Raw genomic sequence first — 72,089 nt, forward strand, 5'->3', positions numbered from 1 at the left:
TTTTAAGTCTATATAAACAATCTAAAATAGGTTACTGATAAGCATCATGTTCACTGATGATACTAATTTATTCTGATATATTTATCACTGATGATACTAATTCATTCTGATAATTTATCACTGATGATACTAATTTATTTATCTTTAATGGTGAAATTAGCAAACTTTTTTGCCACCATAAATAAAGAACTTATAATTTATTAATTATGTATGCACTAAAGTCTCTAAAAATATTGGAACTTTATACAAAGCTTAAACTTATCCCAAAAAGAAAAACTTTTTTCTCATTTATTCACTGCTAGATAATCTACGCTAATATTGTCTGGGGAAGTACTGAAAAAAGTAAATTACATCGTCTTTATCGCTGTCAGAAACAATCAATTTGAATAATTAACTTTGCTGATCGTTTTTTTTAATTTAAATCTTATTTTAAAATGAAATGAAAATTTTAAATAATTTTGAACTTAACGTTTTGAAAATCGTATGCTTTGTTTATAAGTGGAAAAAAAGTCTATACCCCGGTCTTTAAAGATCTTCTTAGTTCTAACCCGGCAACAAATGCACTCTTAAAAAAATATTTTTTTAACGAACCTTTTTGTCAAACAAAGTTTTTTCAATTTTGTCTCGCCTATCGTGCACCGCACCTATGGAATAAAATTCTTGTTGTCTTTTTTAAAACATAACTAAAAAAAAATTAATTCTTCCCGATAACATTTTACAGTATTACAAATTATTTTACCTACTATTTATTTTTACTTTTGGATTTTTATTATTTTTTATTATTATTTTTCTCTAAAGTAATGTAGTTATGTTGTTTACAACTTTTTTACTAGTTTATATTGCTTACAGTTTTGCTTATGTAGAAGATTCCATATATATATTCTACTTTATTGTAACTTATTCTTTACAAAGTATTTGTAAATTTTTTAAGGTACCAGTGATAAGATTCTAATGCTCTTCTTTCGGAAACCTAGTTTACACTGTTATCATGCTTTATATTTATATATATATATATATATATATATATATATATATATATATATATATATATATATATATATATATATAATATAAATATTATATATATATATATATATATATATATATATATATATATATAAATATACATATATATATATATATATATATATATATATATATATATATATATATATATATATATATATATATATATATATTTGTAAAGGTTTTTTAATAGTTTCTTTTATTGTATCACGACTAACATTAAAAAATTAAAAAAAATCAAAGCCGCAATAATAACGTGATTGGATTAGGTAGGATGTGGAATAATAAAATAAATTTCATACCTCTATAAATAAATTTCTTGCCAAAATAAGTTCCTTGTATATCTTGCCAAATGTGTTTTTGATAAATATTTTATTACTTATGATAAAAGTCAAACTTATAATTTATACATTTTTAACTTAATAATATGTTAACTAATTAAAAACCAAGAAAGGTTAGAAAAAAGTTTTTGTGTAATAATTTTTTCTTGTTTAATTTAGTATGCAACGTTTAATGAATTGAATTATGTTACGTAAAAAAAATATCTACGTAGTAAGATTCATTTTTACGGGTGTAAACTGTATAGAGACCCGACACAAAAACTCTTCATTACCGGTAAACTAAATTAATCCGGAAAAGAAAAAAAACTTTTCTTTTTTGGTTGGGGTGTGACGCTTAGTGCGCCGGCCCATTGTAAAACGTTTTATAAAAACTTGGTGGACAAAAGTCAGTTCAAGAAACCAACTTACTGATAACAATATTTTTACAATAACAATAACTAACTTTATTCTATTGCAAAATGAGAATTCTTTAAAGGTTGGAGAAAACATAAAAAAGAAGAACAAAATTCTTTTCTGTGTGGCCTCATTCTGTAAGAAATTAATACATAAGGTATAGCATTAATGTTTTATCTATGGTGCTACTTCTAAAATAATGAATAGGGAAATTAAAAAAGCATGGTTGATAAAAAAGAAAACTACGTTTTTGGTCTGTCCACATTGTATGCTCGGATCTGAAACATTGAATGCTCGTAATATGTTAACTACAGTAAAGACATAAAGGTAAGCTAAAAGCAATAAAGATTAATGTAGGGAGAGATCTCAAGCAAGAATTTAAAAAATAAATTTGTCTAATTGCAGAAAGTCTGAAACCTGATCATGGCAACACTAATGATGCCAACACGGTTTTTTCTAAATGGTGAAATGTGCGGATAAAGATTACATGATGAGACGTCAAACTAATTTTGAAAATTTGGTGTTTTACTGAGAACCCTATCTTCTGGCTGTGGTATCAATTTTATCGAATCTAAAAAAGAAGCTAGAATTTTTTTCCAGAACTTTTTTTTAGGTTCGTTTTTAAATCAAGATTTATATTCGTGGTACACCTTTTACAGTGCACAAAATTTTTAATTCATAATACAAAAGTTATAAAGTTGTTGTATTCGTGGTACACATATCTGTTACAGTGCACAAATTTTTTAATGCATAGTACAGAAGTTATAAAGTTGTGTAATCTTCCAATTGGTCAGCTCTCGTAAAGAATCTCAAAAAGCTAGAAATAAGTATTGTAAAAAGTTCTGAAAGAATCATACTAGAAAACAATCATTCATTTCCACAAATATATATTTGTTAAACATGATCTTAATAACATTTGACCATGTTATGAATTATTTTAGAAAACTGTCCGCAAATAGAAGCAATTTAACTGCTAATAGAAGCAAATTAACTGCTAAGTAAGGTTTTGAATTTAATTGTCCCTTCTCAAGCAATTATGAGTGGTTCTGAGGATAAAAATGACGATTTTTCTAACATTTAAAATTAAAAAAAAACTTAACTTAAATTTTTTGTATAACTTTACTTATGCTTACGTTTTAAATGTATTTTTTTTTATCGTACTTTCGAACTTTCCTATAGGCTTTTTAAAAAATCATCCATGTAAAATATGTTTTTGAAAATATTGTTCCAAATTTACGCTATTTTAGATGCTCTCACGTAAACAAACTTAAAGTTACGTAAGAGAACAACTATTTACAAAAATAGTTACATGGGATCTTAACTTATACTCTAGCAAGTTCATTTAAAAAAATAAATAAAATATAATAAAATGCTATCATAGTTAACCCGTTTTGATTGTCTAAATGTTATTTTTTTAGGAAATTATTAACCTCGATTCAACATTTATTGCATTATTGGAATGCCATTATCAAACTCTATTATCAAACCCCAAATTAGGTTATAATCTCGCGCATATAGGTGACAAATCGTGTGCTGATTGTTTATATTTATTTAAATCAATTATAGATGCTATTAAAAACTAACAGTTCTAGATGCAGTAAAAACCGCAACTGATGATACTTTTCAAGAAAATGAAAAATGAATATGCAGCGGCAAAACAAGAACAGGTAAATGCGATATAATATTATATAACTATTTAAAATATAGTGCTACCATAGTTACTTAACCGACAATAAAATATAATTCTCTAATTTTTCAATATGCTTATTTATTTATTTTTATTTAATTATTTTTCTATTATCAATGAATTGTTTCGAATAGTGCAATTTTTTATTAAGTTGCATTTTATTACGGATGAGCTAACTGTTTATAAGCAAGAGAGTAGGATGGTTGTGCAATACAATAACATTTAGTACCCAGGTATGGTTACGAAGGTAAATGTTAGTACTTAGATTGTTCTGAAATACCGCGTTTTCTTAATGACTGGAAAGTATTGTGCGTTTATAAGTGAAACACTGATTCATTCAAATACATTTATAAATATTTTTTCACATGTTACTCCTAATACCTAGCAACATGTGACAAAAACTTTTTTAAGTGCAAAAGAAGATATTATGAGTTATGAGAAAGATGAAGTGATATCTCAAAATTTTTTACCTATTACAATACCCAGTGGGCACAGTACGTTTTTAAAACGTTCTTTGGGCTTTTTTATTAGGTTTTAACCTTATAAAAACGTCTAAAAAAACGTTTTATAAACGTTTTAAAAACGTACTGTGCCCACTGGGTAAACCCTTAATGTTTGATTGTTCATAGTAGTAAACTTGATAATGTTTACTGAATATTTACAATAATAAACAGAATTGTTAAACTGAACTTAGTGTAAAATATATAATTGATTTGATATTTAAAAAATGTTATTATAAATTTCAGTGTTTTATTCATTTCTCAAAATGAAATTACTAGAAGAAAAATCCCACTTAAGCTTTTTTTAATAGAAGCTTATACTTTAATAAAATTGTTATAACTTAAATTTTTTTTTAAATGTTTTGGCAATTTTTATTCATTCAAAAATTAGAAAAGCTTTTTTTATAAACTATTTTACAAGACTGGTTTTATACCGTTTCGATACGTGCAATTTTTCTGTTTTAATGGAGATAAGACCCATAGCTATCAACTCGTGTAAAAAGATCCATATATGCCAAGTCTTCAATAGTTATGGCCATCCAAAAGTTTGCACTTTTTAAAATTTTTGTACCTTGATTTCTAAACAACGGACAACCTTATTTTCTATTTTCATTTTTATGTTTTCTGGTAAAACATGAGTAACTATCATAAACAATTATTTAGGACATATCGAAACAAATAAAACTCCAGGTATTGCATTTGAAAGTAAGGCTTAGAATAAAATAACAAAAATTGATCAAAGTTTTTCCGATTTTTGAAGAATTTAAAACGATAAAAATATAGAACAAATTGTTTCTTATTACCCAGAGTAGAATATGCAAAAAAAGAAAAAAAATGTTTTTGGTTCAAATATTGTTTGTTTCTTATCGACACCGGCTCTAATTCGAAATAATTGCTTCTTTTTTGTTTTTAACTTGTGCAAAGTTAAATTATAATGGAGCAACAACATATGCGCAAATTTCAGTACAAACTGACATAAGTGCAAACTTGCATCAGAGCAAATCTTAAAATTGCGCAAAAACATGACTAAATGCAAATAATGCACTTTGTAGGAAAAACTGGTGCAAAATGGGATATTGGGGCAAAATGGTTTTTTGCAAGTAGACTTTGTTTTGAGTGTGGAAACAATATATATATATATATATATATATATATGTATATATATATATATATATATATATATATATATATATATATATATATATATATATATATATATATATATATATATATATATATATATATATATATATATTGTTAGATCGACTTAAAGTGACCTTTTCATAAGGTTAAAACCTAGCTTAAAGTGGACTTTTACTTAGAGTTTTCGATTAGTTTTTAGACTAAGTTATAGCTGTTAAGAAGTTAATAGCCAGTTTTTCTAATCAGACTATTGCTTCTATAAAGGTTGACGGATAGAGAGTTTTGGCTTAAAAGAATGACTTTGAGTTTAAGTGTTTGTTATTTTGACCATGTATATTTGGTCATGGTGCGAAACTACTCTTAAAGTGGACTTACATTTTGAGACTAGATTTTATGTATAAATCTTTATCAGATTTGAAGTTTTTATGAATATCAGGTGTAAGATGCCATAAGGCATCTTACACCTGATATTGATAAAACTTCAATGAAATGTTAAATCTTTACTTCTAATGATATAACATAAAAAATGCAAGTAATGAGGTCGCTATTGCACAGACTTTTAATTAACTATTGCATAGACTTTTAATTAACTACTGCATAGAATTTTATTTATATATTGCATAGAATTTTAATTAAACTTATAATAACTTTTTTTTTTTTAAATTATAAGTTTTAAATTAAAAGAAATTATTTACCAAGGTATTGTTAAAGTTGTTTTTCTGTAAGAAAGCAATAAAATAATTTGTAAACTTAGTTCTCAATCCTTACACATTTTTTTCTACACTTATTTTAAATTTCAATCTAAATCAAATTTTTCAACGTGTTATATACAAATACAGTTTAAGCGAAGTTTCAAACGTTCAAAAGTTTCTTATGCAAACAAATCAACTTCAAGCGAAGTTTCAAATATTTTATATAACTTGAAGTTTCAAACAATTTAAGTAAGTCCATTTTAAGTAATGTCTTAAACATTTCAAAGTTTCAAACGTTAAGTCCACTTTAAGCGAAGTTTCAAATAAGTTCACTTCAAGTGACGTTTCAAACAATTTAAGTTAGTCCATTTTTAGTGACGTTTTAAATGTCAATAAGTCCACAATAAACGATATAAAAATAAATATCTAACGTTTCAAAATAAAACCATTTTAAACGAAGCTTAAGCATGTTTCAGAAGACCGATTTAACTAAAGTTTTGAAATTAAATTTTATTTATTAACTTAACTAAACAATACATGCTAATAATATTTATTTGGCATATAACTAATGCTACAAGAACAATCTAAAGATTATTTACAATTCTATTTTTCTAACTTAATTTCAATGTTTGTTAATATTTGAGTTCAAACTAAAAGAACGAGCGGTGTACAGGTATCATTGATGTTGAGAAACGCGCTTTTAATTTGGTTTTAATTTGAAATTGAAAAAAATTTAATTTTAGACAACTAAGTTCGTTAAAATCTCCTGTCATTTTTTTAAAATGAAAATAGCAATAAGTAGAACGATTCATGGTATTGCATCTGAACTATCGATCTGTCTACCGAACGTTATTAATTAAATCTGTAATTTTATCAAACTTTTAAACAGTTTTGCATTGTAAAACTACTGTACTGCTTTGTTTCTTTAGGCTTAAAAAAGTATCTTATCAAAAACAATATAAGATAAAAAATCAAAAAAAAAAAAAAGATTAGAGAAGCTTTAGAATATAATGAAAGAGGTCCTCGTGATCTTATGGATTTCAATTTAGATGACAACCTATATTATGATATATATATAGGAAGTTTTGAAAGCCATTGTAGTATTGTTGGTTAATTCAGTTTTTCTTTAGATTTAAATAATATTTTTTTCATAAGAAATTTATCTTTATTTTTGATTAGGTATCGTTTGTGAAAGATGAATGGAAATTGTATCAAGCAGCTAATATCTCAAAAGACTGGTATTTAGACTCTGATACAAAAAAATTAAAGAGAATTAATATAAATAAAAAGTTCACAGGCGCGACGGGCGCCTATGAACTTTCTAGTATATATATTTATAATTTTTATCTTCAACAGCTTGTTTCTCCATCAGTAGGTTCATCAGGAAGAATGTCTAAACATCAAAAAAGTCAAATAGAAAAAATATTTCATAGGTAGTTGTGAATTTATATAATTAATAATGTAATAACTGTAGTAATTTTACAACCAGGAAGTTGCATCAACTACATTAAAAAATTAAAAAATCATGAAAAGAATTCTTTGGAATAAGGATAATTTTAAACAGATCATTTGTTTTTATAATTTTGTAAAAGATACTTATTTTCATGTCTGCATTTAGAAGTTAATTCAGATTTTTTATTTAGTAAATTAACTTGATCTAAATCAGAGTTATTAGTCCTTGGCCTTGGCATCGGACTTGCCTTTAGGCCGAAAATTATGGCCTTGTCCTTGGTCTTGACTTTGAAACTGTTCGCCTTGGCCTTGGTCTTGGCCTTGAAAATTTTTGCCTTGGCCTTGATTGTTTTGGCCTTGGAATTCAAAAAACAATACATAAAATTAAAGAATTTAAGGTTTTCATTCTTTATATTTATGTACTTTTGTTTTCGGTTTTAATATATCTCATAGATCATCCAGGTCATATTTTAAAAATTCGGAAAAAATCCGGAATCTATTTTTCTTAATTTTCCACTTAATTTTGCTTTTAGCTGAGTTGCTTCCAATTTTTTTTTTCAAACTTTTTTAAATTGAGTAATGAATGAAAAAGCTTAAAAAACAAATATAATACAAAAATATACACCTAAACTTATATGGATGGAAAACATTTTCGATATCCAGAAAACTTTAAGTTAAAAAAAAATCCGGAATTCAGGAAATATCCGGAAAATGATAACCCTAATATCTACAAGTATATTTTATTATTGACTCCACTGAATTCTGAGCATAAACTTGGTCTATTATAAGTTTTGTCAATAATTGGCCTTAACGTAAGGCCTAAACTTAAGTCTTTAGTATTGAAAACGTTTGCTTAGGCCTTGGCCTTGAAACTATTATTCTTGGCCTTGACTTTTAAACTCTTGGTCTTGGCCTTGTCTTTGGCCTTTTCACTTTTAGCCTTGGTCTTGGCCTCAACTTTGTAACATGTGGCCTTGGCCATGCTTTTTTTAGCCTTGTTAACAACTCTGATCTAAATGAGTAATAATTTCAAATGTTTCTTGTAAACATAATATACATTTTTTGGAAATGTTATTACAGGCAGGCGCAGTTTTTAGAATAGACTAGTTTAATTTTAAGTTAATATAAAAGTGCCATGGGCTTTAACCGAGTGGTTGTGGATTCTTTTTTTTCTTTGCTGGGGGAGGTTGTGGATATAAACAAGCGGCATCTTAATAATATTTGGAATTGTGACAAAACAGGTATGGAAGGTACATGCAGCCCATGATGGTCTTTACTCAAAAAGGAATGAAGCTATAATTAATAGATACAAAAAGAATTGATTATTGTTTGGTTAAAAAGTTTTATTCAATTTTTATATATATACTATAATATATATATGTTATAATATATATTATAATATATATATATATATATATATATATATATATATATATATATATATATATATATATATATATATGTGTGTGTATATAGATATATATATATATATATATATATATATATATATATATATATATATATATATATATATATATATATATTCATATATACAGTATGTCAAAAAAGTATGTCAATAAAAATCACCCCCTGTTGAAAAATCAACAGGGGGTGATTTTTATTGAAAAATGACCCCCTGTTGATTTTTCAATAAAAACAAAATTTTGCATGCTTAAATTTAGATTTTTTACCTAAATTTTTTTTTTTATATTGAATTTATATCAAAAAACATTTTTATAACAAGAAATTAATATTCTTATACTTAAAACCCTAATCATTTTTTAACTTTTCTGTTGTTTAAATTAGTAAAATTGCAGAAAATAGGCCAAAAACAATCAAATTTGATTGATAGAAGTTATTCTAACTAATTTTTTAGCAAAGTTTGTTTTCTTTTTAGGTTCTTAATAAGAAAGTTATGGCGAAAAGATATGAAATTCATGATTCAGTAAAAAAAACTAATCCTGGGACACTATAAAAGTGGAAAAGGATATAAAACTATTTCTAAAATAGTCCATGTTAAGCCTAATAGTGTAGGAAATATCATTAGAAAATATAAAAAAATGGGTACTGTTAAAAATTTGCCTAGAAAAGGACGCCCAGCTAAGACTACCCAACGCATTGATAGAAAAATTATTCGAAAGTTGAACAAGATCGAGGATTATCTGCACCAAAGCTTGCGAAAGATTTACAAACAGATCATGGTATAACTGTAAATCCTCAAACTGTTTGCAATCGCTTGAAAAATCGAGGTTTTGTAGGTAGAGTTGCTCCAAAAAAGCCTTTTTTGAGTAAAAAGAATCAAAAGAAAAGATTGGCTTGGGCTAAGAAACATTCAAATTGGACTATTGACCAATGGCAAAGAGTTTTATGGTCCGATGAAACAAAAGTATGTTTGTTTGGTTCTGATGGTATCATGCGCAAATGGAAAAAAAATGGTGAACGCCTAAATCCTAAATGTATGAGACCAACTGTCAAGCATGGGGGAGGTGACATTAAGCTTTATTATAAAATTTCAATATAATATATACTTCTAACTTACTTTTTCCTCTTATCATAAGTCAAATGATGGTTTGGGGCTCTTTTTCTTGGAGTGGTGTTGGCGAACTCGAATTCATTGACGGAATAATGACAAAAGAGGTTTATACTGACATTCTAAAGCGAAAACTGAGATCAAGTGCCAGAAGTGCTGGCTTATCTCGTAATTTTATCCTTCAACAGGATGGAGATCCTAAACACACATCAAAGTTAGCTACTGAGTGGGTAAAGAAAAACAGTGTTAAGATGTTAGATTGGGTTCCTCAGTCACCAGACCTAAATCCGATTGAAAGTTTATGGAATCTTTTTAAAATTAAAGTAGCTGATCAAAAGCCATCCAGTTTGTCGCAATTAAAGGCAATTCTCATTGAGGAGTGGGAAAAATTTGACATACAATGGCTTAAAAACTTAGTAAATTCAATGCCTAAAAGATGTCTTGCAGTCATCAAGGCAAAAGGCGCACAAATAGACTATTAATTTTATATTAGCAAAATAATTATTTAAGGGGTGACTTACACTTTTTCTAATTTAGTGGATAATTTTTGTTTTAAGTATAAGAATATTAATTTCTTGTAATAAAAATGTTTTTTGATATAAATTCAATATTTAAAAAAAAATTCGGGTCAAAAATCTATATTTAAGCATATAAAAGTTTGTTTTTATTGAAAAACCATCAGGGGGTGATAGACTTTTTTGACATACTGTACATGATGTACACACAAACACTCACACACATAAAAACAATGTGTGTATGTGTGACTTACTAATTATACACATGATATTTTAATTTTTAATCATAATAATATTATATATACTATATGTATGATAAAGGAAATTTTAAGTTGTTTCATATATCTGACTATCTATGTAGTGGGGTTACTTTGAGTTAAAGTTTGAATGTTATTCAAAGTTACCCTTAAAAAGTATATACAATAAAGTATGTTATGCTATAGCAATAGAACATAGCTATAGTAGGCTAACAAACTTCTTAAGATTTTCTATGCTTAATAAATTTATAAAAAAAATTATGCAACTTAGACAACAAGCTGCTACACTAGATGAGGCAGTGTACAAAGTATTCTGACTAATTTTTATTAGAAAAATATCCGAAATATTTAATCCATTTTAAGAAACAAAAACAACCAATAAACAAGGCAAAACTTAAAATAATCAAAATATAAACTATTTTTAATACTTTGATGTTTGAGGTTTGAACAGTTTCATATAAATTCTTGCCATAATTACAACTTGAAAAAAAAAAAGATTTGTATTCAAAGTTACCCCGCTATTCAAAGTATTACGGTATCTCCAAAGTTTATCTTCCCAATACCAAAGCAGTTATTACAAGTGACTGGAAAAATAGAAGATGTAAAAACCATTGTGGTACTATACGAAATTGAATAAAGAATTTTACTATTCAATGATGGCAAAAAAAATTTCAAATTTGAAAAATTTAAAAAAGAGGAAAAACTACAACCCTGACTTCCTCCCCATATAAAGGCTTGCTATTAGACGTCTTGAAAAAAATGAGCGAAATCCATCAAAAAAAGAAAAAGGCTCAAAATGACAAACAAAAATGCTTATGCATAAAAAAAAACAAAGTTGCTAAAGTAGATGGATAAAACACTGCATCTAGAAAAGAAAAACGGAAAAAATTTCAGAGACGACACTTTTTGTCTTTACTGTTAAGAAAACTACTCGATTAGTGTTGAAAGTTAGTTTTCTTAAAATGATTGCCACTTCTGGGCACATTACTTGTGCGCTGGTTTAGAAGAAGAAGATAGAAGACCAAGCTTTACTTGAGAACAATGCCTAAAGTCTACAACATACATTATTATTACATTGCATACCCCGTTTAGCTTATTAAAAGATTAAACTTATATATTGGGTTGGGGAATAAGTACGTTCGGTTTTTTTCATAGAGCTCTCTTTAAACAAAAAACATCATTTATAACAATAAATTAATCAATTATATATTCGCTGTTACTATTTACAACCTCCTCCCACCTCCCGACCAATTTGTTGATGCCGCTCCGCCAAAAATTGTCCGCTCTTTTTTGAGCGTTCTTTTCAAACATTTTTCAGTGTACCATGCTTTTCCAGCAGAATATGGTATTTTTCAAGGGAAGATCTTGCTTGACTCTCAGTGTCGGTGTGTCTCCTGGGGCCACCCACTACTTTCTTTGTTTCATATTGACATACAGACACCATTTCTTATCTCCCGTGACGATTCGGTGCAAAAAGCACTATTTATGGCCGCGTGTTGCTCGATGGCGCGCAAGGTGTTGAGCAGCGATTTGAAGACTTTGTTGAATTCGTTAAGCTTGTGAAGCACCCAGGCAAGGAGCTTTTCGGCAAATTCCATGGAGTGAAGATGATTGAGGATCGTCTTGTAATTGCAGTTCATTTTTGACCACGATGAAAAGCGAAGAAAAGTTTTTGTCAAAAATGCTGATATTTGCCACCTGGGCATTTCTAAGGGTGGAAAATAGAAAAAACTAAAAACATTCGAAAAAACAAATAACACAGTTCTGTAGAGCAGAAAAGACACTGTCTAAAGAATACAAACACTTTGCTCAACAACAAACAAATCCTTTAAATAATCCTCTTTGAAAAAAACCGAACGAACTTGTTGAAAACCAATAGAACTTTTAAGACTTACTTTTAGATTTACGACTAACACTAGTACTAGCAAATTTGAGCAGCGTTTTATAAGAGATTTGCACTAAATAAGATTTTTGAAGTTCTTCGCACTTAAGCTTACTTGCACTAATGAAATGTATTAAAAATGTATATTCGATAAAATCAATTATTGTATTTAATAATCACACTTTATATTATATTAAAGATTTAAAATACACTTTATATTATATTATATTATATTAAAGGTTTATATTATATTATATTAAAAGTTTAAAAAGAAACACTTTATCATAATAATAGAGATTTAAATTGCAAAAATTAATTCAAGTGTTATGGTTTGTTTACATTACTTCAAAAAAGTTAATAAAAGTTGTAAAGAATAAACTATTAATTTGGAATTGTAAATTATTATGTTTTGTTTTGTTCTGCATTTATTACTGAATATCACAACTTTTTTTAGGAGCATTAGTACATTCAAATTAACTTTCAAAATCATAATTTTCCTGTATTTCAGTAATTGAAAGAGTTTAGGATTTATCGACTAGTGGAATGTCACCATAATCTATTTCTCTATTAATGTTTTTATTTACGTTATCTCTTTCATTTTTTAGCTGATTTATTTCTTTTAACATCAAATCTCTTTTTTTAGGTGAGAAAGCAATTTGTCTACTGCGTACCTTCATCATTCCGTTTGCACTATCTGCTTTGGTGAAATCATAGTTTGAGCTTTTTTTATTTGCATCAGCAAATAGTAAATAAATAGTTTCTAAATTGCTTTTTATTTCACCTGTTTTTTCTTTACTTTCATTTACTAATTTTTTTCCTACAAGCTGCATTAGCTTCATTAGCTCACTCGGTTCTACATTAGCATCATTTAGTTTAAGTAAAGCATCGCCCAATGTATTAAATACAGAGGCACTTTTTTTATTTTGCACTTCTTGTAGTTTATCAAATAAACACTTTGTGCATTCTATAATTTCTTTTGTATATTGAACTTTTTCTTCTGGGTTTGGTGTAATTGAAACAAGTTTGCCGTAGTATTTTACAATTTGTTCATTACATTCAATATTGTTATAAGGATCATCCTTTGGCACTACTTTTTTTTGCTGGGGTGCGAGAGGATTATCATGCAATGGTTTTTCATTAGACTTAAGCTCTTTATACAACTCTATGGCTTTTAAGTACTTGCTTTTAGCCTGAGCTACACTAAAACTGCCCGCTTTAATAGAAGCATCAATTGCGTCTTCTTTTATTATTCCAAGTCCACTTCGAACACTCAAGTGTCCTTCTAAAAGATCGAACTTTTTCCCTAAATATTTGGCTAACTTAAAATACTTTTTAGCATCTTCTCTTGAACCTGGTTTTTGATATATGTAAGTTCTGCCTAAATGGTAAATTATTTTTGTATAAAGAATTGCTATCTCTGCGGGTTGATTGTCACGTTTTGGAAGTATCTCGTATATTGCTTGTGGTTCAAGATTATTAAAGTACAGCTCTGATCCTTCTTTATAAGGAATACAATTCTCAGCAATGTCTTTGCATGATTGTAACAAGTCACGAGCTGTTTTACCATCGTGACGCTTATACATATAATGATTTGACAAAGAATGCATTGTGCGAATACAATTGTTAACTTTATCACTTGTGATTTTGTTAGCAATGAAATCATGTTTTATTGTGTCTCTTGCACCAAGATTTTTAAAATCATCAATTACTTCTTTAACTTTTTCAAATGTATCATCTTTGTTTTGATTAGCTGATGACTTTGATACAAGATCTGGAGATAAAATGTTAGCATAATTAGATAACTTTTGATAGCTCTGTGTAACAGCATCAGAAAATTTTTGACCTTGATTCTCATTATTTAAAATAAACTTCAACTCACAATCTACATCAACTAAAGATGATAGCCAGTTGTTTAACTGTTCTACTGTCAACTCCTCATCTCCGTTACTTTCTATAATTTTATTTGGGTTAGTCTCATCACGGTCAGACTTAATTACATATTGTTTACGAATAACATTTAGTTGCTTATTGATTAGCGAATTTTTGCACAAATAATCTTCTCGTTTGTTTGCTAATGCCTTCAAGTAGCATAAGGATGGTTTATCAATTCTATCTTTGAATAGGTTTACCTTATCGACTTCATATCGGCCATTATTTTTCAAACCGAATTCATGTTCAGGGTTTGTGATATGAGACTCGGGGAGTTCGCCTTCAGGAATTTGCTTTAGATATTTCCAACATTCTATTTGTTGACTTTGGTCAATCCTTCCAGTTAAAATATCACCCAATAAATCTAATATGCTGACAAGAGTGCGAGGAAAAAATTTTTTATTCAATTTATCTTTTACATCAAGTTCTTCCTTACTGAAATTGTCTGTAATAGCACTAGAAAAACACTGAGTGACCACATTTAAACCTGTTGGTTTTTTAGGAGTATACTTGATAACAGGCCAGTTTTTTATTTGTTGATATTCTTCTGGTTTACCGGTTACCGGATTAAAAGTTTCAATTATGGGATCAAGACTGTGACTGAATATTGAACTTATTGGTTCTATATCTACTTTTTTGAATACATTAATCAAGCCAAAAACTTTTACAAGTAGTTCAGGTATTTTTACTTTTGGAAACAACCTATACAATGTACCTAAATGCTGATTACAGGTATTAACAAAATTAGGAGAAGATAGGTAAGTCACTATATATAGGTTTGCAAGATTTTTTTCAGTGTCTAGATTAACAACATTAGTAAAAAAACGTTCAATATCTATTGATCCAGGGCTATCAAAAGTAACAGCTTTAGCTGAATAAAGAAAATCAGCCGCACAAAAATAAACACTGAACTCAGCTAACCAAGCTCCAAGAGAGTGGCCGGTGATTGATAGTTGATATCCATTTTCTTTAGCGTATGCTACAACCTCTTTAGTAACAACGTAATCTTGTACCAACTGAGCAACATTTTCTTTGCCCAATACCCCAATAATATCAGTTCTTAAAGGGGAATCAGGTTTGATTATATCTTCAATAGTTGCTGTAGTTCCTCTATGAGCAAGCACTATCTGGTATTCTGACTCGTTAGTAAAACTGGCGGCATAGTATTTTCCAGCTTCAGGTTTATTGTATACTTTTTGAACTTTCCAATTTGTTAAGTACTGATTGTATTTAATTTTATGATCTGATTTAAATTCTACTTTTTCTCCCGGCACAGAGTTTTGATAAACGTATGAGCTCAACAATGCATGAATAAAGTCATTTGGATGCTTTAAATAGTTTTTGTTATTTTGAATAATTTTCTCTTCAATTTTTTGCTGTAACTCCACACTAAAAGGATCAGTTGGTGTATTATCTCCCCAAATAATATGGTTTAAACGTTTGTTTTGTTCTACATCTTTCAATAGATTTTGCATTTTGGAAGGTGTTAATGATATTTTGCTTAAATCAATGACTCTACCGTTTTTAATTTCAAACTCATTGGTATTTGAGCACGCTTTCTCCATGTTTTCTTTCTTTACATGTAGATGCCAAATATTATTTAAAATATGCACTCTTGTAATTTGCACTATATGTATAACAAATCATTTCAAAACGAACTGAAAAACAATATAATATTATCAACTTTACATTCAATAAATATAGCTTTAAAAAGAATTTCATTTAAATCAATAGCAAATAATGTGAAAAAAGCTCACATATTAATTGTTAAATGGTTAATGTAATATTATTATTTATAATAAAAAAAAAATAATATTTTGATCTATAATAAATAATAGTAAAAAATATATAGTATACAATAAATTTAGTATACATTATTAAATATAGTATACAATTATATACAAAATAACGTTAAATAACAATATACAAAACTGCATATTAGTTGGTGTATAATATTCTCCAAAATTAAGAAAACTTTAAAAGAAATTACTTTTCTATGAAATAAAAGCGTTTAAAATAACTATAATTTTAAACTTATAAACCTCTATGAGGTATACTATTTGCTAAAAAATGTGGAGTGTGTTCTTGTTTTATTCTCACTTGTATGACTGTGTTTTAACTATTTTTTATATGAAACAAAAAAATATATAAGTTTTAACATTTCAAAACAAAAGGACTTTTTACACTCTTTTATTCAACTCACACTGTTTGCATGTTGTATGCGTCAAATCTTGTAAACGATTTTTCGACCACATCTACAATTCCAATCATTCTGATATTTTCCAAACATGTTTAGTTTCAATGAAATACAACCTTTAATCAGTTTTATATGCTAAAAGTGTTTAAATAATGTGAAATTAGGATTTTAAAAGTAAATTGATTGTATTTATGTTATAAATACATAATAATTTTACCATATGAATTTTAACATATGAAATGAAAAGATTGTCTTGTTATCGAAACTAAACATGTTTGGAAAGTATCAGAAACTAAAAAGTAGATAATAAAATACTTCTAAAAAATTTTTTTTTAAAAAGGAAACGCTTTTATTTACATAAAGAAAGTTTTTTATAAGCACGCTTAAAAGAAGAAAATAAAAATTTTTTATGACTTCAGGTGAAATTCGTGAAGCTATTCACTGCACATAAAAGCGTGGGGCGCTCATCACAACTCCATTCTCCATCACCTACCAGGCTGCGAAACATAGAATATAAATTTGTCTGCATTTTAATAAACATCAAAAAATTTTTTTTGATCATTTACATACTTTCGTATTAATTAGAAATATTTATCTATGAGCAAAAGAATAGTTGATGTCATCATATCATTTCTAAATAATAGTATTCTAGCATGTATATGATCAAAGTTGTGAAACTTTTAATGTTTAATAATATTTATACAAACTCGTATTATATGTATTTAGCCTAGTACATGATAGAAAATTGAGTTGTGTAAGCTCCCCACGCTTCAATAAGCAGGGGATAGGTTCACGGATTTCATCTAAAACCACGGCGTGATATTAAAAATCTTTATTTTAAATATATTTTTCTCTATATACCAACACATTATTGAACAAGCACACAATATAATCATAAGTTGTTTGAATCATGCTTTAAGTTAAGGAAGACGTAATATTTTTATAATTAGTCTATTGTGTTGCATAAAACAATTCTAATCTTGTTAAGTAGAAACTTAAAGTAAAATTTTGTATAGCCATCAATAGTTTTTCTTTTCGAAAACATTATATTTATTACGTTATTCATCTTTTCAGCGAAAGTTTTATTATTTTCATAGTATAATCCTGCATAATAATGTTAGATCTATACAAAGTGGTTTATGTAAAAAGTATAAAATTTCGAATATATATCGATTAGTTTTTTTTTTTTTTAATTATTCACCTCCCCAAAGCCGAGATAGCCACTACAGTTGAGGGGGCTACTTTTTTGGTTACAACCCTCTCTCAACTCTATTACTGCGAAATACAAACCTCGAAAAACAAGGCCGCTGTGCGGAGAAACAAGTTGAGCGCGATTCTACCAGGGACGTGGTTTGTTAGTTAGGAAATAATTAACCAAAGAAACAGTTGAAACTGAGCATTTAGAGAAAAGGCCTCTAAAAAGTATTCCTCATATTAAACGTTAAGTTATTAAAACCAAGGAGGTATTACAGAATGGAGGAAAAACGAAGCTGAAAATTGTTTAAAATTGTAGTACAGTCTTTGTTGTATAATTATTCCAGCGGCAGGTCAAAATGGCGCTTTTGCGTAGAAAAAGGAAAATTGTTAAACGTAGTTGAAACGTAGTTGAAACGCAGTTTGTAACCTTTGTAAGCTGTAATCACAATGAATTACTCTCTTAAAAGTTGACTGGGAAATGTTTTTAACAACTGTTCCAAATATCAAGTATTATGATCTACGTAAAGTAATCGTTTTTTGAATTCTCTCGAGTCCTTAATACAAGGGGAAGGAAGGGGGGCGGTAGGAATAAAAGGGGGAGGGATAATTCTAGACCATATCTAATAAAAAAGGTCAAATGCGTATTTTCTAACAGCTGTTTTATAATAGTTTCAATCGGATTTAATATGCTGATATAAGCTTTATACTTTTGTCACCAAAGTATAAAACTTATATCAACAAACTAAAAAAAAAAATAGTTTCTTCACCAAACTTTGGTTAGAAATAAAAAAAAACTCATTTTCGACAAATTGAGATAGTCTTTCTATATTACTAGGTCGGTAATTTTTAATTATTTTCTAATTTTTAAGGCCAATTTTTACTGATTTTTTTTAGTTTTGAGATATAAAGTTTTTGCTGACATCAAGTAAAAATTAATAAATGAGGAGGAGGGGGAGGGCTAATAAGCTTGGGGTGGGTGGGAAAATTTTCTAAATTCTAATAAACGACTCCTTCCTTTTATTAAGGACTCGAGAGTACCTCGATACTAGGTAATCAAAGTTTTAGACAATCTCCACTGCTTAGTTGATCTTTTATTTTTTGCTTTCCCATATATCTATAGGTTTGTTACGTTCTTAAAGAACTTTTTTTTGGCAAGGAACTTATTATATTTCTCCAGGATTTTATTATGTGTTGTAGATTTTATTTTGTGTAGTATTTTTGTTTGCTTTAAAAATAAATTGCTTTATTCTATATATAGAGATATAAAACACCTTTTTGTAAATCCGGTAAAAGTACTACTAAATTTTATCTAGACATTAATTCAATTCTAATCTAGAAATTTATTATTAGTCGTTGAAAAAGCACGATATAAAAAAATAAAAATTAACTAACTTTAAATATTATTTAGGGTAGAGCGGGGCTAGTTGAGCATAGGAGCAAGTTGGGCAGTTAAAATATCTCAAAAACTACGCATCACATGACAAAACATCTAATGGATGAATGTTAGGGAATTAGAATGTTAACACAATATGCAACAATAGATTGCTGAAAAGCTATTGGATAAGATACACTGCACTTTTTCTATTTTGGACCAAAAAGTAAAAAAAAAATTGCTATTTTTCTTTTGAATGCTTATAAAAATTTTTATCTGCAATCACTTAAGTGTTAATAGTTTACTAATTTATCGTACTATTAATTAAAATTAACTGTTTTTTCTTAAGTCTAACTAATGCGTCACCTTATCTAGTAGGGGTAAGTTGAGCAGCTTTGAAAAAAATAAATAAAACTGAACTATCGAACACAAAGAAACAACTTTGAGGAGAAATAATAGAGCGGTACATTATTTATATATATATATATATATATGTATATATATATATATATATATATATATATATATATATATATATATATATATATATATATATATATATATATATATATATATATATATATATATATATTTAAAAATAAGTAATTTTTAAATCAGGCTTCAAAGTTCAAGATAGTTGAATAAAATTATATTTTTATATTTTATGACGCTTTCTTACTATTTAATTTTTTTCTTTTTTTACTTACGTCATTAAAGTGCATAAGTTAAAAAGTTTATGTTTTTCACTAACTGTATGTGTGTACAAACTATACACACGCTATACATATTCATTTATATGTTGGTTTTTTAACTTACCACACACTATTGCTCAACTTACCCCGCTGAATTAAGTAAATCCGACACACCGTTCATGAGATCTGTTAGATTTAGTAAAAATTGCTCAACTAGCTCCGCTCTACCCTACTCTCCAAAATTGAGTTGACTCTTTATTTTACAACTGCTTATGATGATATTCAGTAGAATAAAAGTTATCAAAACTATATGTAATCAACAATGACAAAACAATGCCTTGTTGGATTGACATTAATTTTAATCAAAAGTGAGCTTGCTGAGAGATATGGCTATGAAAGCAGGCACAGACGTCCAAAATACTATTCCAATTTGATTTTATTACTAATTTTTATGAGATAAAAATCAAATATTTTTAATAAAATGATTTTTTTGAGAAAATAAAAAATTATTTGAAAACTTGTATTATGAGCTACGGTGACGGGAACCCAGGGAACCATGTCCCCCTCCCCAACTTTTTTTCAAAGTGTTTTACTTCTTCTTTTTTAGCTAAGTAGGTTCTTTTTAGTATATTATTTACTAATTTAGGTTTTTTAATGCTTTGCCAAAACTCCCCCCCCCCCCCACCTAAAATGTCACACCCTGGCCTCTGTGTATGTGAAAATACACTCAAACGCAAAACTATATACCACAATAAACGAAAACTAGGCTATCCTTCTATCTTATTTTTGTATATTTATTTATCTACTCGTGCTCATATATGAAAATATAATAATCAACCAAAAATTCAGATTATTAACAGCTTTAAAAATTTAAGGAGTTTTCTTAGAATACTTTGTTTGACAAAAAGAGAAATTGGTAAGTTTTCTTGGTTGATTCTTTCCAATATGAGGTTAAAGCAATAAGAAAACTTTATTAAGTTTTTGTCAAACGTTTCATGTACAATGTTGATTATCTCGTCAACATTGGGGCGGCTGTTACTTAAGTATTAATTTTGTAGTGCTCTAAAATATCCTAAATCTAGGATATTCACATCTGGACTGTTTGATGGCTGGTAAATTAAACGAATATTTATCTCATCCTGAAACGCGTTCATTATAAATTTGGAATCATCAATTGCTATATGAGGCTTTGCATTGTACTGTTGTATAAAAACAGTTTTAGTCCTTTAAATATGATTTCCAAGCCATTTTGAGTGTATAGTTGGTAAAACATTATTTAAAAGCATGTTGCAATACTCAAACTTATCTACAACAATTAGAGTTGTAATTAACAGTAAGAATCGAAGTAAGGGAACACTATAGTGTTCCTTTACTTTGATTCAAATAATTTCTCTTCGCAGGCTCTTGCTTTACAAATGACCAAATGCAAGTCTTTCCATCAAACCATTCATTTTTATGTTGGTCAAATCTTTTTTTTGCAACGGCGGCCAGGAACATAATTTTTATCATAAAATTCTTTGATTTTGCATGTCAATGGGGTTCAGGTTCATCAATCTCAAAGTAGTACCATCCTAATTCTTATGTCAAATAGAACTATTTTTCATACAAATTATGTTAGCTGTTTCTAAATTTAAAATATATTGTTACTGCAGTAGAAAAATTTAATAAAAAGACCACAAATTAAGCACCTGACTTTATTTGTAACAGAATTAAAAACAATAAAGTCACCTAATGAGCATAAAGTATTTAAACTTAATGGTTTTAACCACTTTAAATAACATGGGGCGAATTAAGTGATCGCAAATTAAAAATTCCGTAAAAGTTTCTGGTCTTCAAATTTTGTTTTTCTTGAAAACCATTTTTGTGCATTTTTTTCGAACCATTCGAAATAGTTTTACAAATTGAAAATTTTAGAAGTTCATACATGTAAACGTTTCTGAAGTTTTGTAATTTTTCTAGATTCAATTAAATTTTCGGACTTATTTTGATTATTTTTTAGTTATGTTTATAATTATGTTTATAAACTAAAATATGTAATTTAAAAAAATACTGTGTTTAGATAAATATATTATAAAATAGTTAGTAATTATGAGTAACAGATTATTTAACAATTATTTATATTATTATTTATTTATGTAATTTAATATGAATAAAAAACACATGAGATTAAAAAAAATATTGCGGTTTAAAATTCTCAAAATATAAAAAATAACAATTACTACTTTGCCAACCCATATGCGCATATATTTTATTTTTAATGACTTTTATGTTTTTACGACTTTAAAGTTCATTTTGATGACAGTTTTAAACATAAAACATAACTTAATAATAAACTAATAATAAGTCAATAAGAATTTTATTAAAAAAAATATAGCATAATAAGTTTATACATCGGAGTTATCACTTTCTCTTTTAAATCTGATATTGGAAATAGAGAAAGGTTGATACAATTTGCATCGGCAGATTTTTTTTCTTTTTCCAGATAGCGATGAGGAGCAGCAGATAGTCTTCTTATTTTATCTTTATACCATGCATCCAAAGCAGGGATTGGGTCGAATTTCTTGATGCTGCTTCCTTCTTGGCCTATTTGTAAAAGAGATTCAAGACGATTACGTGATAGTTTGTTTCTCCAATCCAATTTTACTCTATTAATGGGGGAAAACATATGTTCTAAGTTAGCGTTTGTAAATGGGCAAATTAAAAGCAACTCAAATACGTCTAACACATCTTTTAACATTGGAAATATATAACTTTTTAAAACAATCCACTCAATAAAAATTTATCAGTTTCACACACTCCATTTTTTAGGAGGTCTTTAAAATGTGGAACCACTCCTGCTATTTCCTTATCACCAAATATAATCACAGGGTTCATTGGCCAAAAAGAAATGTCCAAAAGAAAAGTTAAGTTACAGAATAAAGGAGATACCTTAATATCTTTGAAACGTAAATGCATACTAGTTTTTAAACTAATCATTATATCAGTAAAAATGTGTTAATGCACCGATGCATTAGTTTTATTAAAATTTTCTAAAAGAATGTTTTGGTATATAAAATTGCCATCTTTTTTGACTATACTTTCAACTAAATTTTGTGGTTTGTTAAAATAGTTTGCTCTGTTGAAATATTGCCTAAAAAACTATTTAAGATAACCAAGTTTTTCCATTGTCCAATTGAATTGCTGCACCCTGCGGACAGCTTTTACAGGATCATATAAATCTTGCTGAAAGCCAACGCTCAAGTTTCTCAACTGTGCTAGAACATCTAGATAAACAGATAAATATATTATAAGAGATGTATTTTTCCAAACTTTTAAAAACCCCTTTAATTCGGCTTTTTTCGACGGCTTAGAATCTGATTGGCTAAGAGACTTTATATGAGAAATATATGCATCATAATTATCTACAACTATTTTCATCGCATTCCACTTATGATCCAGCCAACGAGTACCGTATGATTTTGCTGGTTTAGGAACGGATTTTTCTCAAGCTTCTGATAAAAGTTTCAACCAACAAAAGTTTAACGCATGGACTGCCCTCAAAGAAACACAACACATATACTAATACCTGTTCGAGTGTAGCAATATCTGCCATCACTTAAAATTGAATATCTTGACTTTATAAAATCCTCTCTGAAAGAACCTCTAACAATTTTACCAATGTAACCTGTAAAAATACCAGTAGCTCGATTGGTTGAGTAACTATTACCAAGATCAATGCCGTTTTTTTTAATTAGCTTTAACAAATCAGAGAAATCGGAAAATGGACGTTCTTTTTTTGCCAAGTAGTGAACTGCATTGAATTTCTTTTTAGGCGAGTCACGATCTTTTTCACCCATTTGTCGCAGCCTTTTTTTAATATCAGTGTTTTTATTTATGTATTCTTTAAAACCTTCCGCACCGATTTACTCCGATAATCGATAAGATGAGCTTCCTTATGTTGTTTACTGTTGCAATGGCTTCTTACGCTGTCTTTTTTAATTGACGGAGTTCCAGGGCAAATCCACGAAATAGAAAATTTTTAATGTTTTTAATACGAGATTCATATTGCTTGCAAAGCAAACAGCGTAATCTTACAACATTATTTATTTTGATTTCATACTTTAAATTAAATTCTTTTTTCCATTTCAAAACAGTATCTAATTTACAATGGTTATCTGTAGTTTTGGTAAGAAAAATGATGCCATACTTTTAAATATTTAGTTCACTTGATCTACTACGCTTTCATTTAATATATTTTAAACCTTTAATTTTAAAAGTTTTCAAACCTTTTCAATTTGCTCAAAATGATTGTAATTTGGAACGTCATTTTGCAAATTAAAGCCATTAAAGTCTTATAGCCATAGTTATGAAATAGTTTCTTTTATTCTTCAACCCTTTACTACAATCATAAAATTTTTGCAGACTTATAATAACTAACCGCCAATAACAATAACAAATAATACCACGCTGGAATATTCTGGCAGTGTTATGTATTATGAGCTTTATAAACAATATATTTTTTTTTTAATATATCTTGTTTTTGGTATCAACTTTTTCATTCCAATTATTATTTTTTTAAATATATATTTTTGATTATTATTATTATTTTTAATTATACTATACTTACTGGTGTAAGTAAACAACATGGCTCCCATGCCCATGGCCGTAGAGAGGAGGGTGGGGAGGTCAGTGGTATATTGTCTCGGGACCCGGCTGTGTTTAAGGGCCCTTAAAAAAAGAGGGAGAAAACAAAAATTTGAGCCAACTCAGCATTACATGGTGCGTATTTTCAGCCAAGGTAGGCAAAAAAATGCCCATGCCCCCCCCCCCCACACACACACACACGCACATTTTGAGCCACCATGGCCCCCCGTCGCCTATGTGTAATATTATTCGTAGAATAACTATTTATTTTCTAGATTATTTATTTTTTATTCTTAGCCGATTTTGGAAGCTAAGATTAAGTGTTGCTAAATGAGTCGGGTTCTAACAGTGGGAAAAACAAATGACGCATTTAAAAATAATTACCTGAAGACGCTTTAAGTCTATATTATTTTTAAAATAATTACCTGAAGACGTTGGAATGTTTTAATTGAAGAAATTTACTAAAAGCAGAGCAAATACATGGCTGCTCTCACGGCTTCCTTAATCCGGAAAGGGGTAAGGTGGAAGGCAGCAAAATTAAGGACCCTTTTTCTAATTTTAGAGGGCCCTTTACTAAGATTGAGGGATCTTTTTTTTTTAGTAGTACCTAATAATCAAAGGTTTTTAAAATTTTGGGGCCGTAAGGACAGGTTTGAGGGAGTGCTCTGCCTCCTATGCTACGGCACTGATTAAAAGAAGAGGGATGTTCTGAAGGAACAATTTCTTTATATTTCTATGATAAAAAAGTTTTAACCTAAAATAAATTTTTTTTCAAAACATTACTTTATTTTATTATAGAAAGGAATATAAATTTATAGATTGCAATCTAACTAAGTTTTTCCACTCTTATTTGTCAAGTTTCATGTTTCTAAAAAAACGCGCCTAAATTTTAAAATTAAGTAATGAAAATTGAACCTGTCATTTCGAAAAAGGCACAAGTCCATTTACTAAAACTTTTCAAAATCAACAAAAATATGATTTTTATTAAAATAATGTCTGGGTTGCTAAAGAAACTAAACATAGAAGTAGATAAATAAAGAACATATCTAACTTATGTATTTTTTATTTTTTATAGAAAAAACACAAATCATACAGAAATTTTTAATTCAAACTTATAAACTAATTGTTAAAAGTTTTGGACTTATGTCCTTTTCGAAATGACGGGTTCAATTATAATACAGTTTAAGTTGCCGTACCGCTAGTATCAATGTTTTCGTATATATGTAAACACTTTAGAAGTTGGTAGTGTGAAATTGATGGTTTGATGTAGCTTTGATCATCAAAGCTACACACATAAATATTAACTGCATCAAAGTTTGATGTAGTTGATATTTAATGTACTTTATTTAACTTACTTATATTTCCTTAAATTTTTGTCATATAACCTTAAGAATTTGAATCCGGTATTTGTATTTACCTTGCTATGTAAATACATAATACGGTGGTTAATCTAGCTAGATTAATGGCTGTTTTATAAAAGTATTATTTTAAACATGTAAGTTATGAGAGTCCCTTGAATAATTTACTACTGGTTAAGAATTTTTTAAATGCTGCTTCTTAAACTAGTTAAGAACTTTGAAGGCTGTTACTATTTTCTTTTTTCCATTAAAAACTATAAAATGTTATTAAATTTTTAAGTTTATAATTCTTTTTTAACAAATTAAAACAGTATTTTGGAAAAAAAATTTTCATATAAAAAACATCCTTTTTAGAAATTAATGGTTTGATGGTATTATATATTATTATTATCTGAATAAATTGTTTTTAAAATTATAGAAAAACATCTGTATTAAATATAAACTTAATCAATTTATTTAACCATCATTTAACTTAATCAATTAAGTTAAATTATGGTTAAAAGTATAGTGGGGTTGTATGTTTGTTTTTATCGAACTATCAATGTTTTTATAGTTAAGCCATCTTTGGTTAATAAATATTTACTCCTTTAGTGTTCCAGTTAAAGAAACTCTCCCCTATTTATCACAAGTGTGATTTTCAAAAAAAATGTTTATAGGAGTTAATATGCCACCCCCAACCCTGTGGCCCCCCTACTCATTCTCTGCCCTCCCCCTCCCCTCCCCCTCCTCCCTACGACGCTAAGCCTCAATCCCTCACTGGTCGCTTCTTTTTAGTTTGTGCAGCTATATTTCTCTAAGGTTTATAGTATTGTAAGGAAATGCATAAAAAGATAAAACTTTATGTTTTACAGACCAGCATTAAGGTACACAGTATGTAAAACTTCCACTTCTTTTCCACTTTTTTCTTTTTCTGTTGGATAACATTGTTTATTGTGATTGTTGAAATTCTTTCTTTAACGCAAATGTTGTTACATCGCTTACAAACTTTACTTTTACCATACATTTTTTAATGTTTGAGCTAAATGAGTTAGCAGGTTTCGAAAAAAATATATCCTAAAGCCCTAAAACTTTCAGTAACAAATCAGTTTCTTCAAATACTTTCTGTTATCTTGCTAAGAATAAAAAAAAATTAAAGATGTGAAAAGTGAATTTAAATTTTTAAATAATCACACACTGAAATTCATGATCAACCTTTATAATATATTATATCTAAATAAGAGGAAGAGGGCAATATTGTAGAATCGGAAATTGTAGAAAAAAAAACAAACAGAAAAATTGAACCAACACAAGTACAAGCAAACCAACAGTTAAATACGCTAAATACACCCCCTAAAATAACATAACCACAAAGATATAGATTATCAGTTAAACTGTGGCAAATATAAAAATATAAAAACAACTAAACAAACGAAACGACTTAAAATGCTATTTAAAATCTTAAACTCATCTTTAATGTAAAACGATATAATTTATAAAAGTGAAAGCGGAGAAGATCTTATATTGACTTAAAGTTGGAGAGCAACTACCGCGAGAAAGTACACGTTTGCGGTCGACATGTTTTGTATTCAAGATGGTTATCTTTGAGGCATGATACAAACTCAAAACTTTTATATGTTTATAATGATGTTAAATGAGGATGTTTTAAAAAATTAAAGCAATTAGAAAAATTACTCTTATAATTTTACCACCTTTTTTTTCGTTGTAAATAATAAAAGGTAAATAATATTTTAGCTACACTAAAAATCTATGGTGTTCAGAAGTAGTAAACCAAAAAGAGAAATTAAAATGAAATTAATTAGTGTAACTTCATTTTAATTTCAAAAAATAACTTTTTTAAAAGGGGGTCAACGGACAAATATGTTTAGAATTTTTGTTAAATTGGCGTAAACTGTTTTTGTAAAAAGTTATTATCTTAGGCAATAAAAAAATGAAGATCTAGCCTTGACAATAATGTTTGAACTTTAAAATATTGGCTAGGTCAAACTTATAGCATTACAAAACACCTCCAAGTTTAACTCAAAAAATTGAGATAATTACTCAGCAGGTATCTATTTGAAAATACTATTCCTTTCAAACATTTTTATATTATTGCAAACTAAAAAATTTTATGCAATATATTTTCTTTAGTTTATATTCGAAACTTTATTTATAGCCGAAAATATATAGGTGCTTAAATCTGTATCAACTAAGAAATTTACCTAATATATCAAGAAATTAAAAAATCTGCTAATAATCTGTTGATGGATAGCCATATGAAAGAACTATAACTTTTTAAATATTATATCAAAGGAGATTTTGAAAATAACTAACCTAAAGAAAAGTTATTCAATAGGAGATCTCAACTTCTTCCTTTATTACTTATAAAAGTTTTTTTATGAGCCTATGTTTATTAAAAAATATTATAATTCATATAAATGCTTCAGAAGCGTCTGTCGTTTTATTCTTCTATTTAAGACTTTAATCCCTTTGTAATCAAAAATAAATTTATGAATCATAAATTTTTATTTTACAAGTATTCTAATTTCCTCCTAACACTTTTACATAAATAGTATTTACATTTAAAATATATTTACTTCATTTAAGATAAAAAAATTAAGTAATACTTGTTTACAAATTTAATCCGCCATTGGTAAAAAGGGCAAAGGGGGCTTCACTTTTTGGATCAAAGTTAGACATCTAGTTTATATAATATATCATTGAGAGATATAGACGATATATTAGTTGCTTTTGTCCATTTACCAAAATAATTTTATGTTAAACATTTTTTAACAGTTTATATGTAATGGAAACGATATCAAAAAACAATCAACCCACTAAATTTTCCGCTCATTGTTGCTATTAATTGCAATATTTCATAGAAGAATTTAAGAATTTTTGATGTCTTTAACCATTTTCTAATAATTTTTTTCCTAAGTGAGAATTCTAAACAAAATACGCATTACATCAATATCAATTTAATGTAATCTGAAACCGTATAAATTTAAATTAAAATACAAACATCATCTATTAAACGGTTTTTAAAACTTGAGAATTAAAATTTTAAGAAAAAAAATTATAAAATTTTTTAGAAATTTTTCTTTTATTAGTAAAAATCAAAGAGATTTTATTTCCTTGGATTTCTAAAGTTCTTAACAAATTTTCAAAAACCAAGCAAAAACTGCACATTTAATATTCAAAATCAAAAGTCAGAAAAATACAAAATAAGTTCAAAAAGTCTAAGTCAAAACTACAAAAGCTTTTTCAAAAAACATTGCAAAATTGCTTAAAAAAATTTGCATGATTGTCAAACAAATAACAAAGCCACATGTCTTTACATACATGAAGCTTGCATGTATGTAAAGACAAAAACAGCTTAAAAAGGTACGACAGTGCGAAAAGTTGGATAAATGAACAAACTAGTAATGATGAAGGGAACACTTTTTATGATGATTGTTGCGTCAATGCGCAAATACATGAATATCTAATGTTAAATGTCACACGCAAATATTCGATTTAAAGTTTTTTTTTCTGAATTTAAGATGGTCTCCCAGGAAAAAAAGTTTTACAGAATTTCCATAAACTTTTGAAACATATGGCCTATAGAAATTCTATAGAAATCTATAGAATTTCTATAGAATCTCTATTACTTTCTATAGAAATTGCCATAAAACTTTTTTTTCTATAGAAAAAAAAGTAGAAAAATAGTTCCATAGGAATTTTTATAGAAATTAACAGAAACTCTTTCTCAGAAATTTTATGGAATTCTATAGAATTTCTAATTGCAATTATGTAATAAATATGTAATAAATAAGAGTGCTACTTTTTTAAAATACCTATATATATATATATATATATATATATATATATATATATATATATATATATATATATATATACACACACATATGTGCGTGATTATATCCATTTTCCCTACCGGGAAACTGGGTATAATTAGGGCCCACTTACTATATACAATATACTTAATAATAGCAATGGGTTCCATGAATATCTATAATTATAGCCACGTTATCTATTATATATTCGAAAAAACTATACAATTAACATGGACCTATGTAATAAACCAAATCAACATTTTAATTTCAGTTCTATACATTCTTAACATTTCCGTACTTTTTTCATACAGTAAGTCAATGACTTGATCCGGTGTAATGTCTGCCAACAATTCTTTTTCACAGTTCATCAAAAACAATGATTCCAAATTCTCCTGTGTGAAAGGCAACTTCTTAAACGTGTTTTTACAATTTTAAATTTCAAAAACGATAGTTCATGCGTTACTTGAGTAAGAGGAATAGTTAAAAGGAAATTGTATTCTTCAAATAATTTATTATACTCTAAAGAATACATTTTGAATTCATAAATAACATTTGTAATGCATAATAGACAATAATAGACTTTTTTTTCTTGTACTCTTATTATAATCATTTTCCTTAGAGTATTCAAAATCTTCAGTCTGAATTTTCTTGCAAATTGCTTTGGTTTTGGTATATAAATATCCAAAACTTATATTAGAGATGTATATGATACATCTTTAATATCAGTTTTGAATATTTGAGGCCAGAATTTAACAAACGATAATAATTGTTCTCCCAGTTTATCAATATTAGGTAAAAGTTCACAAATATTATGAATAGCTTCAGATTGAATCCCATTTTTTGCAATTTCTTCAAACATTCGTGGATCAAATAGTTCAAGATCACAATAAAGTTCTTTACTGCCCAAAAATCTACCTTCTAAGTAAGCAATATCTATCCATAACTATGTTAAATGTTTTGATTTTACAAATCTCCATCTTCTATGTTTTGGTTAGTACTTGAATTTTCTCCATAACGTTTTGGAATAGTTTTTCTTTTCTTTTCAGAAAGCTCTAATTCTATATCAATGTCTGACTCATTTTCCCAAATTAAACTGGATACAAATTTAATAAATATTTTTGCTCCTGCGCTGCCTGGTAAAAATTCTCTTTGGTTTTCTTTTAAAGACTTTTTGTTCCATCAATTTTTCTCCATGCTGAATTATAATCTAGACCAGATGTTTGTAGGTAATCAGATAGAGCAGTTGTAAACTTAAATATTTGCAAAAACATCATTGCTGTTAATACTATTTCATAACGGGTAAGTCGACCTAGTAAATCTTGAGCTGTACTTCTTACTCTGTTTGAAAAATCATTAGTAAAAGAAATTTCATAAAGGTCAAATACAATTTGCACATGTACAAATTGCTTTCTGTCGTCCTTAAAAACCGCATTATTTTTAGACCGCCATCGAGTTTTACTAATATTTATCAAATTCTGATTTTCATAAATATTGATTCTATTATGAGATTCTTTGAAAAAAAACAAATAATTCTTGAAGAAGCCCCCGAAAAAATAACTGTAACGGAACAAGAAGTAGTTTGTTGCAAGACTAGATTCAACATGTTTTACATATATAAGATATTTTTAATAATATTAATTTACAAATAGTTTGAATAATGTTTGTTACAGTTGCTAATAGTGAAAAAAAGTTTAGCAAAAACGTTTACGTGCTTCCGTAGAGTATATTCATACATTTTTTGCGTATAAAAAAACGCACAAATAATAAATTGTTCCCGAGAAGCAATGATGATATAAGTGCCAGTTACTCAGCTTAGATCAACGAAAATTTAGTTGTTGACTGGCTTAATTACTTTATCTCATTTACTAAACCAACCAAAGACGAGCCGATATTATTAATACTTGATAACCATGAGAATCATATTAAACTTGATTGCTATCAGTTCTGTCGTCAAAGAGACATTGAGTTGTTATCCATTCAATCACGCGATTCAGAGCCGTCAGATTTAACATAATTTTGTCTACTTAAATCAGCATACAAAAAAAGAATATGACCAAGGCCGGTGAAAATAAGGAGTGTGTTAGGGTAGGGTGAGATATCTTACTCCTCCCCCCCCTCTTCCCCCACCCACCCTCTTCAGTAAATTTTGCATTCATTTAGATGGCAAATTTGACCCTTTAAGTCGAGTCAGTTGACAAATGTAGGCCTTTTAGACCTGCTAGTCGGCAAACTTTAAAAAACAAGAACCTTTTTTTTAATAGCCAGCAAAAATTGTAATAGCGCTGCCCCACGTAACACCTACTCGCGCCGACCTTGACTGTGACATTTTTATGGCTGCAAATACAGAGCGAAAGTTACTCAATACAAAACTGTTGAATTGTTTACACAAGCATTTAATCACATAATCAATAATAAAAAAGCCAACGGATCTCAAGCAGCTGTTATTTCTACTTTAGATTCTATAAAATTCAATAATTTATTTTTGACACAGTAGGACATTAACCACTGAACTGGCACCATTTCGATCAAATCATTTAAAATTGCTTCAAATATGCCACTATAATTTTCTTCAAAAGGAAACCAGACCATGATTGAGAAAAAAAACATTTTACCATTTTTACTAGTCCTCCAATGAAAGAATTTTTAAAGGAAAAATGCAGAAGAAAAGTAAAAAAAAAACAAAAAGTAAAAACTGCCTGGTAAACACAAGACATGTTTAGCATGTCTAATAAACGTCTTTGTGCGTTTAAATATATTTTAAGACGTGTTATTCACGATTTGAGTTTATTGGATGGTGATAGGAGTCTAAAGGAAATGAAGAATATTAATCAATTTGATACTGATTATAAACCAAAGAAAAAAAAGAGAACCAGAGGTGTTAGAGAAAACGACTGTTATTGTTTAGCTAGCCATGAAAGCAAAGTTTCGTTTTCGCCATAAACTCTGATTTTATCAAAAGATTTATAAAAATTGCTTTTGAGAGTTTTTGACTGATTAACTAAACTAAATGATATGCAACAAATATGATTCATTTCGTATAACAGTTGTCTTTTTTTGCATTTCCGCTCAGCTGTTCGCTTATACCCCCTCTTTCCTATAGATAAATTTTTTTTTAAAAAGCAGCTTTAACAATTTTTAATACTTTTTAAGTGTTAGTAAATCAACCTTCCAACATTTTATAAACTTTATTTTTACATTTTTGTAATTAAATTACAACTTCGTTTATTTTTTTACGTTTGGTAAGAAAGATAAAATACAGAATAGGGCTTAAAATATTGTTAATAAAATGTATATGTTCGTTTTAGCGGAATAAAATTATCACGTGGCCAAAACCTTTCTAACAATTTATTATATATAAAAATGATAAAGTAATGCTTTTATATTTATTAAGTAAAACCTCACCTTTACTTTGCCATAAAATAATTCGTTAATATTTAAAACCGCCGCTTCATTACAATGAACGCTTTAAATTTTAACCCGAGTTACGCGAATTTATTTGCAGTTTCAAGCGATTTCATAATTTTCAAGACCATATATATTCTTTGTTTATATACTTTCTATAATTTTTATAAAATTTATTTTTAAAGATTATCCTGTGTAATAAGTTTGTTTGAGTAAAAAAGAATAAACTTATTTGTATATACAATAAATTGAAAATTTTGTGACAAATGAACTGATGTCTATGTTTTAACAAAAAAATAAAAAATAAAAATTACCGCATTTGCAACCAATAGCTGTTATATTCGTTAACATAAATGCGTGTGAAATATTTGAATAGACGTTTCTAGATAGCACAGTAGGCTTAAAGATAATAATGGATTAACAGAAAGATCAAACCCAAAACTTATGATTTTATAAATTTTTTTGTAACAAAGAGCAAAACGGTTTTTCACAAAACAATAATTAGTTTTATGTGGTGCTGATTGATCATTAATGTAGAAATAGAAAATAATTGTTTACACTCGAGAAAAGAAAATTATACCACATTTTGTTTACACTCGAGAATAATTGTTTACACTCGAGAAAAGAAAATTATACCATATTTTTTACCAGTTTTTTGTATAATTTCTTAACACTAGAAGCCCCAAGGTGGATCAATTGATCCAAACACGACTTTGATACTTTGCTGAAGCTAAAATTTTGATGTTGATAAAATGATATTTTATGACTTTTATTATTTAGATTTACTAAAAAGCAAAAAAACTACATTAAAAACACATTCAGAGATGCGGCTATAAATATTTATACCTAATAACCCTAAGGTGGATCAATTGATCCACCTTATAGAAAACGTGCAAGAATTATACATAACAATTAGCTAAATAATTAAGGTTATTTGCAATGTTTGCATATATTTAACAAGCACTTTCTACAAACAGGTTTCTTACAATTTGCACATACTCTTGATGCTAGATTACGTTTGCAGTTTGTTTTTATCTGACATCTCAAACGAGTTGATAGTTGTGTATTACTGTTGGTAGCTATGTGGTATTACTGTTGGCAGCAACTAAGGATTTTTGGTGAGTAATATTTGCATCTCTTAACTGTTCAGATAAAGTGTAAATAAACTTTCGTCTCAAATTTTTTTGTTGTGTAACTTTTTTAAAATGATCCAAGCGTTTACACCGGTCAAATCCAAAATATTGAATAAAACAGCTAGCGGCTACCGTCGGCACCCAGATTTTGTTGACATTTGTCGACACATTGAATCTAACATATTCTCTCCACATTTATTTGCATTATAATAAAGTATTCCCTCTGGTTTCTTCTTTCCATTAATTTGCTTAGTCGCCCCTCTGTAATTTTATTATCAAAAGTGTTGATAATAAAATTACCGTTTTTTTTTTTTTGCCTGGTAGACAATCAAGTTTAATGGTCCATTTATGTAAAAATTCGAATCGTAAAGTGGATTAAATGCTGGAATTTCTTTTCTACTATGTTTAACTGTTCCAACAATTGACGTTCTCTTTTGCAAAAATTTTGTTGCAAGATCGACACTTGTAAAAAAGTTATCTGAAGTAACATTATACTCGCGGCCAAAATAAGGTTCCATTAGTGACATAACCACATGAGTACCCAAATTTTCTACATGGCTTTCATTTTTTCCTAGATACAGTTTGATACTGGGACAATATTTAGTCTTTAGATCAGCTAAAATCCAGAATTTTATTCCACTCTGGTCCGGTTTATTAGGCATATACTGTGTAAAGCGACATCGAGCTTTAGTTGGGAACAATAGTCCATCCTTCATTTGATAAATTGGCAGATAAAACAGTGCATTTTTTGATAAACCCTTCATCCATAATTAGTCTAAATGCATCAACAGATGTCAAAACATTACGACAATAAGAAGTTGTTCCGCTCTTGGCAGTAAACACATTCTGAGCTTAAAATCTTCCAGTTACCTCAACACAATAGTCCATTTTACATCATCTCTACGAGTTTTCTACGAGAACAGTTTTTGATTTCTACGAGAACAGTTAAATCATTACTCCCATTGCATGAATTTTCTTCTACGCCATCATTGCTACTACTTTCTGAATTGTAATAAAAAGTATTACTTTTTATCATCATCAAAAAGATTATCTTCAACAACATCTGCCTCGTCATTTTCTTTTGTTGAATCTGATTCATCATCACTGTCAATATCCGAGAGATACAATTTAAATTTGTAATTCCGGAAAGTTCTAGAACATTTAATGACGTTAGGAATTTAATAGCTTTAATAGTTTTTACCAATAATAATTGTAAATATGTGTTTGCGGTGATTTATGACGGTGTTTGGAAGGATATTTTAGGAAAAGCATAGGGTATATATATTGAGGAAAAAATTTGTAAAAGGAGAGTTTTTAGTTAGGAGAAAAGATTATTGCTGTTTATTAATTTGTTGATTACGAGAAAAAACTACAAGCTAACCGGGCATGGAACCAAGTATGGGATTATTTGATATGTATGATGGCACTTCGAGATTATTTGAAACGTATGATGGCACTTCGAATGCTGCTGTTTGGATTCAACGAACGAAAGTGATTGCTGAAATTCAGAACTTAAAGTTTGAACTACTTTTTCTGATTCTTATCAGAGAAGCTGCTTATGCTGTGTACAATGCTTTAACCGCGGGAGATAAAAAAGATGTAGCGGAAGTCGAGCGTGTATTATTAGCGGCGTTTTCTGCAGATGCCTATACTGCATATGAACTGTTTACAAAACGAAAATTATGTGACGGAGAAAAAGCCGACGTGTTTTTGGCTGATTTAAGACGATCAGCCTATCTTGCTAAATTACCAGAGGAGTCTGTGCGTTTGGCGTTTGTTGTGGGTTTGCCAGAAGTCTTATCATCAAGATTTCGAGCCGTAATGGACCCGATTGATATAATGTTACCCAAAGTGAGAGCTGCCTTGAACTGTGCAAATGTGATTGACAGTGATACTGTTGGAGCTGTATCTAGACGCCATGCTACAAAAACCGCGTTAGTGTGTTACAACTGCAAAGATTTAAATCACATTGCAAAGAATTGTTTGCTTGCGAAGATCTTGTCACCGAAGACTGTTAGATATTTTAAATGTGGTGAGGAAAGACACATTGCATTGAAATGCTGGAAGCTGCAGGGAAACGATTGCAGGAGCGAGGAATCTGCGCTACCTCGCTCCTGAACAACGGTGGAATGAGCGCATTATCTGTTATTTGTTTGAAAGTTAACGGTATGGTTGCGACAGCATTAGTAGACACAGGGTGTTCGAAGACAATTTTGATTAAAATTCCTGCCCAAAAGTCAATGTAGGTACTCAAACTCTCAAAAGGTAGTAACGTTTAAAGGAAAGGTTCATCAGTGCAATGGGTCAGCGGTCGTGATTCTTGAGGTTGATGGCATTAAAGTACGTGATGAAGTTATTTTAGTGGACTTCCAACCGTTTGGAGTTGATATGATGCTCAGAATGAGTTCCATTAAATTACAAGGAGGAGTGTCCATTTCTCCTTTGGGAAAAGCGAAGTTCGGATTAAGTTACTGTGGAGCACCGGCTTTGAATAAGGACAAAGTTAAGAAAATCGAAATAAAAAGGAAAGATCATGAAGCAGTTTTTAATGGTGTTGAATGGATATGGATGGAGAAAGCCCCAACCAATTGCATAATAAAGTGGCACAGTACGGAATTCCACAATACGCTAGAGCAGACTATGAAAACGAACTACAGGATTGGATTGATCGGAAGTGGCTGTTAGAGTATGACGAAAATGAATTGGGGCCACCCAAAGGGCAAATTCGTTTAATGGCTGTCATTCAGAAAAACAAAGACAACAAAATCCGACCTGTTCTGGACTGGAGAGAAGCTAACGATTTCATTGAGACATACACGAGAGATGCAGATGAATGTGTCGAAAAGCTTAGAGAATGGAGAAGAATGGGTAACAAACCAGCAATTATTGATTTACGCAAATCTCTTTGGCCCTTCCAAACAGTGGTGTTTCAAAATAAAAGGTATTGTTTGGTTTCGGATTGAATGTTGCGCCAATGATCATGAAATTCGTTGTGAGTGCCGTCATTGATCAAGACGAATTAGTGAAGAGTGGAACGTCCGCTTATGTAGACGACATTTTCGTAGACGAAAGTGTGGTGAGTCTTGATTATTTCAAGAGGCACTTTTTAAAATATGGTTTAAAAAATAAAGAAGGTGAGCAGATTGGTGATAATGGAGTTCGTGTGTTAGGATTGTGTGTGCGCAAGGTTGGTAACAAACTGATATGGTCTAGAGGGAATCGATTTGATGCTATCTCGCAAAAGTTAACCAGGAGAGTTGTGTTTTCAATCTGTGGACAGTTGGTACGACATTTACCCGTGTGTGGTTGGCTGCGAGTGATTTGTAGTCTCTTGAAGTGGAAAGCTGTCAGTCTGACGAAGGGTTGGGACGATGAAATTTGTGATGAGAACGTTAAGTGGGTGCTTAAAGAAGTATTTGCTGAGGTGGTGCTCTTATTCAAGTTGGGGAAACTACTGCGGAGGATGCAACATGGCTGCGAAAAGAAACGTCTGATATTCATATAAACATGGCAGAATTAGACGCTGTGATACGTGGAATGAATATGGCTCTTATGTGGAAGCTGAAGAAATTGACTTTTTTTACCGATTCCATGACACTATTCCACTGGGTTTATGACGCCCTTACAGGAAAATCAAAGTTGAGATCAAATGCGACGGGTTACATGCTGATTCGAAGAAAACTGAGCGTGTTGCAACAGCTAATTGAAGAATACAATGTTAGCGTTGAGGTGAAACTCATTTCTTCTAAAGATAATTTGGCTGACGCATTAACAAGAGTTCGCAGCAGATGGCTCAACAAACTGACTGTGCCAGAGTGTTGGAATAGTTGTATGGGAATTGCAGCTACGAAGGCTGAATCTATTTTCGATATACACCAAAGAACTGGACATTTTGGAGTGAATCAAACGTTAAACTTTGTTCGTAAAACAATTCCGACTGCTACTGAAAACGATGTTCGAAATGTGATAAAAAGTTGCGAACCATGTCAGTCAATAGATCCAGCGCCAATACGGTGGGAAAAAGGGAAATTGGATGTTGAAGGAAACTGGGAGAGATTGGCCATGGACATCACGCATTATGGCACTGACAAGTTTTTGAGTCTAATTGATAGCGGACCTTCAAAATCGCGTTGTGGCGACAATTATCAAGCTCATACGGAAGTCTTGCCATAGTCCGAATACTCCGTCTTATTTTCTGTGAACGTGGAGCACCGTCTGAAATAATGACTGACAATGAGCCGACATTTAAAACTAAAGAGATAAGGAGTTTCCTTGATAGTTGGGGAGTACAAATTAGATTTAGTGCCACTTATTATCCTGAAGGAAATGGAATTGTGAAAAGAAACCACCGTACGATCAAGAGAATAGCAGAACGATCGAAAATGTCGATACCTGAAGCGCTATATTGGTACAATGTCTCAGCCGACAAAAATGGTGCAAGTCCGATCGACAAAATATACAGTTATACCATTGGTGTGAAAGGATTGGGAAAAATGAATCTTCCGGCGCAAAATGTCACGAGCGAGAAATGTAGAATTGGCGATAAATACTGGCTGAAACCACCAAATGCGAGGTGCTATACAAAGTGGCAACCAGCTACGATAACTCGGAATGCGTCGAAACAAATCGTAGAAGTGAACGGCATTCCGCGTCATGTGAAACACGTTAGACCTCGAAATGATACTCAGTCCTGCATTATCCCTGATGTGGAAATAGAGATGAATACTGAAACTGGTCAAGAAAACGCTAAAAATCAAGGAGAGCAAGTTAAAGAAGTATTTGAGACGAACGAGGAAAATGTCGAAGCTGAAGATAGACCCCAAGAAATCGACATGCTTTTGCGACGGAGTGGTCGGGAACGTCGCATGCCTTCGAAATACTTTGATTGCTATATGGATGATCCGTAAGGAACAAGGGGGAGTGTAATTCCGGAAAGTTCTAGAACATTTAATGACGTTAGGGATTTAATAGGGATTAAATTTTTTTTACGGGAAAGGGAAAATAATCACGTGAGCATGCGTAATTTTGTTTCAAACAATTTTAAAATGAAACTACGCATGCTCACCTGATTATTTTTCTTTACCCTTTCACGTTCCCGTAGAAAAAATAAAGAGTTGAAACTGACCTTAAGACTTATATAAATTACACCCGGCTATCCTAAAATAACTTATTGGGTTGCAACTATTTTAAAGTATATAACTGTCGCAAATTTTCAAGATGCGTAAATGACATATAACAAATAACATAAAACCATGTTATGTAATGAACTTATATAAATTAAGTCGTAGGAGTGCCTTCAATATATTTGGATTAACATTTTACAAATATGTTTGAATTAATAATTTACATTAAACTTTAATAGCAGTAAAAACTATTGCTGCAACAATAAAAATAAACATTTTAATAATAATAAAATTAAAAAATAAAAACAAATACGATGCAAACATCGTTTTTGACTGCCCATACAATTAAGAAACACGAGTTAACAAAAATAGTAATCAATTTGCGCTTTGAAAACATTCAACAATCTTGCTTTTACGATTTTATTTAGCAGCAAGTTCCAATAATTACAAAATCAGTTGGTGAAGAAATTATAACTCTGTAAACATGATCGTACAGTTTCTCTTTCTAATATGTATTCGTTGCCCCGTACCGAAAAAACCGGGCTTGAACGAGTTAAATGCCAAACTTAGATTTCTGTACCACCTTTTTTTGTCTATTTTGTGCATAAATCCTTATTGCTGCATAAGATCTCCTCTTGCTCGTATTTTCTTCAATATTGTTCAAACCAATTGTTTTCATATGACATGTTCTTTAGTTGTAAAACTAACTTTGTTGATCTTCTTTGCATTTTCTTTAATTCATCAAAATCCTTTTGTAATTAAGGCTACCATACGGTTATAACAAATTCAAGAAGTCTTACAAATACCGCTTATAGCAACGTTACCATTTCCACATTAAAATATGTAAATTTACATTTAATTAGACCCAAAGCTTTTTGAAGTACACACTAAAAATCTCAAGCCACGTTGACAAGTATTCACCCATTTTAATGTACATACATACAATGTCAACTTTATGACAGCAGTTTATTTTCTAAGAAATGAGTCATTAGCTTTTATGATAAATGCTTTTATAATTTTGTATAATATAGATGTAAATGACACGGGTGTATAGTTTAGCAGTTCTGTTGTATTTTCTTTCTTTAATAATAGTGTAGTAATTGATTTTTGGTAAATTAAAGCTAAAGGAGTTGCGATACTACTTAAACAAATTTTATTTAGGCTTCTTTTGTTAAATTGTCGTGAGTTTTAAATAGATTTGTGACTAAAACTTTGTTCTTTTGCAAACCGTGTTGAGCATTGCTGTTGAGGTCCATTAATTTTTATTCGAATTAGATCCAAAAGCTTTCTTTGACAGATTTCTATGGTGTGAGTGTGTTTGGTTGGTGGATGCCAATGGAACAAAGGTTGAAAGTCGGGAGAAGCTCTGTTGGCTTGGTTTTTAAGATTGATTGGAAACAATGATTCAGTGTGTTGCAGATTATTTTAGGGTCTGTGGATGTACGAACGAATATTAGTTGTTCCCAATTGATGGACGAGGTTAGATAAATCTTCTTTGCTCTTAACATATTAGTAGATAACTTTTAGGTCTTGTCAGCTATTGATGATTAGTTTCTCTTCATAAGCATGAACTGTAGTTTTTATGAGTTTTTTCCATATTCTACTTTTATTGGTAAAAAACTGTATAAATATATATATATATATATATATATATATATATATATATATAAATATATATATATATATATATATATATATATATATATATATATATACATATATATATATATATATATATATATATATATATATATATATATATATATATATATATATATATATATGTATATATACATATATATATATATATATATATATATTATATATATATATATATATATATATATATATATATATATATATATATATATATATGTGTGTGTGTGTGTGTGTGTGTGTGGATATCAGTGTGGTCATTAATGAAGAACAAAAACTTTGTCTGCAAGCTGACATTGTTAATTGGGTTTAAGATTGGCTTATGGAAATAAATATTAGGAAATGTAAAATAATGCATTTCAACTTTACTTTACTGATCGAAGCTCAAACAACAGTCTCAACAGAGTTTAACTTGAATCAACCTCGTCAGAAAGAGACCTTGGTGTTTTATTTTCCAATAATCTAAAGCAAAATTACCAAACTTCTATTGCTTCAGCCAAGGCTAACAAAATGCTTGGTATCGTAAAACATTGCTTCATAAGTAGAGATGCAGAACTCTGGAAAAAGCTATATACAGCTTATATACGTCCACTTCTAGAATTTTCCATTACCGCTTGGTGTCCTTATTTAGAAAAGGGCATTTCTATAATTGAAAGCGTTCAACAGCGTGTTACAAAAGTACCGCAAGAAATGAAGCCTTTTGACTATCAATCAAGGTGTATCAAACTTGGTCTCACTTCTCTATGCGAACAAAGAAAACGATTGGATCTTATTTAAAAATTTAAAATAGAGAATAATATTGAGTTAGTCAACTGGTGAATTAATCCAATTAACATTCTCCCTAACTATGGACATTGCATCCGGAACCATCGTGAAATTGACGAAAACTGTCAGGTCCGATATAACTTTTTTAACAACAGTGTAGCAAACGCATGGAATGCCTTTCCAGACAATGTCGTAAATACTACTTCAGCGAAAAAGTTTAAAACTAATTTAGACCGGCATCTAAAACAGTTACCATAGTACATCATTTTCCGTGCTAGCTTCAATGCTGCTATACGAACTAGCTTTGCTAGTTAATGATGAATTTACGGTTCATATATTGTCCGTGTAACTTATTAATAATAAATTATATATTAATAATATATATATATATATATATATATATATATATATATATATATATATATATATATATATATATATATTTATATATATATATACAATACTGCTAAAATTATTATGGGTTTTTCAAACTTTTAACACTTTTGCTTTATTTTTATGAATAAGTTACAAGAATATATTTTATAATGTTTTTCAAATTGTCCACTGAACACTTCAGTACTTCGTTTGGTCAATTAATCAATTTTAGGTAACCAAAAATGGTTAGGTTTAGAAAAAATCAAAATTTGACAAAGTTTGTTAACTTTTCACTTCGGAACCATACCTGAACCAATCGTTCAATCACTTTAGTTTTTATTTTAATGAGTACAGTTTGGATCACATCTTTCAGTTGTTTCCATAAGTTCTTAATTGGGTTCATGCCTGGACAGTTTTCGGCCCATATAGGTACTTTTATAGAAGTTTTCGCAAACCACTCCTTCAATTTTTTTCCAGTGTGGCATGGGCACTATCCTGTTGAAAAATCTATTCTCAATCATCAAGCTACTCCCTGGCTAGAAGAACTAGACAATTTTTTAGTACTTTGATGTACTTATTCTGATCCCCTCGTCTATGTGTAGTCAACTTGTGCTGTACACTGATATGGCTCCCCATTGTGCCATACACTGATATGGCTTCCCATGATCTTTGTTACAAATTTCAAAGTCTTCTTCAAGTAGTCAGATTTAAACTCTTCTTCTGACTTTCTTCGAACTATTTGGACTCTGTCATTTAAGACTGCAATTGTGGACTCATCAGAAAAGACCACCTGAAAGAGAAGTGACCCTTTAAACAAAAATTGAATATTCTGCACTTGTGATATTCTTATTTTTAAAATCATTTTGTGCATAATTTTACATTTTAGTCAAAATCATACCAGTAAAATGTTTAGAAATAATTGATAAAAGGGTGTCTGTACCCTTACCTTGCTCCAATCTTTCTCAGTCCAGGTTTCATGCTCCTATCGCTGTGCCTTTATTCAATTCGTTAACCTAGGTTTTTCTCTCGGTCGAGAGAAAAACCCAGGTTAACGAATTGAATAAAGGTCGAGACAAAAACAATCGCAATTAAAAATATAAAAAATTATTTTTTTAAGCTGGTAGACTAGGGGAGAGTGAGACAGATTTTTTTTGAGCAATTGGTTTAATTTGTAGAATAAAATTATACACATAAAATTAAATCTAATATTTACTAAAATATAACAGAACTTGCAAGACTATTTAAATTAAAATTAGAAAATTGTATCAAGGTACCCCACCCATGGGTTACCTTGATACAAACTATGAGCATCATTAAAAGAGTAAATAAAAAAGTGTAAAAATCAAATAATGCATCTAATGGTCCAAACTACGTTTCAGAAATCCAGAGAATAAATTGTTTTAAATGTCATTTTCAAGTATTAATAAATAATGGCTTTGTATTTAAATAGTGGTTTTATTTGGTAAGGTTCAATAAAAAAATTTCACAGATTTTTTTTTGCAAACTGATGATGGGAAGAAGTCCCCAACATTTGCTTTCTAAACCCTTTAGAACCCCGTTTTTGTCTAAAATGACATATTTCATGCATCAGTTTTACTTATTAGGTTTATAAAAATTATAAGAATGTATATAGCAATGACCTATTCCCAGACTCCACCCTAGAAATGATAGGTCCCGGACCTGATTTTTAAGTTTTTATGAGACCCGTTTTAGACTAAAACAATATATTTCTGAAATCTATTAATCAGCTTTTGCCAGTGTAACTTGCATCAGTTTCATTTATTAGGGTGATAACAATAAAACAAATGTATATAACAGTGACCTATTCCAACACCCCACCCTCAGGGTGCCAGGACCTGGACCTGTTTCTTAAGCCCTTTTGAGACCTGTTTTTTTCAAAAATGGTAAACTTCTGAAATGTATTAAAACAAACTATTGCCAAACTGTGTGTGTGTGTATATATATATTAGGGTACATCATACTTTTAAAACTTTTGATTTTTAATTCGGCAGATAAATTTTATGGTGCCACTATATGTAAATATTAACTTCCAAAAAAATAAAAGTCAAAAAAAATTTTTTTACCCAGGCGGGATTGCAGTTTTTGAAAAGGTAAAATTGTTCATTTATGCATAAATGCAAGGGTCAAAATTTATGCTGTGAAACGTCGATAATTTTTTTTTCTGAAAAAAATAAATTTTCGCAGGGAAAAGGGTCTTTTAAGATTGAAAAAAAAAGTTAAATTATAATAAATGATATATTATTTAAATAATTAGGACTTTCATTGGAACTTTTTCATTAAGAATTTTCAGACTTTATTTTTTTGAATCAAGTACATATTAAGTGTACTTGTGTGAAAGAGAAAAAAATTCCCAAGGTTGAAATTCCATGGCTAAATGTCCAAAGGAAAAAAAAAGAATCTATATCAAAATACCAGATGGGTTTCAATGACATTAAAGAGACCGCCAGACAGATTTCGCACGAGGAGAAAAAAATGAAGAGGAAGTCTGGAGTAGAGAAAAAATTAGAAATGGAAAAAAAAAAAAGGTAGAAAATGATGACGTTGTTGAATGTTTAATTGAGGATAATTCAGATTTAAAAAAGGAAAAGATTTCAGAAGATCCGCTTCAAAACAAGATTTGGAAAAAAATATATGTCAATTAGTCATACTGCAGAAGTTTCAATAAAATATGATATTTTACCAGCAGCAACATCAGCTATTGTTACATCCTTTCTTCTTGACCTTATTGAAGCGAAGTATTTAACGCCTGATATGTCTTATTTAGCTGTTAATCCTATGAAAGTAAGAAGAGCAAGGGAAGAAATAATGGAGGGAGTAATAATGTCTGAAGAAAAGTTAACTGACAAAGAACCTGTTAGAGGTTTATTTATTGATGGAAGGAAGGACTCAACTTTAGTTTTGGAACAGAATCTTCTAACAAATAAATTTCACATGAGGACTATAAAAGAAGAACATATAACTGTGATCTGTGAGACTGATGAAAGATAACTTACTCATTACACACCACCTAAAGCTATACCACCAAGCAAACCAGCTAAAGAAGCCGTATTTGCTCTTTACAATTGGATGGTTCCAAGGGCAATCCATGAATCCTTAGAGGTCGTAGGTGGAGATTCTACAAAATCTATGACAGGTTCAGGAAAAGATCGAGGTTTGCTGTCAAATCTGGAACAGTAAGTAGAGAGAGAATAATTATTCTGGCCTATTTGTATGCTCCATTGTAATGAATTACCATTGAGGCACATAACTGTTGAACTAGATGGCCCAACTAATTCAAAGGATATATTTATATGTGGAAATATTTGTCAAAGCAGATGGCTTACCACAGCAGAAGCTTTCATTTTCCTCTATATGAGTGATCACACTTTTACTGGTGACGTTCTTCGAAAGTTTCCTTTAATCGTTAATGGATAGCTCAAGTATATTTCCACATGTGGTATGAAATCAAAGTAAAACACAGTGTTGTATATGGTCACTTAGTATCACTGTTGTGACTGCTAAAAAAACAAGACAATGAAGTTCAAAATATTGCCACACAATACAGTCAAAACGGAGTCTATTTTGCCCAATCAAAAACTTTGCCCGAGCTAAAATCAAAAAAAATTTTAGTAACCTTTTTTTAACAAAATTGTAAACAAAAACATTATTATGCCTATATTATAACTTAACATTGTTTTGTTTTTAATGTTGTTAAGCTAAACAATGTTGTTAAGCTGAACTATAAAGATGTCATTCAAACAAATAAAGTTTGAAAATTTCTAATGAAAAAATTCCCATGAAAGTCCTAATTATTTAAAAAATTTATCATTTATTATATTTTAACTTTTTTTTTCAATCATATAAGGCCCTTTTTGCCCAGGAAAATTTATTTTTTTTGGAAAAAAAAATTATTCACGTTTCACAACATATGGTAATATATAAAAAAATCTAAATTGTTTCATATTTCAATAATTTAAAAATTTTGACCCTCCTTGCATTTATGCATAAATGAACAATTTTACCGTTTCGAAAACTGCAATTCCGTCTTGGTAAAAATATTTTTTTTCCAATTTTTTTTTGGAAGTTAATATTTACATATAGTGGCACCATAAAAATTATCAGCTGAATTGAAAATCAAAAATTTTAAAAGCATGATGACCCTAATATATATATATATATATATATATATATATATATATATATATATATATATATATATATATATATATATATATATATACATATATATATATATACATATATATATATATATATATATATATATATATATATATATATATATATATATATATATATATGTGTATATTTAAATAGAATAAATTGTTGTTGTTTGGAATGATTATGGTTTAACTGTTTCTTTATAGCTTCAGTTGAAAAATGTTTTCAATGATACTCAATTACTTGTTAGACAAGCTGACGTTGATTGTCATTTTTTGTCAAAACTTCATTAAAGTCAGTAGCTAATATAACTGCCAGTTCTGCTCAGTCATTAACCACTTTCATGGCAAGAACTATCTTACAAGCTGACTTGTAGTCATCACGATTAGCCCAAGTTTTAGGAGACAATGTCAAGAATTCTTTTAGTAGATTGAGAGAGTCAAACAAATTCATTGAGCGTCGTGTAACAAAGTTAGCTATAGAAAGTTATGAGAATGTATAAATCTTATTTGGAGCAAGTCTTCTATTGTTCTTTTTATGAGGCATTTACAATTTCCATTTTCTCTTCAACAGAAATTTTATCACCGAATAATGGGAGAGCTGCTAGATCTTCACTTAAATACCATAACTGAAGTTAAATTTTATTTTTTGCAACATTAGCTGTCAACTTGACAATAGTTCTCGATTATTTTTAAAAGAAGAAGATTATTTTTTGGTGCTTCTGTTGTGAGAGGTGCTGAAAACTAGAGACATGCATATATTGCGGTAATGAAGAGACATATTCTTCTTAAAACCCACATTTCTTTCTTTCTGGTTGCGTTTCCTCAAAGTATTTTTTCAAATTTTCCATCACATCAGATTTTCAAAATGCAAGTCACTATTTTTCAAACTTTGTAAGGCATCTAGTTCTGCTTTTATCACTTTTAAGTGATTCAAACTTTGATTTTTTTATTAGCTCCCACTGGGACTTCACTCTACCAAAAAGTTCAATATTTGGTCCTTTTGATACAAAAAACGCATCAAACACTGCATTTGCACAGATTTCAAGAATATGATATCGACAAGCTAAAAACAAAACTCTTTAATTCATTGACTTCTGTATGACATTTATTGCCCCATTATGAATTCCTGTATTACTTGCAGTTGTGTCAAAGCAAAGACCTGCAAGGTGTTCCTCAATGCCAGGCCATTAATGAATGAACTCAACTACCTTTTGTCCCATTAGAGCGCCAGTACTAGCAGGTATCTCAGGAATCCTTAATAATTTCTCAATATCCAAGACAGATACAGAACTTGGCAGATACTCACGTCTGGTTCTACCAACACTCGACAACATTTTACCATCAAAATGAACAACTAGTGGAACCTAGGGTCGAAGATTTTTTCCTACAGCTTTTGCAAGAGATTCACGGGATGTAGTTCGAGTTTCCATTAGAGTGGACCGTGAAAATGTTAATTTATTTACATCAATACCGATTGCAGCTAGGGCTGTTGTAACAACCATCATTGCTTGTCGTGGTGTTATTTTTATTCTGTCTAATGCTGCATGAAAGAGTTGATTGTCAAGAAAACAACCTTTGGATATTGTAATTGAAAGTTGACTAGTGCTCATAGTAGAATGTTTTGAATTATTTGGACTAGTAAAAACTTTTTGTATTTGAATTGAAATATCACAGTCAGAATTTTTATCCAAAGAGTAAACTGAATTGTAATCCATTAATGCATCTGTAGATATAACTTTACTTTTTTTATGTTGTTCAAAGTGCCTTTTTTCTTCAGTCTTGCGTTTTCCGTATTTTACAGCTGCTTTCATATACATTAAGTCTTCTGATGTCATTAACATATTTTGGGGACCTCTCTGGTCTATCAGAAATTTTTTATCTTCATTTATCTTGATGAGACAGCCCCATTTACCATAGGCACTTTTAAAAAGTGTATAAGTGTATTCAACTTGGCAGCGAATTTTTATTGATAGCTATGTTGAGTAGCTGATTTTTTACTTTCGTGCTTAGACACTTGAACATGTTGCTTGTGAATACTCTTTAGTTTAGCTACTAAATGAGGCTTTGCTATAGCTGGAATAATAGCCTTAAATCAGAAAATCATAATTTCATCTGCAACAGTGTTGCAAGATATTGAAAGAGTTGACTTTTTGATTACCATTTCATAAAAAGCTGTAAACGCTCTGTCTGAAACAGCCATCTCATTAAGTAATATTTTTATACTTTTTTACCATAATAGGAAGAATATAATAAAAATTTAATAAATATAAAGTGCTCAAAGTCAAATAATAAAACAATTAAGTCTTAGATGATACCCCTCCCCCCTCCCCCTATTTTCTCTAGATTTTTCAATAATGAAACTAAAATATGCATTTAGGAGCGATTTTCGGTAAATAATGCTGAAAGGATAAATCTAAATTTGATTGTATTTTCCAGTCTTCTGTGAACTATCTATGTTGTAACATTATAATACTTTATATCAGTGGTTCCCAGCTAGTGATCCATGGACTCCTGGGTTCAATGGTGCATGAGAACTTTTTAGGCGAACCACAAGGTAAAAGTAAATTCTAAATATTTTTTCGGGTAATGAATTTTAATTTTGATGTTTTTTCTGTTTAAAGAAACAAGTTAAATCTTAAATAAAAAATGTAATTTATGCTCGAAAACTATGTTACACAAAATCTGTGTTAACAGATTCAATTTAACCGTCAAGGACTTGCGAACCACTACGAATTAATAAATTCATTTACTACTTCGTAATGGTCCGCAGTAAATAATGCTATATAATATCATAATTCTTTCATCCATAAATTTTAAAATCTATAAACTATTTTTTCTTTGGTAAAAATATTTTTACTAACTGGTTTGTTTGAAGGAAAGTAACTTGTGTTATTTTCTATGAAAATTCGAAAATACTCTTATCTCAATTGAATATTTACAAATTCTTAATTGAGTATTTGTTTATGCGTTTTACATTCTTTTTTAAATACTTTAGATGTATTAAAGTAAAAAGAGGTCCTTTTCAGATGAATACATAAGATATGGTTTTACCTACATGCTTAGAGAAACCATTAGCTACCTACAGTGTATTATTTGTTATAAAGTACTAGGAAATGACTCTATGAAACCCTCAAAGCTTGCTATTCACTTGAATAAGTGCCATCTAGATCTTCGAACTAAAGATATTGATTTTTTCTATAGAAAATTTGAATAACTAAAAAGATGTGAGTTGGATAAAACTGGGATTATTCACCAAAATCAACAGAATATAGTAGAAGCATCTTATAAGGTTTCATATATAATAGCCAAGAACAAAAAAGCTCCCACATTGGCTGAAGAAGTTATACTTCCATAGACAAAAGAAATTGTTAGAATTAGAGAAGAAGCTAAATAGAAGACACATAGTTTTTTTTTTTAATGTATTTTTATATAAAATATATAAAAACATAAATATTTTCATATAAAATATATAAAAACAAATAATATAAAAACAGTAAAACGAAGGCTAACTGACATTTCATCAAATATTAAAGAAATTTTTATAAATGAAATTAAAAAATCATCATATTTTTCTATTCAGTTGGATGAGTCCACAAATGTAAGTTCAATGGCACAATTAGTTGTATTTTGTAGGTATATTCACAATAACAAATTGTGAGTACGCCTACAAAATGCTGGAAATTTATTGGAAAGATTTTTTAAGCTTAAAAATGAAGTGAAAGAATTTTTATGTCAAATGAAAAGTAAAAAAGTAGAATAGTTTGAGACATTTTTGAAATAACAATTGCGGACCTTGTGGACATTGTGGGTCATTTTAACAAGTTAAATTTGCAACTTCAAGGCAAAAATGCTAATGTCATTACGCATTCTGATAAGCTGAAAGCATTTATTGAAAAGCTGAAACTGTATAAGACTAGAATTGATAATGGAAATTTGATCATGTTTCAAAATTTAAATATCGTAATTGAAAATAATATGCTTTCCGAAGTTATAAAGACAGAAATAGTTTGTCACCTAGACAATTCGATTAATGAATTTGGTAACTATTTTACAGATGTGAACCTTTTGAGCGGTGAATTTATTTTATCACCATTTTTTTGTGATGTAAAAAATATGGGACGAAGCACAAGAAGAATTTAGAGAGTTAAAGAATGATACCAGTGCTAAGGATCACTTCAAAACAACACCATTAAATATGTTCTAGTTGAAAATGAGGAATTCATATCCATTGTGTTCATCAATTGCACTCAAAGCTCGTATAATCTTTTTTCTGCATCTTATTTGTGTGAAGCCGGGTTTTCAGCCATGCTATCTCTTAAAACTAAAAGAAGAAATAGACTCAATATCAATGCAGATATTAGATGTGCTCTATCAAAAATTTAACCGGATTTTCAAAAATTATTTGCTTGTGAGCAGCGCCAGAATTTATATTAACCTGTTTTTATTTTATATATCAACTAAGATAAAATAATTTTGTTTCATTGATAGTGTATTCTAAAATACCTAAAATAATGTATTATCCTGATGAATAATAATTACATTATTAAAATTTTTACCTTATAATAATTTTTAAAAGAAAAGTGGTCCATGAAGATTTTATGATATATAATTTGGGGAATGGGTTAGAAAAGGTTGGGAACAACTTCTTTATATTATTTGTTTTTAGATCAATTTATAGCAGTATTTTGTATGAAAAAAAAATAGAGTTGCAAGATTAAGTTTTTAGACAAATTTGGTCAATTTATGGCTCCAAAATAGGGTTTGGGTAAAGGATCCATAGTCGAGAAAAAACAGAGTCGAGAGAAATCGATAAAAAAAACTTCGTCAAAATCGATAAAAAATTGGAGTTTCGATAACATTTTGTTATTAACTAAAAAATTAAACTCTAGTTTAATTTTTTATGTTTTCAATGTTTAATTATCTAGTTGATAATTAAACATTGTTCTTGCATTTTTTTTTTAATTTTATATATTTCGATTTATAATTAATAATAAATTTTTTAAAAATTTATATTTTTATATTTCTTAGTATACTTAAATATTTTTTTTATCACAATTTTTTTAACGAACAAGTTTTATCTAATAAATGGTTTTCTAAAATACAAAACTTTGTGACAAATCTGGAAGACCAAGAGAAAACTCTTTCTGTATCTGAGGAAGTTGCTTGAATTCTGTGGATGGCTAGTTCAAATTTTAAAACTGCTTCTGATTTCACACTAGTTACTTCATATTCATTTAACTGATCGGTGAAGGTCTTGACTTTTTTAGCTTTTTAGCTGCTGATTGATTTTGATTTAAAACTTCTTGAGTTTCGGCAAAAAAAGATGTCGATTGTGATGGTTCTCCTTGTTTGTTTTTAGCATGATCATCTGATTTTGTTTGGAGACTATTTTCTTTTGTTGCAAATAGTTGATCAAATAATTTTGCAGCATAAACTTGAATATCTCTTTTGGAAGCGTAAAAAAATGTGTGGTTTTTATTTAAAAAAAAATCGGGATTGTGCAAATAACGACTCAATGATACCAACATAATGTTTACCAACATAACGCCACTGCAAAATTAGAACTGAAGTCAGCTTCTAAAACCTTCAATTTCCTTACTAACGTTTCCATAACAATATCACACTCTAAAATTGTTGTATTTGATTTTTCCAAGCAATCTGCAGCGTCAGTAATGACTTCCAATAAGTCAGTCAGGCAATTTTAAGAAATCTAAGTCAATTCATCTAGCATGTTTAAGCAGTTTAGTTCTTTGAATGTTTTTTTTACAGCTTCTAAGCATTATAAAAATCTTTAAATCATCTGAAAAACAAAGATTTGTAAATTTCGTTTATTTTTCTTTCAAGAACTTTATATCGAAACAATGAATCTTTCAAAAACTTATTTAATATTCAAAGTTTCTGTAAACTTTTTTCGATATTTTCTTCGTATTCACTCTCATTCTCCAAATAGTCAGTAAGAAACTCTCCTTTAGTCTCTCCATCAGTTTCCGCTTCTGTTTCAATATCTGATTCAGTTTCTTTGTTCACATTTTTGCGACAATCTTTTTTAGCGTATATCAAACCACTAACACTCAAATTGAATGATTTTGGTAGATCTGATGTGGAAACTTAAATATGGTACCCAATTTCACCATTCACCTACAGCCATCCATAGTTTTAACTGCAACATCTTCACTATCTATACCAAACTCTTTTAATTTTTTCATTATCAAAATGTTTAATGTTTCGGCAGAATGAGGAGATGGCAATCTCACCATTCCTAAACAATACGATTTGTTGTGATGAACATTTAAATTGTAGTATCTTCTACCTCTATTGCTACACCATTCTTCACCTGTTAGTCCAAATTTTTCTCCTTTTGCTTTCAATGCAGCCAATTCAGCGACCATTAATTATTTGGTTTTAGCGTGAAACATCTTAATTTTTTCTGAAATTGCGGAGCGATTTTGTTATGACAATTTTGTAATCTCCTTATTTCTTATCATTTACCACAACTTTATCATAGTAATTTCACAACTTTATCATAGTAATTTTTTTTTGTAAAGATAAACTATTGAATAATTAAAATATATATTACCTAATATCACATACACATAATATTTTAAAAGTTACTGTTTACTATATCTTTGTTTAAAAATTAAATACTCTTGCTTTTTTGACAAAAAAAAGGTATTCATACCGCAATTGATTTTTGTGGATTTAAAAAAGTACTTTTATTAAAAAGATACGATTATACTCAAAAGAGTTTTTGAAATAGTACAATGGAAAAGTACGAGTATGTTTTATTATATGGTTTTGAATAGAATAAGCTTTTTTTTGAGGTTTTTTCCACCGCCTCCACCTGACCCACTGTGCATTACCAATTGCTTTACATTTTAAAAACAACAAGAACTATTGTAAAAGCAGCATAGAAATAAAATAAGAATTTAATTATTTTACGAGTAAAAATTGATATTTTCTAAAAACTTTGTCGAAGTTCCGTCGAAGTTTCTCGATTTCTCCGAAATCCGCCAAACCGAAAAAAATCCGACGAGACGGAGTTCCGTATGGATCCATTGGGTTTGGGGGACCACTTCCCATTATCACTTTGAAAAAGTTTCTTAACTATATACTTTTTATAACAGACCTCACCAAATAAAAGGTTGTGCATTTAAAAATTTTTTCCATATAAAAAAAACCCACCCTAATATATATATATATAAATATATATATATATATATATATATATATATATATATATATATATATATATATATATATATATATATATATATATATATATATATATATATATATATATATATATATATATATATATATATATATATATATATATATATATATATATATATATATATATATATATATATATATATAATATGTATGTATACATATATAATATATATATATATATATCTAATTTTTATATTTAATTCTTATGATGACTTCAATCTTTTATAAGATATTTGTGTGTGTGCGTGTTATTTGATTAAATGAAAGATAAAAAATGGCGTCATTGTTGAAAAGACTCTTTTTTAAAGTCAAAATGGATGTACGTATGCAGCTGGCTGACGAATATTCTAAAAAAAACAATAACATATAGTTCCCAAATTTTGGTGAGAAAATAATATAATAATATAACTATTAAAAGAAATATAAATTCAAATATATATTACAATCAAATTACGACCATTTTTGTGAACATAAATAATTGTTTAAAACAATAAAAGAACAAAAACCGGTAATTATTTTGAAACCGGTAATTATTTTGAAACCGGTAATTATTTTGAAAATAATAATAGACGAAGTACTTAAATAGACAAAGAATAAACAGATTATAAACATTTGCAATATATAGACGTAAATATTTGTTGCAAATAAGATTTTACAGTATATTTTTGTTTCAACAGCATTTACATGTTTTTTTATTTACTGCAATTGTTTAAATTTTTTTAATACACCTAAATTATACTTAAAAAATAGTTGTTAAATTACATTTAAGAAACTGTGGTTACTAAAACCTGAGAACTAATAAATAAATGCAAAAATACAATTATAATTTTTATTTTGAAAAAATGGTTTCAACTTTGATAAATTTTTTATAAAATTTGAGACAATAGAAAATTTTATCATAAAACATAAACCATTACTAATATATTAATATTTATATTTAAAAATAAATAAAAAGACATGTATAAAATTACTACGTCCCTAGTATAAATATATATACAATTATTACGGTATTAGTTAAAATATACAAAACTTCTACAGCCCCAATAAAAATATTTAAATTATCACACCCCTAGCGTAAATAAATAAAATTATCACACCCCTAGTATAAATATATAAAATAGTTACAACCATACTATAAATATAATGTTATAACGCCCCAACTATAAATATTATACTGTTTACATTTTGGTTACTATACTATTAAATTACAAGTGTGATAAATAAAAGCATTTTGTAGTTTTTAGTTTATATATTTATATATAAACATATATACATATATTTAAGATTTATAATATACTTTAGGATACGTAACAATCAAAGTAAAAATTTAGTCAAATTCAATTAAATTTATTTCAATCTCTTCATAAATGTGCAAATCATCAAAACCGTCATCAGCCTTGCTGTGATTCTTCATCGCAACTTCACGTTCCTTTTCACAACCATGTGTGCTATTTGTCTCTTCTAATATCCAATAAAAGGGCTCACTGTTTTCACGTTTAGGCATTAAATCTTTATTTTTATAGAATTGTTTTACTTCTGTTGATAAACTTTTATTTTCATTTCTTGCGTTAATGCAAAAATTTAACTGATCAAAATGCGAAAGTGGTTCTAATGATCTGTGCGTTGATATTTTGCGGACTCTACATGCGCCTTTTCTTGTAAGACCGTAGTTGTTTTTATTAGATAACAGTACTAAGGAATCCTTTTGTTTAGTTGGGTTGTTCTTTATAACTTTTGCGTACAATTCTTCAATATTAACTCTTTTATTATCGTAGTTTTCCATCGATATCTATTTGTTAAAGTATGTAAACTTTAAATATTAGTTTTGATTTTTGTTGACTTGTGCTGGACACTTAAGTTTTATATTTAATAATCTAAACAAAACACAATACGTTAAACTTTATGACGTTAACTGCGACGTAAAAAAAAATTAATGAAAAACAACCATGTTTTTAGTAAACATGTTGTTTTTTTTTCATAATACCCGCGTATTATGCTTTGATTACGTCATTATAAGCTTAGATGTGTGCTCGTACTTTGTTTTAATTTATACCGTTATCATGGTAAACGTCAATATAGTAAAGTCTCGTCTATAATTGAATCAGTGTTTTGTTTAAAATCTTTAAAAAAACACTGACTCATTTATAGTAATGAGCTCACTTAGCTCTTACATATTGCGGTAAACTAAATATATATTTTTTAACCACCGGTAATCTAGCATAATCCCAGTATCTTATATTTTATAATGATATAACCAAACCAACCAAAGATATAAACAGTAACTATGGATTTAATAAAACTAAATAGAGTAACAATGAATGAAATAGAATCCATACTAGGAAATTTACTTTTTTAAATTTATTTTAGTAAAGTATCTCGATAAGAAGTATGTTCACTGGTGACACTAGCTTTTTTTTTTTATTAAACATCTCACAACCAATCCAAAAAAGCCCGCAATTTCTATGATATTTTAGAACTTTCACATACTGGTGGTGGTGAGGGCAAAGCATTTTTTTTAAAAAATCTTCTTTTAAGAGAAAAGAGTTTTTCTAAAACGCGTCACATTTTTTATTATTTTCAAAAAAGTTTAAAAAAACTAATTATCAGGCGTTTTTTTTTTTTTGAATATCAATAAAGAAATGTTGAAAAAACTTTTTAGAAAAAATAATTTTAGAAAAAATAGACTTGGCTCTCTTTTGGAAAAAGGCTTTTCATATATAATATTTTCATATTAATTTCATTTTTTCATATTTTTCATTTATAATACTTTTTTGTGTGTTCATAATAGTTAAATAAAAATAAGAAAATTTAAAATTTCTTTACTTGTTTATGTTAATGAAAATGTTACGTTCGCATTATTAGGCCGGGTGAATGAAAGTTCGCATTATTAGGCCGGGTGAATAAAAAAAAGCAATCGCTTTTTCTCAGTGTTTTTGTAGTTGTTGTTCAGCTTTATGTTAGTAAAAATTTAAGCAAAATGGCTCAAATTTTTATTCACGTAAAGTTAAGAGCAATTTACTCCAAAAATGCTAGTAACTGCTCAGCTTTACGTGAATAAAAATTTGAGGAAAATTGCTATAGTTTTTATTTACGTAAAGTTGATCAATTACTGAGTAAAAGCAATTTTTTATTCACCCGGTCTAATAAATTAAGCAACTAGCAAAAAGTTTGGAAAGGTTATATAAAAAGAAGACCTAAAGTCTATACGTATGAAGTCCTTAAAAGTAAACATTCAATTAAATTACTAGTTAAATCATTGACCTATCAACTATGAAAGTAGGGAAGGGTATCGAATATCTTTTTTTGAACTTTTTTTTGTAACCTTTAAAAGCATCATAATAAATTGAAGATATATTCTAATTTTAATGTTTATCTAACTGCAAAATACACTCATGATAACAGGAAATTTTAACAAAAAAATCTTTTTTCAAACTTATTTTAATTTACCTCTAGTTTCTTATGTGGTTAATCAAGTACTTCATGATGTATTGAAACAACCAGTAGTTGTACTGAAATAATCGCTTGCTATTTATTGGCTGAATAAACTCTAAACTATTTAAAACAGCTGAAAATAATAATAATATATTATAATAACATTATTTATAACATCTTATATAAGATTTAAAAATTTAATATAAAATATATAATATTTTCTCTTTCTCTAACACTAATGAAATTACTCTTTCACCTTTTTTTAAGTTTATTATTTGTCAGTGTGTCGCAAGTTTTACAACTTCAAACCTTTTATAGCGCAGTGTTTCACAATTGCAATTGCGTAACGGTGCATTCCAACAATTAATAAATTTATAAAAGCGATTAAATTTATTAAATTGCAAGTATATTTTTAAAATCACACATTTGAAACGTTGTTAATATATATAATTATACAAAATATGTCGAGTAAAATAGCTTAATTTCGCTACTTTAGAAATTTCGCTACCAGTCGATCTCTATTTTTATAACTAAAACTCTACTAAGAAATAAGATTTTTTTAAGATTTAAATTTGCTTTTAGAAGTAAAACAAACTTCTTATTAATATACATATAATATATATATATAATGTATGTCAAAAAATACTTTTTTTAAAGAGATATGAAGTTTAATTGACAAAATAATCTTAAAAAAAACAGGAAATTTAAAATTCTCCTAAAAATCGAGTTGTTTGTTTCAGTCAAAAACTTAAAAGACCAAAATATAAATTTTTAATAAATTTGTATTTTGTTCTTTTTTTTTCTTAAAAAATTAAAATTGAATTTTATTCAAAATCCAATTTTAAACTGTTCGGAAGTTATTACCGAAAAAATGGGGAAATTTCGCTACCTATTTATATTAAATAGAGATGCGCTTTTATAAGATAATATTATTTCCCATCTTTATAAATATTATATTTGTATATGTATATATTAAAAATGTTGCAAATGTGTGATTTCAAAACCATACTTGTAATACCATTGCAATTTATAAAATTTAAGTGCTGTATAAATAATTTACAGGTTTCTATCTTGCAGTGTATAGCAAGAAATTCAAGCTTTCAGAGCAATACAATGCACCAGCACCAATACCACCTCCAAAAAAACCATCAGCGTTTTCACAAACAGTACGAGTGACTCCATCAACAGCATTTCAACTACCATCAGTTGTTACTCCTCAATTAGTTCCAGAAGAAATACAATAGGCAAACCAAGTAATTGAAGGGAATTTCAAAAAACAACAGCAAATAAGAAATCAAAATCCCAAGAAGCGAGACAAAGTTGTTGTCGAAAGTAAATACGTCACAGAATCATTGATCTTTGAATTGCTTTGAATGTGTCCTGAACAGGTTTTGCTTTGTGTAACAAAATTATTTTGTTGTGTCATCTGGCCCATCCTGGTCGTTTTTATTTTTTTTTTTTTTTTTTTGTAGTTATTTTAGGTGCTCCCAGAAGTCCTTACGGTTTTATCACAGAGCACCGCGGGAGAGCATTTAACAAGAAGTTTACGCCTCCTTCCGTACCAATGTCGCTTTTTTTGCTAGAGCTGGCATCGAACCTTGGACCTCTGGGTTCTGAGCCAGAACTCTAACAACTGCGCCACGGCTGCTCAAATTTTTCAATAAAATCATGGTTCAAATTGATCGTTTGTTGTCTTCAGCGATTAGCATTAACAGTTTAACCAAATTACAGAAGATTATAATACACCACATCTTTCTGATCCCACCAAACAGAGAGCGTTTCCGTCTTGCCGAATCGATCTGGTTTTGCAGTTGATGGTGATGGTGCGAAAAAGTAATTGACATTGTTGAAGCACTATTTAAAAGTCTCAATGACATTAATGATTAAAAAAAAAAGCTAGATTCAATTTTTGTTATACGAAAGAATTTCTAACGTTGCGCTTGATTTCAATGCACAAGTTAAAATTAGTTGGTTTCCAATTTTATCACCCAATACTGATCAATCAAAAATACTACCCTTACTCTTAGTTGAACTGCATAATGAAGAAGCCTGTCTTAAAATCTCCCGAATTACAAAACACTTAAAATCTCACGAATCTTAAGTAATGAAAACATTTTCATACGTCACGAAAGAACTAAAACAGAGTTAGTTCAGTTTTATACACCTTATAAGAAGAAAAGACTAAACAATCCTCTTCGAAACAAAAATATTCTTGAGCAGCTCTTTCGTTTTGTTGTCTGAGGCAACTGATTACGTTATAGTCTTGACTTCCCAAAAAGAGAAAAAAAAGCATATATGTCTAATGTATTTAAGTAGTTGAAAAAGCGGTAAATTAAAATACAAAATGTTAACTCATCCCAAACTAAGGATTTCAATGAAATCAGAATACACTGTACAAGAAAACTTATCATTAGAAATATCATCATCAATTACATTAGGAGTATGTTTCAACAACTAAAAGAAGAAGTTCAATGTAAAGTTGATATAACATTAACTTATGAAACTAATTTAGTTTCTTTTTATCAACACAGTTCGATGGTTACTGTCAACTCTACAGTAGGGTGATGCTATTTTTTATTTTCTCACGAAACCTTTTCCATAACATGAATAAATGTATTCTCAAAACAATTCAAAATTTTATTTGGTCAAAAAAAAAAGTAACTTCGTAGAAATAAGAGAAAAATATTTATCAGAATTAAATATAATTATCCTTTATTTAAGGATATTTATATCATTTTTAAAATAGTTGATAGTTATTATATTTTAAGTTTATCTGAACTATCATTGTTGGAGTAGAAACAAAGTACTTTTTTTAATTTTCTATTTTAATATATGTTTAATATATTTTAATATATGTTTCTATTTTAATATATTTTAATATATGTTTTAATAATTATATTTCTATTTTAATATGTCCAGCATAAGTGCTAATAGAGCCTCAAAGAGAAAGGCAGACAACTTTAGACAAAAGAATCGAGGAAACATATAGCTTTAGCTGCTCCATATGGTTTACAAACTAAAAGCTTGGCTAACTTCAAGGCTATTTCAAAAACTCGGCACATTCTTGACTACTATCACTATTTAATTTACACAAACAAAACTAATAATTTTTTTATAAATTTATTTTCAATTTAAGGCAATGTGTCAAATTAAGGCAAATGCTGTCATGTGCGCAGAAGCTGGAATCTCTACTCACAAAGGAACTAGAGTAACTCGCTCATTAAGTTATTTCCATGATGATATTCCCACTCCACAATGATGATATTCCCACTCCACAATGATGATATTCCCACTCCACAATGATTATATTCCCACTCCACAATGATGATATTCCCACTCCACAATGATGATATTCTCACTCCACATTAATCAGCTGTTTCTTAGAGCTGGTAAAAGTTTGCAAGTCATAACTCTTTAAACTTAAGGCAGCTTTGTCAATTGAGACATCCTTTATTTTACATTTTGATGGGAAAGCTGTGGCGCCATATAATTACGACATTAAGAAAGTAGAACGTATAGTTATTGCCTTTCAGTCAGTAGGCCCAAAATTTTGGTACATTGGCCTCAAAAACTACAAACTACTAATTTTTAAAAATCTAGTAGTAATCTAGTATGATAAAGGAAACGTTGTTAGAGTATGATGTCGTTGATAAAATATCCCTTATCTTAAACGACACCTGCTCTGTTAAACTGGTTCGAAAAATTATTATTATTTATTCATAAATATGTATGATGCAATAAATAGTTACATTTTATTTTTGGTGGAACTTATGATGGTTCTGGTGGAATAATAGGAATTCTGGTGGAATAATAGGAAATTTCTGAACTGAGCTATTTAACAGAAATGTTCCGTATTAAAGTTTTTTGTTTAAGAAAAAATGATATTTTTCTATTTACCAATAACATCAAAATCGCCTGCTCTAACTTACTTTTAGCTTATAAAGGAATTAAAAGATAAGTACCCACAATTAAAAGAATCATATAATGTCCTGCATAAAACACCTCATCCTCCTCATACTGTTCAAACTTGGAGAGATAGTTATACACTACTGGCTAGATATGTTTCATCAAACTTTTTCTTTTTCAACATCAATAATATGTATGCATTGTATACCCATATTGTGTATGTATTTTTTTCTTCAGGTTATGCATCTAAAAGGAACCGAATCGGAGGACCCTGAAATTGGTCACAGCAATATGCATTACAGCTCAAGAAGCTCTGAACAGACATATTCTTGGTGTTTTAGTCACTTTAAAAAATGTGCTTAGTCACTTTAAAAAATGTGCTTAGAACAAATGAGGTTGCCGAGAAAGGACTCTTTATGGACATCCGAGCTTACTGGGCTAAGTCTGATGATGCTCTTGAGAAACTTTTCTTAACTGAAGTGTTTATTAGAATGTTTAATCAACAACAATCTAACTTTTTAAATTTTTTTTTTTTTATATTTATAGTTTGTACGGTAAAAAAAAAGAAGAAAAAAAAAAGATTTTTGTCTTATTTCTATAAAGTAACTTTTTTTTTTTTGACCTAATACAATTTTTTAAAATTTAACTGTATTTTATTTTACAGAGAAATGTCAAAAATGTTGCGACAAAAAAAGACATTTTGAAGCTTTACTAACATACCTCTCAAAAGTTTTGAGAGGTACGTTATTAGAGGTATGACATTGCTTATTGCTAAATTGAATGCTTATGGTTTCAAGAGAATTACATTACTGCTTATTCAGCCATATTTTAGTAACAGAAAACAGAGATTAAAAATAAATGATCAATACAGTTCTTACTTGATATTTTGTTTGGCGTTTTACAAAGCCTAATTATATTTCCGTTACTCTTTAACAAATTATTTATTTTTATTTTTACCTAACGTTGATATTGCAGGTTATATTGATGACAACAATTATTTCAGAGCAAAAAAAGACTTGATTTTAAGTGATCTGAAAATGTAGCATTTCAGTTTTCTTTATGATTTGAAATAATGAAAAGCCAATCCGAAAAAATATCATATTATTATTAGTAAAACAAGTTTTATACTATTATTAGTAAAACAAACTATACATGGTACTTATTAAAGACATTGATACATAAATTAGTCAAAAGATTAATCACTAAAGCTTTTAATAAGTCGGGTGTTTTACACTTTATTACTTGCATGTGTATGTGTTAACTACAATGTAATGCAAAGATACACAATCCCTTGCATGTTCTCCTTATATTCTACATGTTTAAGTCAGTCAATTTAGGTACACTTTATTGTGCCTATCTCTAGGTGTTTAGTCGATGAATATTAGTTTCTCTGTTTTTTGTTTTTTATTTATTTGAACTTAATGCTATATTTTCCTATATAATGTTTTTATCCAAATAAATTGATGGCGTAGCACAGGAACAGCCACAAGTAGCAGGTTTATTTGTGCAACAGCACAAATAAAGTTTCACCCCCACAATTTGATAGGGTTGCAAATTTTATTTAGTTTAAATTTTTTAACGCTGAGAAATTATACTATGAAACTTAAAGTTTCTCGATGAATATAAGTCTAGTTAAAAAAAGTACAAAATATATCTCATCAACTTGTTGCTCTCACGCTTGGGGCAAGGTGGGGGGGGGGCAAACATTTTGGGGCTTTTTTGTTGTCAGGATCCAATAACCGCAAATTTTGGCATAGCATCTTTATTTGACATAGGTATAAAAATATAAATGTTTGGAGTTAGCTCCATGTCTGGAAGTTAAAACAGAAAAACTGGATGTAAAACAAATATTTTTTTATTGACTCAGATAATATTTAAAAAGTTTATTATTATTTTATTATTATTTTATTATTTTATACAAAGTTGGAGGGCGAGTCAGAGGAAAATTAATCTTTACAAATTAAGTTTGTTTTGAAACAAAATGTGTAAAAATTTGATGCAAATAATTGCTGAGAGATAAAAAGAGAAAATCTCTATCAAAAGAGAAAGAAGTTACAAAGGAGAGAATAGTTATTTGAAGAGCAGTAAAAATACATTCAAAAAACAATCATCAGCGGATTTGATTAAATTTTCTTATTTTGGAAATCATGCCAATAAAAGAATTGCATCTCCTATTTGGAGTTGTCTAACACCTCTTCAAGATCCTTAAAACTGCTTGGATATCCCATATGTGGTATGTGGTGTAGTGGTATAATGTGGTAGTGGTGTTGTGGTAGAGCGCACGCTTCATAAGCGAGAGGTTCCGAGTTCGATTCCCACCACGTCACTAGTAGTACCGCGCTCAACTTGTTTCTTCGCGCAGCGGCCTCGTTCGTCAAGGTTCGTGTTTCGGATTTCGGAGTAATAGAGTTGAGAGAGGGTTATAGCCACAAGTAGCCTCCTCATCTGTAGAGGCCTTCTCGACCTTGGGGAGGTGAATTACAACAAAACAAAACAAAAAAAGTATCACGGAGGCCAGTTCAAGGAAATTGAATGAAGAAAACTTCTTTAAATTGTTCTGATGCATCTTGCTTCAAACATTCACATTTTTAAGAGAAAAAAACATGGTTCCCAATATTGTTCATATATATTGAAAGTTCCAAGAACTTAAATTTAGTTGTCAAGGATTTCTTTGGATTTATCCTTCAGCTGGATTTTGCTGAAAAAGTGGACATTAAAAGGTTTTACTTAATGATAACTGGTGCAAGAGTATCACCCAAAACTCACACCGTTTTCTACCACACCAAGGATTTCATCAGTCGCAAAGCATCCCCTTTGGGGCTTAAGTAGAGAAACTGTCAAAATTGCTCACAAAAATTTTTATCAACATTGGTCATGGTATAAGCAAAACAATAATCATTCAGACTACACAAAAACAATATTGTTCAGCATATTTAAAGAAATGCTAGCATAATATGAGTTTCTGAAGATTTGGCAGCAGAAACCTAAAGCTTGTTGTTAATAATGAACATTTTATATTGTTAATAATGAACATTGTTAATAATGAACATTTATTGTTAATAATGAACATATTGTTTAATAATGAACATCGTAACCCTTAAATGTTATTAGTTTAAAAAACTTTCAGTTTTGATATTTTATTTAAAAATAGAATTGTAAAGTATTTTAACTAAAAGTGTATATTGAACTATTTATGATATATTTATGACAAATTCTTACAAAAATTTTTTGTGTATATTAAATTATATATATATATATATATATATATATATATATATATATATATATATATATATATATATATATATATATATATATATGTATATATATATACATATAAATATACATATACATACAAATATACATATACATATATATATATATATATATATATATATATATATATATATATAAATATATATATATATGTATAATATATATATATATATATATATATATATATATATATATATGTATATGTATATTTGTATGTATATGTATATTTATATGTATATATATATATATATATATATATATATATATATATATATATATATATATATATATATATATACAGGCCCGTAGCAACCGGGTGGGCAGTAGGGGCATTCCCCCCCCCCCCCCCAATAGTTTTTCAAATAAATAATTTTTTTGACTAAAAAAAAAAAAGGTTCTTGAAACTATTTCATGGTAGTACTGGCTCTCCTCCCCCCCCCTCCCTTCCAAATATTATTTTTGTTCCTACGGCCCTGAAATATTTATATATATATATATATAAATATATATATATAAATATATATATATATATAAATATATATATTTATATATATATATATATATATATATATATATATATATATATATATATATATATATATATATACATATATATATATATATATATATATATATATATATATATATATATATATATATATATATATATATATATATATATATATATAATTTAATATACACAAAAAATTTTTGTAAGAATTTGTCGAAATAAATTTATATTTATTATCACATAAATAAAAGTTTACAAAGATCGATTATAAATTAGAATGTTGTGTAATTAAATGTTAATTTGGATAAACCATTTGATAAATAGCTAATAATACAGAATAGGTTTAGACGGCTGTAATGGGTTACTTTGGGGGTCTATACTGGCCGCTTGGGACACTTTAAGAAAGGGAACTTTATAGCTTAGATTCTAGGATACTAAAAACGCAAGTTAGTAAACTTAAAACTTAGTTACTCGATGTGTATAACGAAAGTGTTAGAATTTGAAGCCACAGACGCCGGTCTACTTCACTTTAAAGGTGGTTTTGATGGTATCTTCAGTCAAATTATCTATAGACAAAAATATACTGATAAAAATATTAGCGAAGTCCAAGTTAACAAGCAAAGTCTTTTCCAGACAACTATTGTTTCACTTAAATTAACCATCATGATTAAAATGTATGTTTGAACAAAAAGCCGTCTAGTATACATGGCTGTAGACCCATACATCTCCAATATCAAAAAGAAACTGAAGAATTGATAAAAAATAAATATGAAATTTTAAAAGCAGAAATTAATCGATTGGTGAAATTTGAGGTAAAGTTAGAAGTAGAGGATCAAAACCGGATACGACTATCACATTTAAGTTCAAACTAGATTTAACCATGATTGATGGTAAAGTGGTTGATGCTCTCACTAACACTCTGTCCTCCAATTATGTAATGCTTGCGGAGTTGAGACAAGTAAACTTAATAATTCAGCATTGATCAAATCTAAACCAATCAATTAAAAAGCTTTATCTTTGGGCCTTTTTAATCTACATTGCTGGCTCAGATTTTTTGAATAAATTTTACATTTAGGATATAAGTTAGACATTAAAAAATACTTTTCCAAATCCCTGCTGAAAAAGCACCAGTAAAAAATAGAATAAAGAATATTCAACTGAGGTTTAGAGAGGAGCTAAGTCTCATAGTTAACATGCCCGAACAGAGTTTTGGCAATGCAGATGGGAACACTGCCAGAAGAGCATTTGAAAATGCTGAAACTTTTGTGATATAACTGGAGTGGCAGTAGATGTAGTTGAACTCTGAAAGTTTTAGCCATAATCTCTATGAAACTATAGCTCTTATACTCAAAAACTATTGCTGGTATGTGATACCCCCAACTGTATATATATATATATACATATATATATATATATATATATATATATATATATATATATATATATATATATATATATATATATATATATATATATATATATATATATATATATACATATAAATATACATATACATACAAATATACATATACATATATATATATATATATATATATATATATATATATATATATATATATATATATATATATATATATATATTGGAAAATACATTTTTTTATATAAATTTTTTAAGGTCATATCTGACAATTTTATTATGTTTTTTTTTTTTTACCTTTTTTAAAGAAAATGAATGAATGTTACTAATTTGATTATTTTTCTCAAGAATATATATTTACGAGTTAAAAGTGGCAAAAAAATATGGTTATTGTATTCAGGACATAAACAACATTCAGTTTGATTATAATTATTTTGTTTATGTTTATCTTCTTCTTATTAGAGTTGGAAGTTACTGAAAGAGAAAAGATGACGATTGTAGAGCAAGATAATATTATATCTTCATCTTGCTTTCCTGATTCATATAATTTGCAATCTTTTAAGTTGTCTGTCAATCGTTATCTTGCTCTACAATCTTTATCTTTTCTCTTCCAGAAACTTCCAACTCTAATAGTGGTCTAATAGTCTTGCAGCCTTGTTGGAAGCAAATATGTTAATATATATAAATATATCTATATATATATATATATATATATATATATATATATATATATATATATATATATATATATATATATATATATATATATAAATTAGTAGAAAATCACTTAATAAAAATTTTTCTCATTTACCACTGTGTTTTATCAATAAAGACTTATCCGAAAAATTTTTTCCTTAAAAAATTTTTTCCTTAAATAGAGTGCTCAATGTTCTTTTAAGAACATTGAGCACTCTATTTTGTAGAATACATTTTAAAAGTTGTTTGAATATAAATATATATATATATATATATATATATATATATGTAAGGATGGCAATGAGGGGCTCATCAAAACAAAATACTTGTTTTTTTTATAACTTACAGAGTGATTTTTATAAAATGGTATGTAAAGTTAATTTTTAAATCTTGCTTAAAAAAAAATGTTTTTGCAATTTTTGATATAAAAATTTGCCATGTTCAGAATAGCCCCTTGAGGGGTTCTCTGAACAGAAGTTAATGTGTGAAAAATATAATAATCTTGAAAAATATTTGCAATCTACGGATGCTACTTTATCGGCAAATAAGTGGAATCAAATTTTAGGTTTTCAAAGCCTAATCTTTTTTCAAAGATTTTTTTATTTTTCAAGATAAGTCACTTCCACATAAATACTTTTATATTACTACAAACAAAATGTTAAAAAAAATCACGGTGATCAGAGTTTGGAAACCTTTTTATCCTTAAATTACGGTCCAAATATTTTTTAGGAAAGGGGGCCATAATAGCAATAATAGCATTTGAGGGGGTTTCAAATTTTTATAGATAAATTCATTTTTCCGATAAATTTCAATCAATTTTAATATACTACAAAAACTTTGGGACAGTGGGTCCTGACTTCTTAGGTGTATATTCTTCCCAGGCTCCTATCACTGTAATTTTTTGTAAAACATTCTTATTTGATACCAGTATCAATATTACAAAATTTAAAGTTTGCACCATCTCTAAAAGTTACCTATCTTGAAAACAAAAAATCCATGACCTGCCCGTTTAATCTCTTTTTTTTTTTTGAAAGACATTGACAGAATTTTCAAAATTTAGATTATAGTTATTCAAAGTATCAAGGATTCAAAAATGCAATCCGTTTCTGATGAATATTTTTATTCAAAGAAATTATTTCCGTTTCGGTGTGCCTACGGAAGAAAGCAAATTACTTCGATGTTTTGAAAACTTTAGGTGATTAAGCGCCACCATATGATGAACTAGCAAATATACTGGAAACATATGCTGTGACTTATACGGGGCTAAACAAGAAGAATCAGTTAATTCCACTCGTTACATATTTAAGTCTGGTAGATTTAGTGAGGAAGCGTTACCATCAAAAGAGATTCGCTTGTTCTACACATTAAAAGAGCTAATTATGAAGCTTTTATCAGAAAACGATTACATGTAGCAGTGAATAACCCACCAAGCTCAAGCACTCTATTGCTCATTTTTTAACAGTTATATGAATTATGCAATGTATATACTGTAATGTATAAACAATGTAATAGGGGAAGCACAAGCAGAAGTAAATTACAACGTTTTTACCGCAGTCAGAAACACGCTATCCGGTCGATTTTGCAGATCGGTTTTCATATTCTAGAATATATTTTATAGAAAAGAGAATACTCAATGTACATGAACTAAATGTATTTAACGTCTTACGTTTTATTTGTATGTGGAAAAACAATTTATTTCAATTAGTTTTAAAAAATCTATTTACTTTAAAGCCATAAACAAATACAACTTAAGAAATAATAATTTTGTAAATGAACTGCTTTGTAAAACAAGATTTAATCAATTTTGTATTTCATATTATGTACCAAATCTCTGGAATTAGAATTTTTTTACCTTATTTTAATATATATATTACTTTTCTTGTTTTCAAGAACAAATTAAAAAACTTCATTCTCTCGATTGAAAATATTTTCGAATACTTTTGAATGTAACTAACCGTAGGTTCTGGCGATAAGATCATTATGATCTTCGATCATATTTCTTTGTTTGTATTTATTTTATACAGGCTTTTACTTTATAAGTTTACAAATTTACATGTTGTAAAAAATATTTATTATGTAATACGAACATAAAGAAAAACAAACAAACAAAAAAAAATTGCCTGCTGCTCCAGATTCGGCGCTTGATTTTGTTCACTGTTGTTGCCGTGATTGTTCCACTAGAAAATGTTCTTGTAATAAAGCTTGCGTAGTTTGCACAGACCTTTGGAAATGTAAAGGTTGCAGCAATCATGGTGATAACCATCAAGAAGTGGATGATGACAAACAATCAGATAAATCAAATGAGTTTGAGTCTGATAATGATAGCAACTTAGATTAGATTAATAAATTGTAATAAAAATCATTTGTTATTTAATATTTTTGGATTTTTAACTGCAAGATAAACATCAGCAGCAGTAGTATATATATAAATTTGCTTAATAAATAATATTTCTGTTTTAACTACAGTCCTCTTTTAAAACATTGCATAAAAATGGCAAATGGCCAGTCTTTTAAGAAAACAGATCAAAAATAAATAGGTCGTGAAACTAGGTTACCTATATCAAAAAGCATCCAAATTTTAAGATACTTTTGGTTGTTTACTAAAGAATACAGTAACTAAATTTGAAATCAAAATTATTAATTATTTGGGCGTAATTAGGAAAAAAAAAATTTTTGTTTTTATAATAAAAACCGCCCTGGTTAAAACTATAGGTTGGTTTCTATATACAACAAAACTTCGACCTCAGTTATCCGGTTATTGGGACCGAAAAAATCTAGGAATATTAAAATAAAACTGAATACCGTAAAATCACCTAAGTTTGGTCATTTAAGAAAAAATATAAAGGACCATGCAAAACTCAAATTTAACAAATTTTTCTCGAATAATATTTGTTATTACTTCGTAAATATGAATCTATAAAAAAAAATAATTTTTATTTGCAACTAGCTGAAACAATTCTTTAGCTAAACAACAATTCGAAAAAAAGCATATTATCAAAATCTAAAGTAAGCAAAGTGTTAAAATATATGATCAAATTTAATCTTTTTATTATTCAGAATCACCAAATTAGTTATAACTACAAAAAAATATACATAGTAGTTTTTGAATTTCTTTTGAAATTTGAATTTTGAAATATTCTAACTTCGGTCATTTATGGATAAACAACGAAGGCTGTAGATAAAGGTATGAGTAAAAGGAAAGCAGCTATAACATTTGGCTTCAAAAGATCAACTTTCATCGACAAAAGTAACGGGAAGCATACTAAAAAAATGGTAAACCAACTAAGTCGAGCGGCAACAACGAGGACATTCTAGTAAAAAAATTTTAATAATTGTGAGTGATAATGGTTTTAGTTTGACTAGACTTGAAATATTGTCTGATGTTAATAACTACTTGGTTAATTCAAATCAAATGTGTTTTGATGGCGCAAAGTTACACTTGCCTGGTATTACTCATTTATTAGACGTTATTGTGATAAGCTATCGCTCAGAACTTTAAATAACATACAGTCAAACCGTGCAATGTTGACTCAGCCAGGGACTGTTGATCAATGGTATTTATTAAAATTATATGTTTATATATAAATATATTTTATAATAGTTGTTTTTTAATAATAACAAAAAGTAAAATTCAATTTGTATGTAATGTTTACAAATTGTACCTTTTTTTAAACTGTTTAATTTAAAGCATTTTAATAACTTTATGTTTTATTTGGTTTGCGCAAGTTTCTGGTATGTAAAATATACATGGATTCGCTACTAAACCGTTCCGCATTTTTAATTGCGATGAATCTGGCCTTTAATGTGATCTATCCAAATTTAAGGTAGTGTATCGTAAAGGTTTAAAAGGGCCTAAGAAACTTTGCAGTAGCAACGAAAAGACATCAGTCACAATAGTTGTTTGCTGTGATGCTTTTGGACATTCTTAACTGTTCATGTTTTATTCCCAGGCCAAATGTATTTATGATGAATTTGGGTCAAATGTGGTACCAATAGTGTCACGCAATCTGAGTGGATGGAAAGACCTGCTTTTGCTGAATAGTTTGAAAAGACATATGTCTTACATAGTCGCAAGCTTGAAGGATCCAAAGTCTTTTTTCTAGTTGGCCATGCCTCATATGTAACACTGGAACTAATTCACCTAGGAAAAGAGGAAAGTATTATTATTATTAGGCTACTAGCTCATACATCTCACGTGCTACAGCCACTTAGTCCAGGCATATTCAGAACGTTGAAAGTGAATGGCGTGGAGTCCTGAACAAACATTTCATTCAAAACGGTCTCAAAGATCTCACAAAATCTGGCTACCTTAGTTTATTAAAATAGCTTATTGACCAAAGCTTCTTGAGCGACAATGTGCGTTCTGGCTTTAAAGCAACAGGTATTTTTCCTTTTTGTCAGGAAAAAATAACTAATAAAAAAATAGCCATAAAATCAATTTTTGCACAAAGCACTCAGGCCTTACCAATACTGCCTATACCAGTCACCCCAATTCCAGAAATTTCTTCAAGTATACATAAGCATAGAACTTCAAGTTCACAAACTTCTTCGAGCTCATTAAAACAAAGACCTCCTTTAACATATTTATATATTCTTCTCTCTATTGAAAACATACTAATATATTTTTAAACTTAATTATTTTGATTGAATTATAATTTTTTACGAATTCTTATATAAAAAATATTTATTTGAATATATACTTGTATATTTAAATTTTGCTGTATTAATTTTATTTTTGTGTATCATGTTAATTTAATTTATACATTTTATACCTATCATGTTTTATATTTTAAGTATTTATATAAAAGGTAATTTTTACTTTTAACTTTCGTTTTATAAACTTTATTTGACTGCCTTATTTATTTTATACACATTACAAAATTGTTCTAAACACGTAACGATTGTAAACGGTTCTTGATGACAAGATCATCTGATCTTCAGCAATCTCCGCGTTCTTATTTTATATGTAAAAAAATTTGTAATTTTTTAGTTATATGCATTTTTCTTTCATTTATTTTATTGTAATAGTTATTATGAAGAAATAAAAGGACAAAAAAAAAAATTAAAAAACATACTGCGCAACTGCTTGTGAGCATTTAAATACATCAATTTTACATGCTTTACATGCTACACGCCCAAAGCTTCAGTATCAGAGTCAAAGGTAAATGTTTATAATGATAACATGCGTCTCATAAAAAGGAAACGACAACTAGTGCAGTTAATCAAAATTCCGACTATATCAGAACCCAAAGCGACTTCCATATAGCAACACTGTAAATCTAATGGTTCTTTGAATTCAAAAAAATGTCAAGCTTGTGACAATTTTTCGAGATGAACATTCAGCTCAACAACAAATATGGATGCGTTGCAAATCCTGTGACGACTGTTACCTGATATTATATCATCATTAAACAACAAAACAAC

At 28.7% G+C, this 72,089-nt stretch overlaps 1 protein-coding gene and 1 long non-coding RNA gene across 2 annotated transcripts; both read right to left on the reverse strand.

Annotated features, from left to right (window-relative positions):
* Positions 1-12,696: 12,696 nt before the first annotated feature.
* Positions 12,697-33,148, reverse strand: LOC105845042 (uncharacterized). The gene is made up of 2 exons (XM_065815209.1): positions 33,001-33,148; positions 12,697-16,005 (listed from the first exon to the last, which is right to left on the reverse strand). Exon 2 carries the CDS (start codon positions 15,910-15,912, stop codon positions 12,940-12,942), a length of 2,973 nt encoding a protein of 990 aa, XP_065671281.1. The 5' UTR covers positions 15,913-16,005; positions 33,001-33,148; the 3' UTR covers positions 12,697-12,939.
* A 21,272-nt stretch (positions 33,149-54,420) lies between these two features.
* LOC136089356 (uncharacterized) lies at positions 54,421-57,221 on the reverse strand. The gene is made up of 3 exons (XR_010642980.1): positions 57,155-57,221; positions 56,914-57,031; positions 54,421-55,340 (listed from the first exon to the last, which is right to left on the reverse strand). It is a non-coding gene; the product is annotated as an uncharacterized LOC136089356 (long non-coding RNA).
* Positions 57,222-72,089: the final 14,868 nt, after the last annotated feature.

This window comes from Hydra vulgaris, chromosome 13, assembly GCF_038396675.1.
Source record: "Hydra vulgaris chromosome 13, alternate assembly HydraT2T_AEP".
Taxonomy (NCBI): Eukaryota; Metazoa; Cnidaria; class Hydrozoa; order Anthoathecata; family Hydridae; genus Hydra; species Hydra vulgaris.

Excerpts from the sequence above, each read along its gene's own strand:
- LOC105845042 (XM_065815209.1), bottom strand. The coding sequence starts at position 15,912 with ATGGAGAAAGCGTGCTCAAATACCAATGAGTTTGAAATTAAAAACGGT.